General features: G+C 38.9%; 2 protein-coding genes and 3 pseudogenes across 2 annotated transcripts; 1 reads left to right on the top strand and 4 right to left on the bottom strand.

The window, feature by feature from the left end:
- Positions 1-18,908: 18,908 nt before the first annotated feature.
- Positions 18,909-19,981, top strand: LOC127677429 (gamma-secretase subunit APH-1A-like; annotated as a pseudogene).
- Positions 19,982-25,001: 5,020 nt separating this feature from the next.
- LOC127677428 (olfactory receptor 2A1/2A42-like) lies at positions 25,002-25,967 on the bottom strand. The gene has a single exon (XM_052172512.1). It carries the CDS (start codon positions 25,965-25,967, stop codon positions 25,002-25,004), a length of 966 nt encoding a protein of 321 aa, XP_052028472.1.
- Positions 25,968-34,277: 8,310 nt separating this feature from the next.
- Positions 34,278-36,149, bottom strand: LOC127677909 (DNA polymerase epsilon subunit 3-like; annotated as a pseudogene).
- Positions 36,150-43,538: 7,389 nt separating this feature from the next.
- Positions 43,539-44,480, bottom strand: LOC127677427 (olfactory receptor 2A1/2A42-like). Its single transcript, XM_052172510.1, has one exon. It carries the CDS (start codon positions 44,478-44,480, stop codon positions 43,539-43,541), a length of 942 nt encoding a protein of 313 aa, XP_052028470.1.
- Positions 44,481-59,915: 15,435 nt separating this feature from the next.
- On the bottom strand, positions 59,916-60,827 carry LOC127677426 (olfactory receptor 2A1/2A42-like; annotated as a pseudogene).
- Between the last annotated feature and the right edge of the window lie 11,262 nt (positions 60,828-72,089).

Raw genomic sequence — 72,089 nt, 5'->3', positions numbered from 1 at the left:
ATGTTTTAGGAGCAATGCCCTAATACCTCTTCCAATGTCACACTGTCCTGGCCATTAAAAACTACAGGTTCAGCCACTGGCACATCTTTAGAGAAACCCATGATCAATATTTATGAGGAATACATAAATATTCCTCAAATCTTTAAATAGTAAGGGATGAATTTCTATTCTAATTTGTTTAATTTCTACTTTGTGATGTCAGAATAGTGGTATATTTTCATACATCAGTATTCTCCCTTATAACAGTATGCTAAAAGCAAATCTACTACACAGTAACTTATCTAATCCTGCAAGAATGAAAAGAATCCTGGTTAGAGTCACCTCTGGGCCAGGGATAGTGAGCAGTAGTCAGGGCACACAATTTATTTGCTTATTTAGTCAAACCTACATTTTAAAATAATATGCAATAATATTCTGTGAGAATTTCACATAATGGAACATATTCATCTTCCCTTCTCCTAATTCCTCCCAGATTCAACCCCTACTCTAAATCCTTTTAGATCCACCCTGTCCACCCCTACCTTCCTACTAACAGAATTTTGTATTTTCTTCCACTCTTTTTCCTCCTTCTCCTCTTCTTCATTTTTGTCTTTAGTTTGGAAACACAAAGAGTTCAGATTTAGTGCTCATCTACTCTTGGGATCTGGTTGGCCTATTGGTCCATACCATTAAAGAAAATAAGTTCTTCCTCTTTCAGCAACTGTCAAATGCCAATAAATCTTCATCTAGTGGTGGGATTTCACGACCACCTGTTCCCCACCATGCTGGACTTTTGTCTGCCATGAGCTTGTACAGGTTTTGCACAGGCTCTCCGTCAGTTCCTACTTTCCATTGTCCTAGTTTGCCTGAAAACACTGTTCCCCTTGAAGCTGTTTACCAGGTGTGGTTCTTACAGTCCTCCTATAAGATCATTAAGCCTCTGGAGGGAGAACATGATTGGTATGTTCCACTGAGGGTTGAGCATTACAGTCTCTTATTGTCTGTACACTTAAGTCAATGTTTTTTGAAGTGGCTACTAGGAACAGAGTAGCTGCCAGTTCAGGTTATGGCTATACATAGATCCTCTAGAGAGATTCCATGTAGAGTTTATGTAGGTGTTTGGCTCCTGCTGTAGAATCCTGTGACCCTGGATAAACTGTTTCCTCAATATTTTTGTAAGTATGTGTATCTAATCTAGATATTTGATACAAGCACCATAATTTAAACCATTTATTCAGTGCTTACCACACAGAAAAATCTCAGTTATGACCAACTATAATTTATTTTTTGTACTATATTGTACAGGATGAAGAACTTATGGAAAGTAGATGTTGTAAGAAAACTCAACGTTGAAAATTTAGAGATTAAGCAAATGGATACTTTGAAGACTCTTTATTTATTCCTGTTTTTGTTTACATGTATATGTGTGTGTGCATGTATGTGTGCTAATTATACATGTATACATGCTTGTATATGTGTGGGTGCATATGAATATGTGTATGTGGTGGTCAGAGGTGAGCATTGCTGTCCAGCTTATCTGCTGAGGCAGGATCTCTCACAGAATACAGAACTCACTAATCAATTAGTCTGGCCAACCATGTTGCAGGAAGAATGCCTCGTCTCTACCTACTGAGTGCTGGGATTATGCGTGTGCTGCCATTCCTACCCACCTGGCTTTAAATGAAAACAAATAGGCAAACAAACAAACACTTGTTTGTTTTTTTGAGACTTTAGGTGCTGGCTCTGTGAACCTCATCTCCAACATGTTTGTGGCTAACAATTTATCAACTGAGACAGCTCCCCAACCCTACTCAAAGGGCTTCTGAAGGATTTTCACTGTGTACAAGGAATGTCTCAATCCTGGAATAAACAAATGAACTAATTTGACTCCCTCTCTAGATATTTGACACACAATTAAGAAATGTATTGTGAACCCCAGGTTAAGGATTATGAAGGATTGGAACTCATTTATCTTTTGCTTTGGGAGGAATCCCCTATGTTTTCCTGGTGGTTGGGCTGGGAAAGGTTCTAAGGGAGAGAAGTTCCCCAGGGGCCATCATTGGTGACTCACTGTGGAGTAATGAGTCTGGGTTCAACTTTGGCTCCTGGCTGGGCTGTTTCCCTGAGGCTGGATGACTTCTGCATCTTTCTTGATGACTTGCCAAAGTTACATGGACACAGGATAAAGCAATCTTTGGATATTGATACGGTTTCTGCTAGATGGACAGCTTTGGTCTGAGTTCAGAAGGTCTAACCACATTGACAGAATGAAATCTCACATACTGGTAATAACAGTAATAACTATGTTTGCATGATGTTTTATTTCACTTAATGCTGTCTGCTTCTTTCTCACTTGACTAAGGTTTCTATAGCCCACTGAAGCAGCTTAAGTAGCTCCCTCCTCCGTCTCTTCCTTTTCTTCTTCCTCCCTTTCTCTTGTTATATCCTGCTTATAAGATTATTTGTTTTTGTTTTTTGTTTTTTGGCTTTTTTTTGTTTTTGTTTTTGACACAGGGTTTCTCTGTGTAGCCCTAGATGTACTGGAACTCACTCTGTAGACCCGGCTGGCTTGAACTCACAAATGCCCCTGCCTCTGCCTCCAGAGTGCTGGGATTAAAGGTGTGCCCCACCACTGCCAGGCTAAGTTGTTTTTTTTTTTTTAATTGAAAATGTATATACAGTGTACTTTGATCATGTTTTTCCCAATCTGACATTACAAACAAACAAACAAACAAACAGAAAGAACCAAAGCAAAATGGTAAGAAACATATACTAAAAATGCCCACAAAAATGAAAATCAAAAGAATAAGACAAAAAAGTGTCCAAACAAAGTGAAAAGAAACAATATATCCACAAAATATCTTTGAATTCATTTTTTATTGGCTAACTACTCTTGGCCATGATAAACCAACCAGTGAAATGCATTGGAGACAACTAGTTTTCTTTTGCTGATCAGTGTGATTTCCATTTCAGGTAGTGAAAGAGTTTACTCAGAAACTTTAAAAGGGTCAGGGGCTAGGTTGCATTCCTCAGACCACAAGGGTTGCAATCCTCCAACCACAAGATCACAAGGTGAGATCAACTTAGCGGTGGGGGGGATACATTCCAAAAGACTGATTAGACTGACCTTTGGCTGCTTACCTCATTCCCTAGAGACCAATCTGTTTAAAGGTAAGACTGTTCTGCCAGTCACATTGTACTTAAGGGTGTCTGCCCTGAAGACTGCAAAAAGGTCTGCTGTGCTGGACTACACGGGTCCTCTCTCTTCATATGCAGAGCTGCCTTAGCATGCTAGGGTTTTTTTTTAAAATAAAAAATTCCTCATGCATTTTGCATCGATTTTCTGTCTCTGTGTGGTCCACTCAGGGGGTCCTGTAAGGTAAGACTGATCGAGTCTTACAGTAGCTGTTTGGTTAGGGATGGGACCCCATGCCCATGTCCCCTTCTCAGCACTGGAACCCCATATGACTTAAATCTGTGCAGACCCTGTTCCTGCCGCATTCATATGTGTGTCAGTTCTGTGGTGTCTCAAAGACATTGTTTTCCTTGCCTCATCTCTCCCCTCTCGCTCTTACATTGTTTTTCTCTTTCCCTTCCACATAGATCCCTGAGCCATCAGGGAGGAGTTTGATGAGGATATCTCATTTAGGATTAACATACACTGAAGGAAACCCTGTAACCTTGCAACCCACTCTCGAGAAGTTCGGGCTTCCCTCCAGGAACCTGTATTAGGCACAAGCCACACCCAAACACCTACTTTCACAGAAATGCTTTATTAATCCAGGAAGAAAAGTTAGAGTGTTTGCTTTCTGACTCAAGCAGAAAAACAGCAGCACATGACCTTGCAGGAAGAATTTTTAATAGAAAATGGTAAGTCTGTGTTAGAATGGGGTAGGGTACAGTGATATGTTTTGATCGGTTATGCTAATCAGGTGAACCAAAGGGGGCTTTCTTTTTTCTTTCTCTTTTTTATTGACTAAGTTATTTATTCACCTTGCATCCTGATTCTAGCCTCCTTTCCCTCCTCTCCTCCCAGTCCCTCCTTTTCTCTTTGCTCCCCCCATCCCCTTCCTAGTAAAGGAGACGCCTCCCCAGGGATATCAAGCCTCAGCAAGACTAAGTGCATGCTCTTCCACTGAAACTAGACAAGGCAACCCAGTTAGGGGAAAGAGATCCAAAGGCATCCAATGTGATCAGAGATAGTCCCTGCTCCCACTTGAGAAGTTCCACATGAAGACCCATCTGTGTAATTGCTATATATGTGCAGAGGCCTAGGTCGATCCCATTCATGGTCTCCAGTTGGCAGTTCAGCCTCCATGAGCCCTAGTTAATTGACTGTAGGTTTTATAGTGGTGTCCAATCCTTCTATTGAAAGTCTTACCTGGTTATAGGAGAGGCTGGTTCAGGATTCATATCCTCCACTGCTAAGAGTCTTAGATAGGGTCACCCTCAGAGATTTCTGGGAGTTCCCATTGTCCTAGGTTTTTAGCTCAGTTCAGAAATGCCCCCTCAGCTCCAGTCCTACTGTGTCTCCCAGCACTTCATCCCTCAGACCTTCCTGGGCCTCATTGTTCCTGTTCTAATTCCCACCCTCTCTTCTCCCCAGATCCCAATGGAGCAGTTAGAGAAAGGACTGAAGAAAATTAAGGGGTTTGCAACCCCATAGGAAGAATAACAATATCTAGCAACCAGAACCCCCAGAGCTCCCAGGGACTAAACCACCAACCAAAGAGTACACATGGAGGGACCCATGGCTCTAACAGCCTATGTAGCAGAGGATGGCATTGTCTGTCATCGGGCCCTTTGCCCTGTGAAGGCTTTATTCCTCGGTGTAAGGGAATCCAGGGAGGTAAGGTAGGAGTGGGTGTGTGGGAGGGGAGCACCCTCATAGAAACAGGGGTAGAGTGGATTGGATGGGGGTTCCTTGGATGGGAAACTGGAAAAGGGGATAACATTTGAAATGTAAATACATAAAATATCCAATAAAAAAAAACAACACAGAGATGTAATTGGAAGAAGAAGAGACCAATAAAATAAAGTAGAGGAACTTGGGGAAAAAAAGAAGATATAGGAATTACAAATTACATTCCTAGTTTCACTGAGTTATAGAAAGACATTTAATGAATTCCTTTCGGTTAGCAAATCAACAATTTAAGCTCCAATACTCCAGTGTTTCCTATTGCTTCCTGTCTTTCAAGAAAGTCTTAGAGACAACTTTTGTTTCTATCATATACTTATTTCTTCCTACTAGTTGAAAATCAGGCTGGATTCTTCGCAATTCTGTTTCTTTCTTTCTAGCATCCAGGAGATATATAGTTTGACCTCCATCAATTTGGAGGTCAAACAATATCCTTTCATGCCCTCTCCCTTTTCTACTGACACATCATTCCCTCCCCCACCATCTTATTTTCATGTTATATTGTTTGTAACACTAAGAATATAATCTTGAATTGTAATTCAGCATTTTTTATTTATCTATAGATGAGGTCTCTCTATATAAACCAAATCAAAATAATATTAATGGTATTAAAATACACGTGATGGCCCAAATCAGATATTCATTCTGCTAAGAAAATAAAAAATAAAAAAAATTGTAGAACTCTAGTACTGCTTTGGGGGCATCAAAGGCAGGGAAGTGGACTCAGAAGTTGAAAGCACTCAGGGCTCTAGCAGAGAACTCAGGTTCAGAACCGAGCACCCACATTGGCATGCACACAAACACAAAGACACAATTAAGGGCAAGATAAAATAACTTTAATAAAATGAAGTTTAAGGCCAGGCATGGTAGCACACACCTTTGATCCCAGCATTTGGGAGGCAGAGACAGGGAGATCTCTGAGTTCAAGGCCAGCTTTGTCTACAGAGTGTTTTTCAGGAGAGCCAGGGCCACAAAGAGAAAGCCTTTCTTGAAAAACATCCCAGGTCCAATTGCATGCTGGCTGCATGATTTTATTTCTTGTTTTAGCTCCTAAATGTGTTCTTTGATTAGGTCAATTAGCTAGAGGCCTTGGTGACATTGTCTGCTCTCTATGTTTCCCTTATACAAAAGTGACTGATGTCAGTCCCTAATTTGGAAGGTTATTATGAGGATTTGAAAAGCTAATACTGTCAATACTTAGAACAGTGGCTCACAAAGCACTCAATAGGGGAGCGTGTAAGTGTATGTGTATGTGTGTGTGTGTGTGTGTGTGTGTGTGTGTGTGTCTGCGTGTGTGTGTGTGTGTGTATGTATGTTTGTGTGTTGTACATATGTGAGCAGTGTACTTGAAAATAGATGTGTCTTGATACTCCATTTTAAATAAGCTTTACTGCCAGTGAAAACATCATTGATTCCTATGTTTTGAATGTTCTTTGCTTCTCCAAATCTCTGCCTACATTGTCAGCCCAAACTCAGGGAGCAGTATAAGGAATTCCTTCATCATAATCTTTGAGTCTTGGGCTCATATTGGATTCAACTGAGAAGAAACTCATATTCTACATTCAGTTACTGTAGACTTATTCTTAATTTGGTCACCCTGATAATAATGTACTCATTGTCCTACAAAATAAAGAACACTTGGAATCATATCAGATTATGAAGGCAATGCTCACCATTTTCCTAATTTTGCTTTCATAAAAGGAGATGGTAATAAGAAGCGAATTTGTTAGGATGATAAATGAAATTATCCCTATAAAGGACTTAGCAGCATGCAATGGAACGTATAGTGTATTTAATAATAATTCTATCTATTAGTATTTTTCTTGAGACATTTTATTAATCTACTACCTCTGCTTGGGTTTTTCCATCTTGATCAGACGTCATCAGATTTCTTTGGAGAAGTAAAAGCAGATTTTATATATATATATCTCACATATGCATTATTAGAAGGGATTTATTAGATTGACTGTGACAGTGAAAGTCTGGATTGTATCCCAATTACTCCTTGTGAGCTGGAGAGAGAATGTGATGAGTTAGTACCTACTCAAGCTGAGAAGCTAAAAGCCTCAGAACAAGAGGTGGAGAATGTAGACCTGGCCAAGCTATTTGGAAGTCAAACACATGAATATCTCCTAGAGAACTTCTATTGACCGACTTTCTGCTTTCAAAGGTTGAAAATACCTGGATCCCAAGCTTATTGATTGAGTGAAACATTTCCACTCAGGCATAAATGATTATTAACCACAACAAGGTAGTAAAGGAAAAATATTCCTTGTATCATTTACGTGAACTTCATATATATTTTGTCAGTTCTCTATACATTTCCTAGTTAACTCACTTCCAGCAAACCATATGGTCTGCTATCTCCCCATTACCCATAAAATATTTTCAAAAAGTCATTACTGAAAAGAATTGTCTAACAAAGATGTATGTGTATTCCAATAAATAGGTATTGGTAATTCTGCTAGTGATCAATTGTCAACAGACTTGTAGAAATTGCCACTGAGCAACTGTTAATGCAGTTGCTGTTCCAGAGACAGATATGAATCAGAGGATAGTGATAGAAACTTAGTGGCCTCCTCGAAGAAAGTGGCTTTGGTGAGATGGATGAATGAATCGTAGAAAATGTGATGGTAAAAACAAGCAAACAACCACTCTAAAGGATATTCATCATAAACAAAGAATTATTTCACAACATTGTCATGGGCAAAAGTACATCATTAAATAGATATCAATTTAATTGGGTTGTGCTTCCATCTTGCCTGCTATAATTGCACCAAATCCAAATCATTCCTCTCCAACAACAAGGATCAGACTTTCTGAAGTTCTTTTTTTTTTTTAAATTTTTTTATTCGATATAATTTATTTACATTTCAAATGATTTCCCCTTTTCTAGCCCCCCCCCCACTCCCCGAAAGTCCCGTAAGCCCACTTCTCTTCCCCTGTCCTCCCTCCCACCCCTTCCCACTTCCCCTTTCTGGTTTTGCCGAATACTGCTTCACTGAGTCTTTCCAGAACCAGGGGCCACTCCTCCTTTCTTCTTGTATCTCATTTGATGTGTGGATTATGTTTTGGGTATTCCAGTTTTCTAGGTTAATAACCACTTATTAGTGAGTGCATACCATGAGTCACCTTTTGAGTCTGGGTTACCTCACTTAGTATGATGTTCTCTAGCTCCATCCATTTGCCTAAGAATTTCATGAATTCATTGTTTCTAATGGCTGAATATTACTCCATTGTGTAGATATACCACATTTTTTGCATCCACTCTTCTGTTAAGGGATACCTGGGTTCTTTCCAGCATCTGGCAATTATAAATAGGGCTGCTATGAACATAGTAGAGCATGTATCCTTATTACATGGTGGGGAATCCTCTGGATATATGCCCAGGAGTGGTATAGCAGGATCTTCTGGAAGTGAGGTGCCCAGTTTTCGGAGGAACCGCCAGACTGCTTTCCAGAGTGGTTGTAACAATTTGCAACCCCACCAGCAGTGGAGGAGTGTTCCTCTTTCTCCACACCCTCTCCAACACCTGCTGTCTCCTGAATTTTTAATCTTAGCCATTCTGACTGGTGTAAGATGAAATCTTAGGGTTGTTTTGATTTGCATTTCCCTAATGACTAATGAAGTTGAGCATTTTTTAAGATGCTTCTCCGCCATCTGAAGTTCTTCAGGTGAGAATTCTTTGTTTAACTCTGTACCCCATTTTTTAATAGGGTTGTTCGGTTTTCTGGAGTCTAACTTCTTGAGTTCTTTATATATATTGGATATTAGCCCTCTATCTGATGTAGGATTGGTGAAGATCTTTTCCCAATTTGTTGGTTGCCCATCTGTCCTCTTGATGGTGTCCTTTGCCTTACAGAAACTCTGTAACCTTATGAGGTCCCATTTGTCAATTCTTGCTCTTAGAGCATACGCTACTGGTGTTCTGTTCAGAAACTTTCTCCCTGTACCGATGTCAGCAAGGGTCTTCCCCAGTTTCTTTTCTATTAGCTTCAGAGTGTCTGGCTTTATGTGGAGGTCCTTGATCCATTTGGATTTGAGCTTAGTACAAGGAGACAAGTACAATTCTTCTGCATGCTGACCTCCAGTTGACCCAGCACCATTTGTTGAAAAGGCTATCTTTTTTCCATTGGATGTTTTCAGCCTCTTTGTTGAGGATCAAGTGGCCATAGGTGTGTGGGTTCATTTCTGGATCTTCAATCCTGTTCCATTGATCCTCTTGCCTGTCACTGTACCAATACCATGCAGTTTTTAACACTATTGCTCTGTAGTATTGCTTGAGGTCAGGGATACTGATTCCCCCAGATTTTCTTTTGTTGCTGAGAATAGTTTTAGCTATCCTGGGTTTTTTGTTGTTCCAGATGAATTTGATAATTGCTCTTTCTAACTCTGTGAAGAATTGAGTTGGGATTAGGATGGGTATTGCATTGAATCTGTATATTGCTTTTGGCAAAATGGCCATTTTAACTATATTGATTCTACCGATCCATGAACATGGGAGGTTTTCCCATTTTTGAGGTCTTCTTCCATTTCCTTCTTCAGAGTCTTGAAGTTCTTGTCATAGAGATCTTTCACATGTTTGGTAAGAGTCACCCCAAGATACTTTATACTGTTTGTGGCTAATGTGAAGGGGGTCATTTCCCTAATTTCTTTCTCAGCCTGCTTATCCTTTGAGTATAGGAAGGCCACTGATTTGCTTGAGTTGATTTTATAACCTGCCACTTTGCTGAAGTTGTTTATCAGCTGTAGGAGCTCTCTAGTGGAGTTTTTTGGGTCACTTAGGTAGACTATCATGTCGTCTGCAAATAATGATAGTTTGACTTCTTCCTTTCCAACTTGTATCCCTTTGACCTCCTTATGTTGATGAATTGCCCGAGCTAGTACCTCAAGTACAATATTGAAAAGATAAGGAGAAAGGGGGCAGCCTTGTCTGGTCCCTGATTTCAGTGGGATTGCTTCAAGTTTCTCTCCATTTAGTTTGATGCTGGCTACCGGTTTGCTGTATATTGCTTTTACTATGTTTAGGTATGGGCCTTGAATTCCTGTTCTCTCTAAGACTTTAAGCATGAAAGGATGCTGAATTTTGTCAAATGCTTCAGCATCCAATGAAATGACCATGTGGTTTTGTTCTTTGAGTTTGTTTATGTAGTGGATTGTATTGATGGATTTCCGTATATTGAACCAACCCTGCATTCCTGGGATAAAGCCTACTTGATCATGGTGGATGATCGTTTTGATGTGTTCTTGGATTCGGTTGGCAAGAATTTTATTGAGTATTTTTGCATCGATGTTCATAAGGGAAATTGGTCTGAAGTTCTCTTTCTTTGTTGGATCTTTGTGTGGCTTTGGTATCAGCGTAATTGTGGCTTCGTAGAAGGAATTGTGTAGTGTTCCTTCTGTTTCTATTTTGTGGAATAGTTTGAAGAGTATTGGTGTTAACTCTTCTTTGAAGGTCTGGTAGAATTCTGCACTGAAACCATCTGGTCCTGTGCTTTTTTTGGTTGGAAGACTTTCTATGGCTCCTTCTATGTCTTTAGGCTTTATGGGACTGTTTAGATGGTCTAGTTGGTCCTGATTTAATTTTGGTATTTGGTATCTGTCAAGGAAATTGTCCATTTCCTCCAGATTCTCCAGTTGTGTTGAGTACAGGCTCTTGTAGTAGGATCTGATGATTTTTTGGATTTCCTCAGTTTCCGTTGTTATATCTCCCTTTTCAGTTCTAAGTTTGTTAATTTGGATACTTTCTCTGTGCCCTTTGGTCAGTCTGGCTAAGGGTTTATCTATCTTGTTGATTTTCTCAAAGAACCAGCTCCTGGTTTTGTTGATTTTTTGTACGGTTCTCTTTGTTTCTACTTGATTGATTTCGGCCCTGAGTTTGATGATTTCCTCCCTTCTACTCCTCCTGGGTGAAATAGCTTCTTTTTGTTCTAGGGCTTTCAGGTGTGTCATTAAGCTGGTAATGTATGCTCTCTCCATTTTCTTTTTGGAGGCACTCAGGGCTATGAGTTTTCCTCTTAGCACTGCTTTCATTGTGTCCCATCGATTTGGGTATGTTGTGTTTTCATTTTCATTGTGTTCTAAAAAGTCTTTAATTTCTTTCTTTATTTCTTCCTTGACCAAGTTATCATTGAGTAGAGTATTGTTCAATTTCCATGTGTATGTGGGTTTTCTGTTGTTTCTGTTGCTATTGAAGACCACTTTTACTCCATAGTGATCAGATAGGAGGCATGGGATTAGTTCGATCTTCTTATATTTGTTGAGGTCTGTCTTGTGACCAATTATATGGTCGGTTTTGGAGAAGGTACCATGAGGTGCTGAAAAAAAGGTATATTCTTTTGTTTTAGGATAGAATGTTCTATATATATCTGTTAAATCTAATTGGTCCAAAGCTTCAATTAGTTTCATTGTGTCCTTGTTTAGTTTCTGTTTTCCTGATCGGTCCAATGAGGAAAGTGCAGTGTTGAAGTCACCCACAATTATTGTGTTAGGTGCAATGTGTGCTTTGAGTTTTAATAAAGTTTCTTTTATGAAAGAGGGTGCCCTTGCATTTGGAGCATAGATGTTCAGGATTGAGAGTTCTTCTTGTTGTATTTTTCCTTTGACCAGCAAGAAGTGTCCCTCAGAGTCTCTTTTGAGGACTTTGGGTTGAAAGTCAATTTTATCTGATATTAAAATGGCCACTCCAGCTTTTTTCCTGAGACCATTTGCTTGTAAAATTGTCTTCCAGCCTTTTACTCTAAGGTAGTGTTTGTCTTTGACCCTGAGGTGTGTTTCCTGTAAGCAGCAAAATGTAGGGTCCTGTTTATGTATCCAGTCAGTTAGTCTGTGTCTTTTTATTGGGGCATTAAGTCCATTGATGTTAAGAGATATTAAGGAATAGTGATTGTTACTTCCTATCATTTTTGACGTTATTTTTTAAATTTGAATGCTTAACTTCTTTTGGGTTTGATGAAAGGTTACTATCTTGCTTTTTCCAGGGTGAAGTTTCCCTCCTTGTATTGGTGTTGTCCTCCTATTATCCTTTTTAGGGCTGGGTTTGTGGATAGATATTGGGTAAACTTGGTTTTGTCATGAAATATCTTAATTTCTCCATCTATGGTGATTGAGAGTTTTGCTGGATATAGTAGTTTTGGTTGGCATTTGTGTTCTCTTAGAGTCTGCATGAGATCTGCCCAGGACCTTCTAGCCTTCATAGTCTCAGGTGAAAATTCTGCTGTGATTCTGATAGGTCTTCCTTTATATGTTACTTGGCCTTTTTCTCTTACTGCCTTTAATATTCTTTCTTTGTTTAGAACATTTGGTGTTTTGATTATTATGTGACAGGAAGTATTTGTTCTGGTCCAGTCTGTTTGGAGTTCTGTAGGCTTCTTGTATATTCATGGACATCTCTCTCTTTAGGTTAGGGAAGTTTTCTTCCATAATTTTATTGAAGATATTTGCTGGCCCTTTAAGTTGTAAATCTTCACTCTCATCTATGCCTATAATCCTTAGGTTTGGTCTTCTCATTGTGTCCTGGATTTCCTGGATATTTTGGGTTACAAGTTTTTTGCATTTTGCATTTTCTTTAACTGTTGAGTCCATGGTTTCTATGGAATCTTCAGCATCTGAGATTCTTTCTTCTATTTCTTGTATTCTGTTGTTGATATTTGCATCTCTGTCCCCTGATTTCTTCCCAAGGCTTTCTATCTCCAAAGTTGTCTCCCTTCGAGTTTTCTTAGTTGTTTCTACTTCTGATTTTAGATCCTGGATGGTTTTGCTTAGCTCCTTCATTTGCTTGTTTGTGCTTTCCTGTAATTCTTTAAGAGATTTTTGTGTTTCCTCTTTCATGACCTCAGCCTGTTGACTAAAGTTCTCCTGTATTTCTTTAAGTGATTTTTGCGTTTCCTCCTTGTTGGCTTTTATATTCTCTTGGATTTCTTTCAATGATTTTTGTGTTTCCCTAGCAAGGGCTTCTAACTTTTGATCCATTTTCTCCTGAAGTTCTTTAAGTATGTCCTTCCTGTGTTCCTGTACCAGCATCATGACCAGTGATTTTAAATCCAAATCTTGTTTTACTGGTGTGATGGGGTATCCAGGACATGCTGGTAGAGGAGAATTGGGTTCAGATGTTGCCATATTGCCTTGATTTCTGTTAGTGACATTCCTGCGTTTGCCTTTTGCCATCTAGTTCTCACTGGTGTTACTTGGTCTTGTCAGTGCTGGACTCACCAGTGCAAGCTGCCCCTTCCCCGTTGGCCTCTGGTGTACAGCTTACACCCTGCACTGCCTGTAGACAGGGTGCTGCTGTCCAGGCTGTTCAGATCCCGAAGCAGGGACCTGAAGGCTCCCTCTGGGGCCCGCAGGATTTACCGGAGCACACCGACTTCTCCCAGCTGGCCGCCTGGAAGCCCCCGCTAGCCTCTTGAGGGACTTGGAGATGTGGTGTGGCCGCCCAGGCTATTCTGAAGGGGAGAGAGTTGAGCTGAGGGCTTCTGCCTGAGGCCTTGCCCCAGATTGTGTCTGTGGACCAGATGGAGCCCGTGTGCACCCCCAGGGAGCGCCGACCGTGTATGCTGCTGTGACCTCCCCTGTGTTCTGCTCACTCTGCTGGGCAGCCAATTCCCCAACCGTGCTGGCGCACACAAGGTTAGCCTGGTCGCCCAGGCCCTGAGTCCAGGCAAAAGCCTGGGAGGCCAAGGTCTGAGCCAAGTTCCCCTAGGGCTATGACTGTTAATTGGGTCCGCCAGGTGACCTGGATGGCCAGCGTGGCGCCCGTGCTCCCCGAAAGCGCCGGGAGAGTCTGCTGTGCTAACAACCTCCTGGGCGGGTTGACACACAGATGGCCCACCAAGCCGCCCAGTTCTTGGGGTCAGTCCTGTGCCTTTTGGGGCCTAGACCCCCGTTTTGTTAGCCTCAGGCTATGCTTGTTAGTCTCTGCCCTCCCGAGCACTCTGGGTCCTGTAGGCAAAATGGCGGCGCGTGCGCCGGCCAGGGCCAAAAAAACTCCTGGCTGGGTTGGCACCCTGATGGCCACCCGAACAGCCCAGGGCCTGGGTGCAGGCCAACGCCCGTCGGGCTCAGACCCCTGGGGTGTTGGCCTCGGATTATGTTTGTGTACCTCAGTCTGTCCCATCTCTGGAGTCCGAAATCAAGATGGAGGTGAGTCTCTCCTGACTGGCAGGAGGCCGCGTTCTGAAGTCACTGAAGTTCTATAGAAGTAATGATAGGGAACTCCAACAAATAAATCATTTAATCATCGAACATTTGAAAGACAATTGCTTTTCAACCATTTCTATTTCATCTTACATAATATACAAACTATCTCACCAACCACAAATGAATCAAGTTTGCCAAGGAATGGACAGAAATGAAAAAGAGAAAGGATAAACCAAAGAATAAATGCATAAGTAATTCCAAAATGCAGCATGCAGACTTTTATACTTGAAATTCTACACATTATGCTTATATGTTTAAGCCTAATGTTTAAGGCCCTGAGCACCCAGTGAGTGATAGCTGAGGCAGGGCCTCCCTGGAACACAGGTTTTTTTTTTTTTTTTTGTGTGTGTGTGTGTGTGTGTGTGTGTGTGTATGCTTGAACAAACTTGTCAGTACTAGACAGAGCCTGTTTTAAGAAGCAAAACTTCAGTGTGATGGGCTGATTAACTCAGTTTTAACTTTTGAGGAGTGAGTCATTCACTGTTACTGGAATAACATCTGTTTATAAGTCTTGTTCAGCATCCACAAAGTAATAAATATTTGTTACAATTATCACACTAGGTAAGAGCCCCCTCTGTCTCTACCAATGTCTGTTTCCTTTCCTGCATCACTTGCCCCCCATATCTTGTGTTTATCTAGATCAGTGGTTTTCAACCTTCCTAATGCTGTCACCCTTTAATATGCATTTCTTGTGTGATGATCCCCACAATAAAATTATTTTTGTTGGGACTTCATGACTGTAACTTTGCTACTGTTGTGAATCATGATGTAAGTAGTTTTGGATATAAAGGTTTGCCAACTTCTTTTTCTTTGGAGCCCCGCTCCCCCTATGTGTGTTTTTGACCTTCCCAATTCCCATCTTTTTATGTCTTTCTCTTACAGTCTCTCATTCTCAGTCTTTCTTTCCTTACCCAGAATGCATCCATGTAGTATGTCTAAAGTATCTTAGACATACTACAATATTTATATCCAAACTATCCAAACTACAGTCCTACAATATTTATGTAGTGGTCACATAGAGGGCTTCAATTACTTAGGAAGCCTACATACAGATTAACTGTCTTAAACCACTTTAAAAACACTATCTTATAATTCATAAAAGCAATACTCCTTGACATTCTACTTATCTGAAATACCAATATATTTCTCAATTCTTTCTCAATTAATTATAATAATGTAAGGACTGTATGTGCCTTCAAAATTAATGTCTTCAGAATTTGCACTTAAAAGATGTCTTTAATGGGTTGGGATACTTTGATGTTAAGAGTACTTGCTGCTTGTGCAGAGGATCTAGCACATGGAGGCAGGGGTGGTTAGAACAGTAGGGAATCGTTGGGGGGGACTTTTGGGAGGGGGGAAATTGGGAAAGGTTTTACCATTGGCAATGTAAATAAAGAAGATACTCAATAAAAAAAAGGAAAGAAAGAAAGAAAGAAAGAAAACAGACCTAACTCCAGTTTCAAGTGATCCACTGCCCCCTCTGGCCTTCTAGGGCAATACATTCCTATGATGCCGTTTAAGCACAGGTAAAGCACTCATACACATAAAAATACAAATAAACAAAATATGTAAAAAAATTCAAAAAGATGTCTTACTTTGAAGAAATATAGCTGACCTAATGTGATGAAATATTGAGTATATTTGTCCATACATTGTACCTAGAACATGGTAGTTCACTACATATTATATGACTAGATATCAATTTGATTAAAATTGAAAAAACACTTAAGAAGCTATCCACATTCTTTCCTGTGTAAACCTCTCAAGCAAAGGACTAAAATACACTACATCATGGAAAAGAGGAAAAATGGACTTAGCAGAAACCATGCAGTTACTAGTTGTATGACCTTGAAAATACTCCTTCATGCACTGGCTAGTTTTATGTGTCAACTTGACACAGGCTGGAGTTATCACAGAGAAAGGAGCTTCAGTTGGGGAAGCGCCTCCATGAGATCCAGTTGTGGGGCATTTTCTCAATTAGTGATCAAGTGGGGAGGGCCCCTTGTGGGTGATGCCACCTTTGGGCTGGTGCTCTTGGGTTCTATAAGAGAGCAGGCTGAGCAAACCAGTAAGAAACATCCCTCCATGGCCTCTGCGTCAGCTCCTGCTTCCAGTCCTGACTTCCTTTAGTGATGAACTGCAACATGGAAGTGTAAGCTCAATAAACCCTTTCCTCCCCAACTTGCTTCTTGGTCATGATGTTTGTGCAGCAATAGAAACCCTGACTAAGACATTCGTCTTTCAAGACTTTTCCCTCCCTTTGAGGGAAAATAAACAGCACTTACTTTATTTAGGCTGGTGAGGACCAAATAAGATAAAACATAGTCTACAGTGTGCACATTCATGGTGCAGTGAGAACTCAGGAACTTCTACTCATCATCTCTCTTTAGCTGCTCCTTGGACAGCTAACTCATGGCTACAGGAACTTCACACACATGGTCTCTCCATGGTTTGTGGTAGTCCATGAATATTATGTAATTCATTGACCACCACCCTGTAAAAGCCAAGTCTTGATTATAATAATGTAATTTAGCCAAGTACATTTTTTAAGATATTGTTTTCTTCATTCTTTGAGCTACAGAGTCATAAGTTTATTGACGTCTTGTTGTAGATCCTGTTTACTGTATCAAACACACCACATTTTATATGGTGTTATTAATCCATATTTTTATCTGTAGATCAACCTACCAAGGCTAAAAAATATTTATAATAAAATTACCTTCATATTGAACGTATATAGATCCTTCCTTCATCCCGTGTTTTTCCTCCTACTTCCTTTTCCCATTCTACCTTCTTCCTCTTCTTCCTTCCTTCCTCTCTCTCCTTCCTTTCCTCTTCCCTCTCCTTCCTGTCTTCCTTCCTTCTTTTCTTCTCTCCATTCTTCTCCTCTCTAAAACTCTGTATGTCACTCAATCTGATCTCAATCTCCTGGATCAAAAATCCTTTCACCTCAGCCTTTCAAGTGACTGGGTTGTAACTTTTTATTATTTCATATATATTCACATATATATATATATATATATCCTTAATGATTATACATATAATATCTATATCATATCTATATATCTATTTCTAATGCCTTAATGATTATACATATAATATCTATATCATATCTATATATCTATATCTATATATATTTCTAATGCCTTAATGGTTATACATATCATTTACAAAACATTAGCTATTAGGAATAGCTAGTGATTATTTAAAACATGTAGGAGGATGTACAGAGGTTATATACAAGTAATCAACCATTTTATACAGGCTATTAAGGCTTCCATTGATTTGGTATTTTCAGATTGTTCTGGAATCAAACAATATGGGTTTCAAGAAGTGAGGTACACATTGCTGGTTAGTGGTGGCACTCACCTTTAATACCAGCACTTGGGAGGCAGAGGCAGGTGGAGCTCCATGCAATCCTGGACTACAGAGTAAGTTCCAGGACAGCCAGGGCTATACAGAAAATCCATGTCTCAAACAAACAAACAAACAAACAAACAAAGAACAAAAATAATCAAACAAAAAATTAAAAATGGAAAAAAATGAAGCAAACACTTTGATTATTGTTAACTGCATATTTAAACAAGTTAGTGTTACTTTTCCCTACATATTACAGCATGTGTGATGTCAGTACATTAACAAAGACTAAAAACTACAGGTTGTCTGGGAGGAATTTGTGGTAAACTAAAGCAGACAACCTTGCTGGTTTCCATATTAGTGTGGAAGAACCTCAGTGGAAGAACCTTGGATGCTGACACAGGTCCTGTCTCCTTTTAGCTTCTGTGGTTCTGCAGAATCCTGGCCTTTGCTCCTGTCCAACATGCAGCCGCATCCTTAGAGAAGGAGGCTGTGTTCTCTAAGAGCACAGCATGCTTGGCAGCTACTGAGGGCTTAACGGGAGGGCTGTACTTCCATTATTAATACACGAGATACGATGCATGCCTACTTCTGTAGGGAAGAGGAAAATAACGATTTTTTATTTCTATTTCTGTTCTCATCCCCACAGGACACACAGCTAGTAAACACACACAGCATGTTATATTCAAGGTGTAGAGACACTGTATATGCTGGCTAAGGATGCACACTGTATATGCTGGCTAAGGATGCACACTGTATATGCTGGCTAAGGATGCATAAGAAAGATCCGGGAAGAATAAGGAGGTGCCAGAATGTTCCAGAGGGTTTTGGAGAAATCTCTTCCCTAAGAGAGTATCTTCTAGAGCCGAAACCACCCATGTCGATCATCTGTTAGGAATGCTCTCTACTTCTCATTCTGGAAGGTGATGGTTGCTCAGCACAGAGACCATTCTATTCTGGGAGCAGAAGAGCCTCTGCAAGGCGGTTCCCCTTACAGTTACTTCCCCCCCCCCCCAGGACGATGGAGATATCTGCTGCTAAAGATATTCTCATTTTTCAATTGTATTCATTTTTTTATATTGGGCATTAGAGAGTCAGAAAATCTACATCTAGACACAGTAAGATTTATAAATTGTTGTGTTCATTACACGATGATTCTAGTCTTCTGGAGTCACCAGGTAAAGCTGAGGGAAACTCTGAAATTCACATCAGTTTTGAAGAACATATCCATCTCTGTATTCATAACAAGAAGACATTATTGGTAGACAAGGTCAGGTGGAGCTTTGTCCTGGGTTTCAGCTGCCCCTTCCTCTTCTCTGGGGTCTGGGGTGGGGTCATTCCACAGCGCCCCTCCTGGGGTTTGGTTGCTGCCCTATGCAGACTGGACTCCCCCTTGGTGAGCTGCTCCCATTTGCCTCCCTTGGCCTGGGTTCCCTCCCTCCTGATCGGCCCAGTCATGGGGGCTGCCGTGATTTTTGGATGCACCTTCTTAGCATTCTGCCCAGCTTTCACCCCTTTCCTGATCACTGTAGCTGGAGACCTGCTTCTGGTTATCATCCTAATGGCATGAGCCCTTTTCTGGCTTGTCTCCCTACTCTTGGCCTCTGTGGTCTGGTTCATCTTGGTCCATGTGATCAGAAGCATGGCTCCAGTATGGCCTCCTGATTTTGATGCTGCTGTCTCTGTCCTTTTACAGAAAGGGTTCAGTTTTGCCTACTACAAGCTCCTTAAGAAGGCAGATGAGGGCTTAGCATCACTAAGTGAGGACGGAAGATCACCCATCTCCATCTGACAGATGGCCTGTGCTTCTGGTCTGTCCATCAGTATCATCAATGGTGTCTTCTCTTTAACAGTATTTTGGCCAGGTTGGGTGTGGTTGGGATCTATGAAGACTCAGCATATTACTTCCTGAGTTCAGCCTTTCTAACAGCCATGATCCTGCTCCATACCTTCTGGGGAGTTGTGTTCTTTGATGCCTGTGAGAGGACACTGTACTGGGCTTTGGGCCTGGTAGTCGGGAGTCACCTTCTGACATCAGGACTGACATTCCTAAACCTCTAGATTGAGGCCAGCCTGCTGCCCATCTATGCAGTCACCTTTCTCTTGGGGCTCTGGGCGTTCGTCACAGCTGGAGGCTCCCTCCGAAGTATTCCAGTGCTGACTGTCTGGATTGATCGCTGACAGATCCATCTGCTTGTCTACTGCCCATGACTGAACCCAGCCCCAGCCTGTGTCCATTGTACTCCTCGGTCTCTTCACTGATGTGTCCCGTTTCCTTTCTGGTTTGGTGTTGTTCATTTGTGACCTGTAGTCTCTAAGCTTTCTCAGGAGCAGCCTGGGTGCAGCCAGGCAGGGACTGGTGGGTTTGAATCTCCCCCACCTGGTGGCCCCCTTGTTTACAGGCCTCCCCATGTTTCAGTGCTCTGTATTTACCCTGCCGATGACTCCCCCAGCTTCCCCTCTGCAGGCCGACTGCAGGACACTCAGGTGATGGTGTACTCTGCCCTGCGCATCCCGCCCAAGGACTGAGGGAACATGGGAGACCCCTGGACATGGGTTTCCTCCCGATCCCCTGTGCCTGCATTTCTCCATCTCCAGTTCTGGATGGTGCCGGTTGTCAAGAAAAGGGACCAAGTCTAGCCATGGTCCTGGAGATGAAGTTACTGGGGGGGGGGGGTCAAGGGTATGAGTTCACTTCAGTATCCCCTGCTCAGACTGGACATCTTGGTCTTTTTCTCAAGTCTAAAAAGAACCGTGTTTTTTTTTTTTTTTTTTTTTTTTTTTTTTTTTTTTTTTTTTTTTTTTTTTTTTTTTTTGGTATGATAAAGACCGCCCCCCCCCCCCCCCCAATTCCCTTTTGTTAAGTGGGAAGAGGGAGGAGGTTCGCCCAGAGCGTCCTTAACCTCTGTAGTCTGTGTGTTTGCTCCTGAATCTGCTGATCGCGGCTCATTTCTGCCTATTTTCCCTTTGGTCCCAGGGCCTAGGGAAAAGGAAGGAAGTGCATGGAACTGGTGCTCCGGTAACTCTTAAAGTCCATGACCATCAGCACCCCTCCTTTCCCCAAGGTGAAGTGGAGGGTGCTGTGGAGTCGGCCCACTCCATGACAGTGCCATGGCATTGCAGGACCAGAGGGCAGACACTTTTTCTAGTTTTTAATTGGGGTGTGGGAAGGCTGGGGAGGTTTTCTATCACTGTATTGTTTTTGGTGAGGGTGGGATATTCCATCCTTTTAATCAAGGTAATTGTGATTTTGCCTAATAAAAGGACTTTATAATTGTGGGGGGATAAAGAAATACATTATTTTAAAAAAGCCAAAATAGTCTTATTTCATTTTAAATTTCAAATGATAGTCTAATCATATCAGAAGTATAGTGTGTATAGAAGGTAGTTAATAAATACTTCGTCTGTTTTCAAGATCAGGTTCTCTGCTACCAATAGAACCAAAAATCTTGTGAAATTATATGAAAGTTGTAATATGGGGCAGCAGAAGTTTTCATCATACATAGGCGCACACGTGTATACACACACATACACATACACACATGTTTATTGCTAATAAAGTTTTTTAGGGTAAACATAAAGACTTTTGGATCAAATCAAGATAAAAATGTCACAATAAATAAATCAAAATATAGGAAATTATGCATCTTCTACTTCATGAGCAAGATTAGGCAATGTCAATTTATAAAACTTATCAGAGGGAATCATAAAATTATACAAAACATAAACATATAAAAAGGAATAAAACAGAAAAAAAGCACATCTTAACGGAAACTAGCATGTATCCAAATGAGTACAACTCAGCATGAGGAAATCCAGATATTGCTTGAAAGTTTCAGTTACTTTTGATTGTTTGGATACATGTCTGTCTGTATTTGGGGATGTGCACCTGAGTTGCAGGGACCCAATGAGTCCCACATGAAGCTATTTTCAGTCCTCTGTTATTTAACAGAAGTCACATTTGCACAAAGGCAGTATGAAGTGAAGAAATATGAGTGACATGAAAGACTGAGGCATGGATATTGAGTAGGGTCTTGATCTGTAGGTGGTCAGTCAGAAGCCCAGATCACAGCTCAGGCTTGTCATCACACACTGAAGTCGGGCAGTCTTGTGAACTGATCCTTGAACTCATGAGGTCACATACTGTCTCCTGGTGGAAGGTGTTGGAATCGATCAAAGGACATCCAGCTGGTGTTCACTGAAGCTCAGATTGCTTGGTTTATGTGAAGAACCATCACACATTCAGCATCCATGGTGATGAGTATAAGAATAGAAGATTATAAAATCCACCTTGGTTATCTCTAGTCCATAGTGAATTTGAACATGTGGCCGTCAGACAGTTCTGTAAAGAACAAGGCAGATTATGCACAATAGCACAATCTGCAGTAGTACACAGAGCATGATTATTATTATAACAGGAAGAACCATATAAATGAATGGATGAATGAATGAATGATTGAAATGGCCACCAACAAACTACAGTGGATCATAAATCAAATTGAGTCATTGTTACCAATATTTATTAAGAAGGCAAAGCAAATGAACCTTTCCTGTGGTCTGATATGACATCATGTCTGTCAGGTCCTGTGGTAACCCATGCTAACTCTCATTTGTCTTCTATTTCCCCCCATGAACTACAGTGTTTCCTATACTACATTTAACAATGTTTCTTAGATCATGGTCCATGGACTATCCAGTCAACAAGAAATGAGAGATAATTAAAATTTTGAATGTTGTCCATCCCTTTCAGAACATATATCTTTGCAGGTTCTGCAAGTGATCTGAAGGCACAAAATGCCATTCAGTGAAAAACACTGGACTCTACAGTCCCTAGCAAAGAGTAAACAAGAGTTCTACACATCAGTCTCCATTCTACATGCCAGAGATACTGTGGGGCCACTGTCATATGACTCAAGAACTGACTTCACCCACATGTGACATGCCTATCTTTTCAGTAATTATAGCCTCTGATATTGCACCCTCTTGCAGGAGATGGGAGATTCCACACCAACATATGCCCACCTTGTGAGCAGAGACACCATTATAGCATCTTGCAGCTGTATATCAAGAACTATATATTCTTTTCCCAATAATTGTGAAGTTGCTCTGAAGTCACTCTAAGTGAGATACAATTAACCACAATATTCACTTTAGAAGTAACTATTGTGGAGCTGGAGAGATGGCTCAGCGGTTAAGAGCACTGACTGCTTTTCCAGAGGTCCAGCCAACCACATGGTGGCTCACAACCGTTAGAGCCAGGGTCGTAATGAGATCTGAGGCCCTCTTCTGGTGTGTCTTTGAAGACAGTTAGAGTGTACTCATATATAAAAAATTATTTTTTTTAAAAAAAAGAAGTAGCTTTTGCTAGAACTATGTAAATTTAGAAGTAGAAATGAGTAACGTTCAATACAGTGTTTAGGTCCTGCTGTGTTTAAATTGGATGGAAGCCATCAATCTTTCAAGTGGTATTTGTCCTGCAATCATCATCCAGCTGGTTATAACAATTTTGAATATGTAATAAAATTATGAATGCCCTTGGCTTGGTAGTGGACTGCGTTTCCAAAGATTCTCTGAGATATCCATTCTCACTCCACTCAGAGTTGACTCACCACTCAACTTTCTCCTCAAAGTCTGTCTCTGCTGTCTGCTCATTGCTCCTGTGCTCTGCCATTGCTTCCCAAAATATTTTCACATTTTTGGTAGAGGCTATAATTACTGAAAAGATAGGAGTTCTTATTGTTAGCACATCACTATTTTCACATTTTTGGTAGGGACAAAATACTATTACTAGCTAATGAAGATCTTTTTAGTTTTGAACAATGTGATAGGGTTGGTCAGGGGTATCTTAATTCTTAGATATTGGTTGAAGGTAAGTCTCCATGTTCAATGAGAACTATCTTCATTTTTCACTTTATGATGTCCACATTCCTCCAAAAGTCCAGGGCTTAAAAAAAAACCTTTGTGCATAGGAGTCATCAGTTCAGGGAAAACATCCCCTGAAGTGAGACCCCCTGTTCCATCAGGCCTTGTAGAACCAGTTCAGCCTATCATCATACACAGTAAACTACAAAGATACTGTCATTCACTTAGCATGCTGTTCCTTAAGTTATCTAATCAGTTTATTTAAAAATCTATGATATGGATAAAGCACTATGATAATATATTGCCATGGTTATACTATTATGGTTAAGATAAGAGGGCTTTGGAGAAAAATTATCTGAGGATGTCAAGAATGTACTGCTTTCTAAAGTGTCCATTTCCAATAAAGACCAATACTAGCATGGTCTCCATTTTCTTTATGATGATTAAGCAAAATAATCTATATGCAGTTCTACCAGTATATGGTAAAGGCCACTTAATAAGTAATTAAATAAAATGGTCACCTATTATTTAAACATGTTTCCATTTATATACAATAATTGTTTTCTGTTAATGTCAAATGAAGAACACACATTCTTTTGAACAAGTCTGAGGTTCACCAGCAGGGTGGCATTGAACAGGGCTCTAAACATGAGAATCTTCTTTATCTGTAGGCAGATTTAAAAAAAATCTATGTTTGTTTGCTTGTTTGTTTGGCTTGTTGATTTCTTTTGAGACAGGATCTCTCTGTGAAACTCTGGCTGTCCTGTAACTCTTTAAATAGAACTCCTAGAGATTTTCCTGCCTCTTCCTTCCAAGTTCTGAGATGAAAGGCATGTCCCAGCAGTCTATTGCTTTTTAAAATTCCCTCTTCTTCTTTTATTTTTTGTTAGGTGATGATTTTTTTAAGTTTTATTTATTTATTATATGTAAGTATAATGTAGCTGTCTTCAGACACTTTTTCTTCTCTCTCTGGCCCTGTTCACTATGGCCCAAAGATTTATTTATTTATTATATGTAAGTACACTGTAGCTGTCTTCAGACACGCAAGAAGAGGGCATCAGATCCCATTACAGATGGTTCTGAGCCACCATATTGTTGATTGAATTTGAACTCAGGACCTTTGGAAGAGCAATCAGTGCTATTAACTGCTGAGCCATCTCTCCACCCCAAATTCCCTCTTCTTATTCCTAAATCTCTTGTTTTAAATCTGCTCCTTTACTCAGTGCAACAAACTAACTCTACAACCTGTCAGTAATTTTTATTTGAAAGTAATACATGCCATAGATAATGGCTAGAAACCTCCACATAATTCCTGGCTTGTTACAGTGTAATTGTGGGAACTGTCACTTGTATGATGGGTTTCAGGGCAGGTCACTGTGTTTGGATATGGCTTGCTTTTCTTTGGAATCTTATACTGTCAGGTCATTTAATTAGATTAAAAAATTTAACAGATTCAACTAAATGACTCAGAGAATAATTTAAGTATTGTTTAATTTCACAGCTAATTAATTCAACTAAAAAGAAAAATTACATCGGACAAAACTTCATCTCCTAGGAAGCTAAGGAATACAAGGCTACTAGTCCTGCAGGTTAGGAGGAGATTCGGATCTCCTGTTATTGGACATGATAACAAGATAGTGAATATTCCTGGATTTAAGAAATAATTGGAGATTAAGACTAGAGGAAACTACCAAGGCTTGTGGTGTGAACACCACACCAAACAGGGATGGCTTTCATTGCCCAGTACCCTCCTGAGGGCGCCCTTGACCTCAGCATTCCTCAGGCTGTAGATCAGGGGATTTAGCAAGGGGTTGAAAAAACTGTAAAACAGGAAAAGGATCTTCTGCTGCTCCTCTGGGTGCTGGGATTTGGGGGCCATGTACATGACGATGGCGCTGCCAAAGAAGAGCCCTACCACACAGAGGTGGGAGGAACAGGTAGAGAAGGCCTTTCTGCGGCCCTCCCCTGACTGGATCCTCAGGATAGTCACCAGGATACGTGTATAGGAGACTAGAACAAAACACAGAGGCCCCACTAGAGTGAACACACAGGCTGCAAAGATGACGACTTGATTGAGTGTTGTGTCAGCACAGGCCAGCTTGAGGACGGACAGGATTTCACAGAAGAAGTGATTGATTTCATGAGGTCCACAGAAGGGCAGCCTTAGGATGAGAGCTAAATGGACCAGGGAAAGGAGAAAGCTAATTATCCAGGAAACAGCAGCCAGGATGGTACACACTCTCCAGCTCATGATGACAGTGTAGTGTAGAGGGTGGCAGATGGCAACATATCGATCGTAGGACATCACCACAAGGAGAAGACATTCGGTGATAGCAAATGTCAAAAATAGATAAGTCTGTGTCATACATCCAGCAAAGGTGATGGGCCTGGTCTCATCCAAGAGGTTTATGAGTGTCTGCGGCACTGTGTTGCAGGCATAGGCCATATCGACAATGGCCAGGTGGGACAGGAAGAAGTACATGGGAGTGTGGAGTCTGGAGTCCAGGCAGATTATTGCAAGGATAGTCCCATTCCCCAGTATGGTCAAAGTATAGAAGAGAGAGAAAAGTAGAAAAAGAACTAGGTGAATCCTCGGGCCAAGACAGAATCCCAGCAGGACGAACTCTGTGACCATGGTCTGATTTTCCTCCATTTCACTATGAAAGAGGATACAGAAAACTGAGACTCAATTCTTATAAAATATGGCTTTATCATTTATCTCATATTTTAGCAATATGAGAATAATATCAGTAAACAACAATAGGATGTATTCAATCATGAATAAGTTAATGATATATTATTAGAAAGTTGTGTACAAACTATACTTTTAACTAACTTCCAACTTTTGGAAGAGTACTACATTGACAGTGCATACTTAGACTAATTGGCACTGGAGAAATTACAAAGTAGCAAACTTTACATACAAAACAATTGTGAAACATACTTTGTCTTGGAGTTTTACCCCTGCAAGGATATAAAGGAGTATTGGAATCAAACATCACAGCAACTTGAAATGAACACAAATCAAGTAGTTAAAAAACTTTTAAAATGAGAATAATACCAGAAAAGAAAAAAATTAATTTGATAGAATTTACGTTTGTTAAGTGTCTAATTCATAGCTCAAATCTAGAGATTGTTTATATAACTTCACTTAAAGAAAGTCATAAATGAACTCTTTTATGATTAAATTGTATGTTCATCAAGTGAACATTTAACAGGTAAAAAAATTCAGGGCCTTTGTGGAAGACAAGTTGATGCATCCGTAGAGTTTGAAACAGTGGTGGGAATTTTATATATTGACAATAATACACGATGTGTCCTAGTGTATTTGTTTGTGTGTATCTATCCAAAATATGTATCATTGCCTTGAAATTTAGACAATAACCAATGTTTGGATATTTTGTGGCTAATCAAATGTGATATTCACAGAATTATCAATACATTCCAGGAAAATGGAGTAGATTTTTTGTTTCATCAAATGTATTACCATCCAGACTCAGTGTTTGAGAATTCTTATGTATATTTAAGGATTTGGAAGAGTGCTTGGTAAGAGCCTATATGAATACTCTTGTAGGCAAATTTCTCATATACTATTTATTCAGATCTCTCTATGCTTTCTCTGAAAAAAAAAATAGCATAGAACAAAAATAAGGAAGAAATGCACTGATTTTCCTGTTAATCTATTTCCTTGTATTTGTAATATACTATTTGAAATACAAAGAACGAGGATTTAAAATTTAAAGTGTAAAAACATTAATCTTGGCATCAATAACTATACATATTTCAACTTTGCCATAAATAGCAAGAGAAATCACATTGCTTTGGGCCAATCTCTAGTTTAATTAACATCAGTAATAAAGGAGATTTAAACAATGTTTCCCAAGGAAATTGGTGTGACAAACCGAATTTTATTCTGAGAAAGACACCCATAAAATAGACATACAACTGATGAGAATAACAAGGTAGATGTGGAAATAAGACTACATCCGCAAAAACAGAACAGGAGAGTACAGATAGGGCCATCTGAAAGCTTGATGTTCCATGTATTCTCCTAGATGTGTGGATGATGGATTTAAACAACTCAAGAATTCATATGTAGACAATTTCATGAGCTATTATGTGGAGGCACAGTGCAAAATGAAGGCAGGAGTTGTGTTTGGAGTGTAGAATTTGGGCAAGAAATGAGCTATTTGGCAGTGCTTAAGAAATGACATCTGGGGAAGGGAAAAGTGAACCAGTTGGAAGAAAGATGCTAGCCACCTGATGGATGTCTGTGGTCTACATGTGTGGCTTTGACTGTTTATCAGTAATGTTAGTGAAAAATGATCTCTGACTAGCTTTTCTTACTCTCGTTTTAAGTTCCTCAGCAACTGTCAGGGTATAATTTCTTTTCTTGAGCAGGCATCTCTGTAGAAATGGAATATACAATTAGCAAAATCCTCTGCAAACATTTCGGTTACATTTTAAACTTCAAATAAGTAAGATTTCAACATTATGGCTTATGCCTTATCCTCTTGTGACTTGGCATAGCATGATGCTGCTGTTGAAGGAAATTTGGTCTAATGTCTGGGGACCACACATTAGACCATTAAAAACCCTTTATGAAAGACCCTGGAAAAGAAAAGCTGTTGGTGATGGTAACAGATAAAACACCTATTTTTTTAATAAGCAAATGGCCAAATCAGTTTGACAAAAAGTTATCTAAATAATATATATTTAAAACTGCATATAATGATTTAAAATTAGGGTAATTATAAGCTAGTCTGTTGTTGACAAACTATGTACATTAAAATTTAAAACATGGGGCATAAAGTTAAATTTTAACACATGATATATAGAAAAAACACACCAGCTTGTAAATTTTTTCACATCAAAAAAATTACAGATATGTTTGATACATTAGGACCCATTTGGTATAAGTTGCCTATTGTTTATTATAAAGTTGTAGAGCAGGTTTGCTTCTTTTTTATATCTGGCAATTGACATATATTTGATAAATAGCAAATAAATGCAACAAATGAATAAACTACTACCTTTTGTTGTTTTAAGAGATATTGTTTCTTTTAGAATAAAGTCTCCTCTAATTACTCTAAATTCAGTCCTTCTCCCACAGGAAATGGTTATTTAATATAGAAAAACATCATTGCTGGGATTTATATTAAAGTAAGATCTTTAAAATGGGATAAGATCACTTAAAGGGTTCACAAAATGTTAAGCACTTGAATTTAGTATATATTAATCTGTGTAATTCTTTTCATTTGAATTCAATGCAATGTATCTAAAGTTAATTAAAACAATCGATTAGAAACCAAATATTACATTTCCAGGGGCCACAGGGATGACTTCACTTTGAAATATGTTCCAGTTATAAGTCTAAATTTAAAGAATTATTGTGATATTATACATTAATCTATGTATATGTGTATGACATCAGAAATTAAAAGTTGTCCAACTGGTATGGTTAATAAATGATCTAGTTCCTCTAAAACACTAAAAGAAGTATCTCAGAAGGAAGGCATTTCTTTATACAAAAATAAAATATCATTTGGAATGTATCATATTTTAAAAAGTAAATCTGAAGTTTGATGAACTATCTGTGTCTTTTCTGTGGTAGCAGGCATGGGCAAAGCAACATTCATACAGCCACCCCATTGTTCCTCAGTTGTTCATCTCAACCGCTTACTTGTAACTGCCAAGGAAGAAGCAGTTACTTTTCTTTCTTTCATATTGATGAGATAGGAATTTTGCCAAATTATCATATGGAGTAAGGTTTGATGAGGTAAATGATTTTTTTCTATGCCAGAAAGAACTGCAGGTCAGTCTTATTGGATCATCTCTTCAATAATCTTTGACTGCTAATCATCTGCTTCACGCACTGTGTGTACCCAGCACTGTAGTAGGGTAAAACAGACTGAGGATTGTAACATTATAAGGATGTTTTTACAGAGCTAAGAGAAGACATAAACATGTAAATATAAACATAAACATTTACTAAACAGAAGATTTAAGTAATTATTGAGAATTTCATTCTTTTTTCATTTTCCTATACCTACTGACACCTCATTTCTCTCCCCTTGCCAAAATTCATCCTCTAGATTCTAGCACATATAACATACATGCTTACTTATTTACTATATTCTAGGTACTTGGATATGTCTTGAAAGTTAAATGACATATAAATATCAGACATAAACATAAAATGCATTTGGTTTTTACAGTCCAATGCAATAAACAAATGTATTTTTACAGTACTGAGAGGAATTAATGGAGACTTAAGACAATCAATATGTGTTAATTTCATTGAAACCAAACATCACCCTGCAACATATTCTACTATAATCTTTGTTAAGTAGGAAGGTTATTCTACATATGTCATCTAATGTCACGATCTGGACATTATTATTTGCACAGAATATAAATAAGCATGTATATTTATCATTCATAGAGACAATCTATTTCTCAATCATGATATAGAAATAAAGAGTGGCAGTAACAGAGGAAGAGTTAAGAAAAGACAAGATGCTTCAACTGTCTTGGAGGAATTTGTGGTATTCTAAATTTATTAAACTTTGTTGACTCACACATTAACACCCAAGAATTTCAGAAAAGGAAGAAGCTGGAGGCTGGCACAGGGTCCTATTTCTGCAGAATTTCTGGGGAACTGTAGAGCACTCAGGTCTGCTCTTGCTTGAAATGCAGCAAAATCCTCAGGAAAGGAGATTTTATTCTCTGAGGGCTCAGCCTAGGTGGCAGCTCTTGAGTCTCCTTGGAGGGACGGGACCAGGAGACATCATGCGTGACTACCTCTGTGGGAAGCAAAGACAGAGAAATTATCTCTTTCTTTTTTTTTAAAATTATATTCTTTATTTACATTTCAAATGTTGTCCCCTTTCCTGGTTCCCTGCTCCCCGAAAATCCCAAAAGCCCTCTCCCCTTCCCCTATCAACCCTTCCCCGCTTCCCTGTCCTGGTATTCCTCTACACTAAGGCATCAAGTCTTTCTAGGACCAAGGGCCTCTCTTCTCTTTGGTGTTTAACAAGACCATCTTCTGTTCCTATGTGTCTGGAGCAATGGGTAACTCCTTGTGTACTCTTTGGTTGATGGTTTTGTCCCTGGGAGCTCTGTGAGTACTGGATGGCTCATATTGTTCCTCCAGTGGCACTGTAAACCCCTTCAGCTCCTTAGGTCTTTTCTCTAGCTCCTCCATTGGGGACCCTGTGCTCAGTTCAATTGCTGGCTGAGAATGGCCCCCTTTGTATTTGTCATGCACTAACAAAGCCTCCCAGATGACAGCTATATCTGGCTCTAGTCAGCAAGCACTTGTGGGCATTGATAAGAGTATTGAGTTTTGTAACTCTATATGGGATGGATCCCTGGGTAGGGTAGTCTCTGGATGGTCTTTCCCTCAGTCTCTGCTCCACCCTTTGTCTCTGTATCTCCTTCTGTGGGTATTTTGTTACCCTTTCTACAAAGGACCCAAGTATCCATACTTTGTTTGTCATCCTTCTTGGGCATCATTGTGTCCAACATTGGGCATCATGTGTCTTGGGTATTCCAAGCTTTTAGACTGATATCCATTTATCACTGAGTGCATACAATGTATGTTTTTTTGTGATTGGGTTACCTCACTCAGGATGATATTTTCCCGTTCCATCCATTTGTCTATGAATTTCATTAATTCATTGTTTTTAATGGCTGAATAGTACTCCATTGTACATATATACCACATTTTCTGAATCCATTCCTCCACTGAGGGATATCTCGGTTATTTCCAGCTTCTGGCTATTATAAATAGGACTGCTATGAACATAGTGGAGCATGTGTCCACAGATTCAATGTGATCTCAATCAAAATCCCAACTCAATTCTTCATAGAGTTAGAAAAAGCAATTCTCAAATTCGTCTGGAATAACAAAAAAATCCAGGATAGTGAAAACTATTCCCAGCAGTAAAAGATCTTCTGGGAGAATCAGTATCCCAGACCTCAAGCAGTACTATAGAGCAATAGTATTAAAAACTGTATGATATTGGTAAAGTGACAGGCAGGTAGATCAATGGAATAGAATTGAAGACCCAGAACTGAACCCACACACCTATGGTAACTTGATCTTTGACAAAGGAGCTAAATCCATCCAGTGGAAAAAAGATAGCCTTTTCAACAAATGGTGCTGGCTCAACTGGAGATCAGCATGCAGAAGAATGCGAATTGATCCATTCTTATCTCCTTGTATTAAGCTCAAGTCCAAGTGGATCAAGGACCTCACATAAGACCAGACACACTGAAACTAACAGAAAAGAAACTGGAGAAGAGCCTTGAACACATGGGCACAGGGGAAAATTTCCTGAACAGAATACCAATAGCCCATGCCCTAAGATCAAGAATTGATAAATGGGACCTCATAAAATTACAAAGTTTATGTAAAGCAAAGGACATTGTCAATAGGACAAAATGGCAACCAACAGATTGGGAAAAGGTCTTTACCAACCCTACATCTGACAGAGAACTAATATCCAATATATAGCAAGAACTCAAGAAGTTAGACTCCAGAGAGCCAAATAACCCTATTAAAATGGGGGTACAGAGCTAAACAAAGAATTTTCCCTTGAGGAATATTGAATGGCTGAGAAGCACCTAAAGAAATGTTCAATATCCTTAGTCATCAGGGAAATGCAAATCAAAACAACCCTGAGCTTTCACCTCACACTAGCCAGAATGGCTAAGATCAAAAACTGAGAAGATGGCAGGTGCTGGAGAGGTTATGGAGAAAGAGGAAAACTCTTCCACTGCTGATGGGATTGCAAGCTGGTACAACCACTCTGGAAATCAGTCTGGTGTTTCCTCAGAAAACTGGGCATAATACTGCTGGAGGACCCTGCTATACCACTCCTGGGCATATACCTAGAGGGTTTCCAACATGTAATAAGGAAATTATCTCTTTCCTTGCCATCCCCAATGAAACAAGCAGTTAAGAATCACAGATAAAGAGAGAACTCTGAAACAGCACACATCAGAATCCATGAATAAAGATTGACATTTTTTAATGCCATAATGCCAGTTTTATTATCTTCATTCTAAGATGCTTCTGGGGAACTTGTCAAGAAGTAGAACCAATGGAGTGAACTTTTGGCATCTACTCTGAAGCTCAGCCTCTCCTGGATGGAATCTGGATGCCTTGGTCTGTAGTAGAAATGAGAAGTTAGAACCTTAAAGACTTTCATGATTGAAAGTCACACTCCAAATTGCAGATACTGTGGGAGCTGCATAGGAAGGCAGTAAGAGGATTGGAGGGTTCAAAGACAGGGCACGGTATCCCAGAATGGCCTTTTGGGGACCTATCTTAACCAGTGCCTTTTCTGTACAAACTACTAATGTAGGTCATCGATTAAAAGAAGCTCTCTCACAGCCAGGCTGTGTTGGCACATCCCTCTAACCCTAGGATGTGGGGAGCAGAGGTAGGAGGATCTCTGAGTTTGGGGGGCAGTTTGGTCTAGGGAGTGAGTTCCAGGAGTGCCAGGGCTACACAGAAAGTTTCTGGAAAGACTGGAGTCTCTACTGTATGGCTTCACTTATGAGTTGTTATCTAAATCCATTCTCACTTCTATTTCTATTTCTTTTTATATTAGACATCAGAGAGAGAGAGAGAGAGAGAGAGAGAGAGAGAGAGAGAGAGAGACAGAGACAGAGAGACAGAGACAGAGAGAGACAGAGAGACAGAGACACAGAGAGAGACAGACAGAGAGAGAAAGAAAGAGACAGACAGAGAGACAGACACACACACACACACACACACAGAGAGAGAGAGAGAGAGAGAGAGAGAGAGAGAGAGAGAGAGAAAGAAAGAGAGAGAGAGAGAGAGCGAGCAATTCCATTGAAGTCATTCCAAAATTTATAAAACCAATGAATTCATTACATTGCATTGTAATCCTGTATATCTGGAGTCAAAGCATATACAAAAGGGAGAGCTGGGCGGTGGTGGCACACACCTTTAATCCAGGCACTTGGGAGGCAGAGGCAGGTGAATTTCTGAGTTCAAGGACAGCCTGGACTACAGACTGAGTTCCTGGACAGCCAGGGCTATACAGAGGAACCCTGTCTTGAAAAACCAACCAACCAACCAACCAACCAACCAACCAACCAACCAACCAACCAAACAACCAAACAACCAACCAAACAAACGGGAGAACATTTGTGTTCCCTTACTTGCAGGACATGTTCACATCTACTATTCGTATGTATTTGTGATAAAAAATAATAATTTTTGTTTGTTTTCTAAGATAGGATTCTGTATAGCCCTGGTTCTTTCAGAACTCATTCTGTAGACCAGGGTGGCCTTGAACTCAGAACTCTGTGTGTCTCTGACACCTGAGTGTTAGAATTAAAGGCATATGCCACCACTGCCTAGATGAAAATAAGCACATTTTCAAAAGAAAGCCCAAAATACTGTTCCTTTTAAGAAAAACATTGTGTGTAGGATACAGTCTACACAAATTTTCATCTCCTTTTGTGCCCATATGAACTATAATCAATGAAATCAATCAAGTAAATCTCTGAAAATTATAAATTTTAGGGCAGTAAAATGTGGAAATCAGTATGGCAGTTCCTTAGGAAGCTGGAAATAGATCTATTTCAACATTTAGGTATTGCATTCCTGGAGATATAACCAAAGGATGTTTCACTATACTTCTCAGCCATATGGACTGCTATTTTATCCATAAAATCCAAGAATTTGAAATAACCTTGTACCCCTCAACAGGGTAGTGGGTTAAGAAACCATGGCATACATTTACACAAATGTGGTATCAATTTACACAAAGCATTTTTTGATCTTTCTAGTCAGTTTTTATTTTGATCTTGGGTGCTGGTGCTGAAGATGGCTCTGCCTTGCAGGGAGAGGCTTCACATGAACACATCTCAGGATCTCAGGGTCCCTCCCACTGTGCCACAGTCTGCCCACTCTCTCTGCTCACTTGTCTACTTCCTCCTCCTCGTTCTGTTCTTCCTCTTCCAGTCTTTGTTCATCTACATCGTCTTCCTCCCTGCTTTTGCCTTGCTCTTCTGAATCCTTTTTGTCTTTGTCCTTCTTTTGCTCTGAAGATTCCTTCTTGCCTCTCTGCTCCTGCCTGTATGGTTCTAGAGCTCCTTTCAATGGTGTGATGAATCACTGAAACTCTATCTCTTCCATTGCTGTCAGCACATTACTGGCATTCAGAGTCTTGCGTTTTCTTTTCATTGCAATGTTATTGGCACAGGAATGTAGCACACAGAACGAAGACACTGGCAGCAAAGGAGATGGCACTTCGGGCCAGCTTGGAGATGTTGACACCATCCAGGAGTGCCTCCTTGATGATCCTGGTAATGTCCAAGTTGGGCAGATTTAAGTCCTCGGTCCTCTGCCATTGCCTCCACTGAGGTCTGACCCTTTTTCTCAAGTCTCCTCTTCAGACAGTTCTGGTGTCTTTGCACAATGAAATATTACTCAGCTGTTGAAAAAAAATCAAATCAGGGAATTTACAGGTAAAGAGATGGAACTAGAAAATAATCTTCCTAAGTGAGGTAACCACTTAGAAGACCCAGAAAGAATTGTTACCTGAATATATTTATTTATATGTAGGTATTAGCTGTTGTACATGTGTAAATGTAGAAATACAATGACTCCTAGTAACATTCTGCTTTATTCATAGATCAGTGCCTTGCTCAGCAACCATCAGAGATGCTTTCTCCCACAATACATATGAACCTATACAGAAACCCACAGACAGACATGCAGAAAGTTAGAGACTTTGAAACACTCAGCCCTAAAACAGATCCATCAAACCTCTCTGAGCCTCAGGGCTCAGGAAACCTGTGAAAGTTTAGATGGAAAGAGTGTAGGAGCCAGAAGGGATGAAGAAGACTAAGAAACCAAGACCTTATACACACACAGGAGAGAAGCACATGTAAACTCAGAGGCTGTTACAGCACACACAGGTTCTGCAACAGACAGGGTCCTGGACTTGAAAGGAGAAGCGTCTAACCCAGAAGCAATCTCCAACTGACAAAGACTTGCAAACTAAAATTTAGGTTTCACCAAGGGAGTCTCACTGGGGAAAAAACCTTTTCCGATGGGTAAACCGTATGCCCAGCTGTAAATGCCAACACAAAATGAATGCAATGGAATATTTAGAGGTTCCTTGTCTCATAATATCACGTTAGGGATTTTTCGTTTTGAAATTTTGTCTTTTTATTATTTGTTTTTGTTTTTGTTTCTGTTTTTGTTCTCCTGCCTTTTAAGCATTCCGGTTTTTATGGCTTCTAGTTTTGTATTTTGGTGGGATTCCTGACTGCGTGAGTGAGTGGTGCTTGCTGACTTGTGCCTTTTCTTAGCCTCTTCTGTTTGTTTGTTTTGTTCTGTTCTGATATGTCAAATTTTATTTTATTTTATTATTATCTTTTAGAAGCCTGTATGGTTTCTAATGAAAGACAGAAAGGGAGGCGATCCAGATGATAGGGAGAAACTAGGAGACATAGAGGGAAAGAAAACTATAATCATAATATAGTATATTAAAAAAATCTATTTTCAATAAAATAAAATTAAAAATCCTCATTATTTATACATATCTGCATGCCCATCCATCCGTCCATCCGTCCGTCTGCCTGCCTTCCTATCTGTCTGTCTGTCTATCTGTCAGAAAAGTCATTTTACCCAAAAGGACAAAAAGGTTTGAAGCAAAGCAAGACAAACTAAAAATTTCGTAATTCTAACAGAGTTTCAAGAAATACAAAACTTCAACTACTTCTTTTCTAGTAAATAAGCAAATAGTTATAAGTCTCATACTTACCGTACCAACCGTGCCATCCCTCTTGCCCAACTCTCTTTGAACTGTTGGCCCCCTAACCCGGTGTCCTTGTACTCTGTGACTTTTCTTGAGGAGAAATGAACAATGCTGCTCTACCATACACAGGGCATCTAAGTCTACCTTAGAGAACCAATGAATTATTGGGGTTGCTTACATGAATCAAGATAAGGGTTATTCACAGGTACATGTGTTATTCAAATGCAACTACATTCTTAAAAGCCCACATCAGCATGGGTAAAAACTCTTGTTGTCTCCCTAAGTTCTCTGTTCAATTTACTGGAAACTTGGGTCTTTGAAATGTATTCACAGCAATTGTTGCTACCTAGAAAATCTTAGGAGAGGTCCTGTGAATCTCCTACATCTCTGGAACTTCCTGAGACTTGTGAGTTTTATGTATTTCCTGAGTCTTTTTAGTTCCATTTACTTTCTGAGCCTCCCTTTAAAAGGAAACATTTCAATTTTGAGAAAGTAGCTACCTACACACATCTTGATGGTGTTGACTATCTGGAGAGAGAAAAGGAGGCACACATAAATATTTGAATATACAAAGCCAACAGTACAGCCAGCATTAATTTAAGTAAAAATATTTATATTATTTGATAACACTGATTATTTGATTTCTGTTGACATTTAAATAATCAAGTTAACCTACTATTTAATTGAAAGTAACAATACTCATAAAACTATAATATAAATATTAACTTATAAAAACAAAATAAGAGGGTGTAACAAATACTCAAAATACATTATTGTTGAAAATAAATAAAATATTGTTTTTTAAAAAATATTTTTGAGAATATCATTCAATATATTTTGATAGCATTCTTTCCTTTCTCAACTTCTCCCTTCAGGATAAGAGACCTTCCCTTATCTCTATCCAACTAACTTCATGTTTTCTCTCAACCGAGGAGATTGGTAAATAAACCTCTTCCCACTGTGGGAGGGACACCTAAGGTGTTGGTGGTGTTTCTTCAGGGCAGCATGAGAGAAGTGTTTTGGGTAGAGAATGGTGGAGCAATTCTTCAGTGTGTATCAGTGATTTCGATTTAAAAGGGAATATGTTTATTAGAAATGTTTAGAATCAGGGAGCAAAGGAGGCAGGGTTTGTGATAGGGTTTATTTGTTTCAGCTGTTAGTGTTGTCTTAGCTGAGGCACAGGGCAAGACAGCGTCTTCTATTAGTGGTGATTATGAACACAGTTGTTATGTCTTGCCTAACCTACTTATCTTTACTAAGGGTCATGTTTTTACCTAGCAGTATAAGCAGAAGAAATATGGGCAGCCTATTAAGGCTGTGAACATGAGATTAGAATCCAGGAATACAGTTATTCAGTATGAGGTATAGGTCTCACAATGGGGACTTAGGATTGTTCCATGAAGTGGAAGCATCTTGTGGGACTGAGCATTTAACTCATGCAATCAGACACTCCCAGTATACAGCTAAACAACTCCAGATGTCTCAGTATGAACTACTAAGTATATTAACATAAAAGCAGTAAACAAAAATCACCTTGATTTTTTTCTCTATTGTTGGATAGAGTGTCAGTATCTAGCTCTCAGACTATTCTGAGTCCAAAACAGATTGTCCTCATCACTGTTCTTCTGGTGTGAACAATGCCAGTACACAGAGACAACAGACAAAACAAATAACTTTCCCATGAGCATGAAATTACCGATCTGTGCTCCAGTAACTGTGTAGAGGGGCAGACTAGTAGGCAGGGATCACCAGAGTAGAAGATCGCTTGGAACACACTCCACCAGGACTCCGCCTGCACCCAGGAGCTTGGTAGTGCCATGACCAGACAGCTGGGCATCTACATTTCCAGGGGTCATCTGCTCACAGGGAGGAAGTTGGAGGGAGTCCTGTGCATAGAGGTGATGCCCCCATCTTTGCTCCTGTGACTGTGTAGAGGGGTAGACCAGGGATCACCAGAGTAGAGGATCACTTGGGACATACTCCACCAGGACTCCACCTTCACCCAGGAACTTGGCAGAACCACAGCAATCTGTGCCAGTGGAAAGCAGGTCACCCAGGGTTGCTGAGATAGGCTTGCAGGCACATAGGAGGGGCAAGCACCAGCCAGTGACAGCAGGACCAACTATTACCAGAGATAACCAGATGGCAAAAGGCAAGCATAGGAAGGTTGCTAACAGAAATCAAGGTAATATGAAACCATCCAAACCCAATTCTCCCACAACAGCAAGTCCTGAATACCCAACATACCAGGAAAGCAAGATTTGGATTTAAAATCACAGGTCATGATGCTGATGGAGGGCTTCATGGAGGGCCTCAAGAAGGACATAAATAACTCGCTTAAAGAAATACAGGAGAACACAAGTAAACAGGGAGAAGCCCTTGAAGAACCAAGGGGAAACACAAAAAAACAGGTGAAGCAATTGAACAAAGCCATCCAGGATCTAAAGATGGAGGTAGAAACAATAATGACATCATAAAGGGAAACAACTCTGGACATAGAAAATGTAGGAAAGAAGTCAGAAGTCATGGATCCAAGCATCAACAACAGAATACAAGAGATAGAAGACAGAATCTCAGATGCAGAAGATACTATAGAAAGCATTGATCCAACAGTCAAAGAAAATGAAAACTGAAAAACTCTCCTGACCCAAAACATCCAGGAAATCCAGGACAAAATGAGAAGACCATCAAGTATTTGAAGAAAGAAATCCAAGACCCCAGAAGATGGAAAACCTTCCATGCTCTTGAATGGGCAGAATTGATATAATTAAAATGGCCATTTTGCCAAAAGAAATATACAGATTCAATGCAATCCCCTCCAAAATCCCAACTCAATTGTTCACAGTGTTAGAAAGAGCAATTCTCAAATTCATCTGGAATAACAAAAAAACCCAGGATAGCTAAAACTATTCTCAACAGTAAAAGAATTTCTGGGGAAATTAGTATCCTCAACCTCAATCAGTACTATAGACTAATAGTGTTAAAAATTGCATGGTGTTGGTACAGTGACAGGCAGGTAGATCAATGGAATAGAATTGAAGACCCAGAAGTGAACCCACACACTTATGGTCACTTAATCTTTGACAAAGGAGCTATAACCATCCAGTGGAAAAAAGAGCCTTTCCAACAAATGGTGCTGGTTCAACTGGAGGTGAGCACGCAGAAGAATGCAAATTATTTCCTTGTACTAAGCTCAAGTCCAAGTGGATCAAGGACCTCCACATGAAACCAGACACACTGAAACTAATAGAAAAGAAACTGGGGAAGAGCCTTGAACACATGGGCACAGAAGAAAATTTCATGAACAGAACACAAATAGCTTATGCTCAAGAATTAACAAATGGGAGCTCATATAATTGCAAAGTTTCTGTAAGGCAAAGGACACTGTCAAAAGAACAAAATGGCAACCAACAAATTGGGAAAAGGTCTTCACCAACCCTACATCTGAAAGAGGGCTAATATCCAATATATAAAAAGAACTCAAGCAGTTAGACTCCAGAGAGCCAAATAACCCTATTAAAAATGTTTTCACCTGAAGAATTTTGAATGTCTGAGAAGCACCTTGAGAAATGTTCAATATAATTAAGTATTAGGGAAATACAACTCAAAACAACCCTGAGATTTCACCTCACACCAGTCAGAATGGCTAAGAGTAAAAACACAGGAGACAGAAAGTGTTGACTTGAATGTGGAGAAAGAGGAACACTCCTCCACTGCTGGTGGGATTGCAAGCTGGTACAACCACTCTGAAAATCATTCTGGCAGTTCCTCAGAAAACTGGGCATGACCCTTTCTGAGGACCCTGTTACTCCACTCCTGGGCATATACCCAGAGCATTCCCCAGCATGCAATAAGGACACATGCTCCACTATGTTCATAGCAGCCTTATTTATAATAGCCAGAAGCTGAAAAGAACCCAGATGTCCCTCAGTGGATAAATGGATACAGAAAATGTGGTATATTTCCACAATGGAATACTACTCAGTAATTAAAAAAATGAATTCATGAAATTTTTAGGGAAATGGTTGGAACTGGACAATATCATCCTAAGTGAGGTAACCTAATCACAAAAGAATACACATGGAATACAGTCACTGATAAGTGGGTATTAACCCAGAAGCTCTGAATACTCAAGAGACAATTAACATATTAAATGATTCCTAAGAAGAAGGAAGGAGAGGGCCCTGGTCCTGCAAAGGCTTGATCCAGCATTGTAGGGGAGTACCAGGGCAGAGAAATGGGAGGGGGTGATTGGCTAATGGATAGAGAGAAGAGGGCTTATGGGACTTATGGGGAGGGGGAACTGGGAAAGGGGAATGCATTTGGAATGTAAACAAAGAATATAGAAAATAAAAAAAATGAGGTACAGAGCTATACAAAGAATTTTCACTTGGGGAATATTGAATGGCCGAGAAGCCCCTAAAAAATGTTTAATATCCTTAGTTATCAGGGAAATGCAAATCAAAACAACCCTGAGATTTCACCTCACACCAGTCAGAATGTCTAAGATCAAAAGCTCAGGAGACAGCAGGTGTTGGCAAGAATCTGGAGAAAGAGGAGCACTCCTCTACTGCTGGTGGGATTGCAAGCTGTTACAACCACTCTGGAAATCAGTCTGGCGTTTCCTCAGAAATCTGGGCATGATACTACTGGAGGACCCCGTTATATCACTCCTGGGCATATACCCAGAGAACTCCCAGGCATGTAATATGAGTACATGCTCCACTCTGTTTATAGCAGCCTCATTTATAATAGTCAGAAGCTAGAAAGAACCCAGATGTCCCACAATGGAGGAATGGATACAGAAAATGTGGTATATTTACACTATGGAATACTATTCAGCTATTAAAAGTAATGAATTCATGAAATTCTTAGGCAAGTGGGTGGTACTGTAGAATGTCATCCTGAGTGAGGTGACCCAATCACAAAAGAACATACAAAGCATGCACTCACTGATAACCGGATATTAGCTCAGAAGCTTGGAATACTCAAGAAACAATTCATATATCAAAGGATGCCCAAGAAGAAGGAGAGGCCCCTGGTCCTGGAAAGGCTCAGCGCAGCAGTGTAGGGGAATACCAGGACAGCGAACTAGGAAGGGGTTGATTGGGGAACAGTAGGAGGGAGGGAAGAGGGTTTATGAGACTTTCAGGGAAGGGAGATCCAGGAAAGGGGAAATCATTTGAAATGTAAATAATATATAAAATAAAAAAAAAGAAAATGAAATTACTACACAAAACAAAGAAAATGGTAAATTAAACAGAACTTTCATTATCAAAGCTCACAGAGAAGCAAGAAAACAAAGCCTCCTGTGGGTCCTATTACATAGCTCAGGGTTAGGCCCTGTGAGAACACAGGCAAACTCTTATTTTCCTCCTAGTTTTTCTAAGAATAATAGCAAATTATGTATAAACAGTCTACATAGAAATAGTTAAAATATGGTCCATGGGTCAGCCCATCAACAAAACAGGAGAGATGATTAAAAATTGAGTGTCTGCACATCCTATTCAGAACCACCAAATCCAAATCTATATTTCAGTCATTTCTCCAAGTGATCTGAAGGCACAAAACATGATGCAGTGAAAAATATTGGACTATAGTCCCTAGCAAAGAACAAGCAACAGTCTTACAGGTCAGCAACATAGTTACAAGTTCACATACTAGTGACACCTTGTAGATCAATGGGTAGATTCCATTCTCTCATTTTAATATATTAGAGCTAATATCTCAACATTATTCATAGTATTCTATACTACAGGACCTTGTAATTGGGAACATTCCATTTGAAGGACTCATAATCTCTTTCTTCCATATGAGTAATAGTAATACACACCATAACTTTTTATAATTAATTTTAATAATTAATAACCTCCAAGTGACTACTTTCCCAATAGTTTTGCAATTTCTCTGTAACTACTCTGGTAGATGTTATTAATCAGTGATATTCTCTCCATAAGAAATGTTTCAAGGACTGAGTAAATCTTAGAGTGGGATGTGACTAATGAATAGGAAGATGTTTAAGTACTGTCATGCTTAGGCTGGATGGAGGCCACCAATCTTTTAGGTGGTATTAGTTCTGTAAAAGCTACCTGGATGGTTATAGTTTTGAATATAAAAATTAAGTCTGAATTACTTTGTCTTGATGGAGGGCTACTTTAAGAAAAAATTTATGAAATGTCCATCTTATTCTGTGTGATATGGTAGGAAATGACATCATCATGGGATAATCAAAGGGAAACCTGGGATAAATGACTGAATTGAAAAGACAGGGCCTTGGTCTGTCAGAGCTATCTTGAGACCTCCAGAGAAAGCTGTCTTGAGCAGAGCACAGATTGAGAGCTTGGAACCAAGATTTGACTTCAAGTTGTTCTTTTTGCTGCTCCCAAACACCCTTTCTACAGGAATCCCTGACCAAGCCGAGGCTGGTCATTGGCATTAGAGTAATTCTTAACTTCTTTCCACATTTCAAGGTAGAGTCAAAATGCTTCCATGAATAAATTTAAGTCAAAATGAGAGGGGAAAGAGGGAGGAGGAGGAGGAGGACACACACACACACACACATAGATACACACACAGATACACACACACAGAGACAGAGACAGAGAGACAAAGAGAGACAGAGACACAGAGACAGAGAGAGGATAGAATGAGAATGAATATGAATCAATTCATTCCAGATTTTACATAGCTGGCCTAAATCTCTCCATGCTCAATGAGAACCATCTCTATTCTGAACTTCTTTGTATTTCATGATTCTCTAGAAATGTAGTGATTCTGTGACTATCAGCATCATTATGCAGGACAACTAACCCCTTATGCCTGACTCAGAGTCTAACAGACTTGGGAGCTCAGATAACATGAAGCATACAGCTGTGACAAATCTGCCTTTACTCACAATGTCGTATCTTCAGATATCTAGCCTTGCATATTTGAAAGCACTGATACATATATACTGATGGACATATGTGGTCAAGTAGAGAGGTCCTGGAAGTCAGACTGTTTAAGAAAGAGCCAGATCTGTGCTACTATGAGGAGAGTTCTATATAGGGTTTTGGGAGTCAGTGGATGTAGCATGTTTTCTTAATCTTATGATACATGTAATTTGTGAGGTTATGTAATTAGAATTTAGATAAAATGTATTTAAACTTTGGGACCCAGAAAATGAATTTAAACAGTATTTAATTTCACAGCTAATAAATTAAACAAAATAAAACCAATTATGTTTGATAAAATGTCATAGCATGGAAAGCCAATGGATGCACCATATGTAATATTTTTCCTCCAAATTAAGAGAAAGGGTGTGGTGTTTTGCTATTAAATAAAGATAAGAAGAAAGTAGTGACTTTTTCTGTGTTTAGGAAATAGTTGGGGATCAAAGTTCGAGGAAACTACCAAGACTTGTGGTCCACATATCACACCAATTGGGAATGATTTTCATTACACAGTGACCTCCTGAAGGCGCCCTTGACTTCAGAATTCCTCAGGCTGTAGATCAGGGGGTTCAGCATGGGGTTGAAAAAACTGTAAAACAGGAAAAGGATCTTCTGCTGCTCCTCTGGGTGCTGGGACTTGGGGGCCATGTACATGACGATGGTGCTGCCAAAGAAGAGCCCGACCACACAGAGGTGGGAGGAACAGGTAGAGAAGGCCTTTCTACGGCCCTCCCCTGACTGGATCCTCAGTATGGCCACCAGGATGCGAGTGTAGGAGGCTATTACAAAGCATAGGGGCCCCACTAAGGCAAACACACAGGCTGCAAAGATAACAACTTGATTGAGTGTTGTGTCAGCACAGGCCAGCTTGAGGACAGACAAGATTTCACAGAAGAAGTGATTGATTTCATGAGGTCCACAGAAAGGCAGCTTCAGGATGAGGACTAAATGGACCAGAGCCAGAAGAAAGCTAACTATCCAGGAAACAGCAGCCAGAATGGAACACACTCTCCAGCTCATGATGACAGTGTAGTGTAGGGGGTGACAGATGGCCACATATCGATCATAGGACATCACCACAAGGAGGACACATTCTGTGTTTGCAAATGTCAAAAATAGATAAGTCTGCATCATGCATCCAGCAAAAGAGATAGGCTTAGTCTCATCCAAGAGGTTTACCAATGCTTGTGGTACTGTATTGCAGGCATAGGCAATGTCAACCGTGGCCAGATTGGACAGGAAGAAGTACATAGGAGAGTGCAGCCTGGGCTCTAGGCAGATTAATGCAAGGGTGAACCCATTCCCCAACAATGTAAATATGTAGCAGAGAGAGAACAATATAAAAAGAATCAGATGAATCCTCCAACCAAGACAGAATCCCAGCAAAATGAATTCTGTGACCATTGTCTGATTTTCTTCCATTTTTTTCTATGAAGGAGAGATAGAAAGTACTAGGAGATGAAATTATATTAAACAACTTTTTATTTTTTCAAGTCAGAATTTTTTGGAGTGAAACACTTTTAAAATATGCTCTTAGAAACTTATTCAATTAAATTAATGAATTAAATATTAGTTATCAAATAGTAAAAATGCCTGTCCATCTACTCACATTTCAGTGTTGGCATCCAACATTCAGAGGAGAAATATGTCAGTAGTTACTGACCTGGACCACTGACACTGATGTAATTAAGAACTGCCAAACCTATATGAACAAAAATTTCATGATATAGTGTTTATTTTCATGTTTGCCACTCTTTTGGAAAGTAACTAGGTCACAGACATAATACTGGAGCGTTTAGTAGACTAATGTTAGAGAAAAAAATAGAGAATGTAGATTGCTTTGGTAGAAATCAGGTTGTTGAAAATTTTCAAATAGTTATTTACAAAATTTTAATTTATAACCAGAATATAAAGGCAGCTCTTGATGGACAAAATTAACTGGTACCTTATGGAATGGGTGAAGTTTACCACATCCATACAATTTGCAATGCTATGAGGAAGAAATAGTAGAAATAATATTTAATTATAGTTCTATATGGAATTAATATTTTCATGTTAAAACATAGATTATACCTACATATAAGTGAATCAAGATGTATATTCTTGTTTTGATAAATGAACACATATTAGTGTTTAATAATTTGGCAACTAGGTCACTGAAAGTTATTGATTATCTATACTCATATTTCTACACATAGAAGGTAGGGCAGTTTGTGTTGGGTCGAACAGTGTTGCAAGCCTAGCACTGTATAAAGTAGGCAAGTTTTGTGTTCCTATAAACTATAATGGATTTGAAGGCTGTCCATGATTTGGAATTTTTCTTGCCCTATCTTTTTTGACTCCCATTTCGAATAAAACTAGTCTAAAGTGAAAATAAGGCAGAAGGATACTTGTCTTATTTTTCTTTCCAACCCTTATAAAATGGTAGCATTTTGTTAATTTATTCTGAATCAAGTCTGTGTGCAGAGGTCAAAGGACCTTTCAGAAGCTGGCTCTGCCCTTTCACCTTACCCTCCTACTCATTTTACTTTAATTCAATCCTTTCTATTGTGAAATCCCAAATAAAAATGTTGCTATTAGGACAAACAACAACAACAACAACAACAAAGGAACAAGATGATGCTTGATCCTCAGCATCAAGGACTGTCATAGTCTCTGAAAGTAGGCAATTGAAAAAATATTGACAAGCTGATAATCCAGTTGGTTACTTTACAGAAATCTGAATGGATAAATTAGGGATAAAATAGTCTACAAAATTTGCTTTGCGATTTTGATTTTGGACTACAATTTCTTCACTAAGTCTTGTTGAAATACAACATAGTTTCCAATGAGAACTTTGCCAGAGCCATTTCCTTGGAAAAATAATGTGAAGTTTAGCTACTTTCTCCAATAATCAGTGCTAGGAATGACACCAAGTTAGGCTAGTCCCTGGTTTAACTGTCAAATTCAGCAAGGGATGTTAAATGTTTGTTGAAGAACTGTTATTAAAGGCAGATATTGTAAAATCACAGAATCATATATAACTGATGACAACAATGATCTAGAAATGAAATTCCAATTGTTCATTTCAATTGTGGAATGTAATCTCTCAGAGGCAGGGCTGGAGGATTTGACCAACCACTGAGCTCAAATTAGCTACTTTCATGCAATACCTGCTGGAGAAGGGAAAAAGCAGACAAAGATGGATGTGGAGTAGAGACCCCCATGCCTTTGAAGTAGCATTTGACAGTTATGCAAAATGACCTACAGGAATGTCCTAACTGGACAGGTAGTTCTTCTAGCTGTCATTTTACCTTATTTTCAGCCCTTGGTAGTGATTCCTTTTCTTGAATAGGTGATCCTACATGATTAACAAAGAAGGAACATGATTAACAAAATTCTCTGTGTTTCAGTTACATCTTGACTTTGATATAGAGTATTTAGATATTTTAGCTTGTTCCCTATGCACTTGTGCTTTGATGGAGAATGAACTTTTTCTTCTTAATGAAAATTTCCAAAGCTAGAACTAGAAAGCAGGGAACAGACTCTAGACCAATACAACCCCTTTAATACCATACCTTGTAAAGAAATAGATTCCTTAATGACAACCAATGCTGTGCCTACCTTCATAGAAGTATTATTGATATATGGCCAACTTATATTCACTGAAAATAATTTAATAATACATATTTTTAAAATTCTGTAACATGATTCAGTATAAGGTTAATGTTAAATTTTTTAGAATGACAGACTCAAACTTTAAGTACTAAGTACATATACAATGCATAGAAAAATACTGGATTATAGTCTCTCTCTCTCTCTCTCTCTCTCTCTCTCTCTCTCTCTCTCTGTGACACAGAAAGATGGAGAAGTCAGATATATTAGTATCTTGTTAGCACTATTGTTTCAGTCTTGAAACACACATGTTCCACACCAGTAGAAAACAATTGATTATTTTGTATTCCAGATGTTTGTTATGTGAAAATAACTAACTTTTGTTTTAATATGAGATCTGATTTATTTAAAGATATAGTCTCTAACAATTATGCTAAATCAGTTCTATCTTTCTATAAGGAAAAAAACCCAAACCCCACAAAATGTCTTTCTTGCAATCTGTGTTAAAAGTAAGATCCTTAATATTTGATAAGATCGACTAAAGAGTTTACAATATATTAAGCCCTTGAGTTTAATATTTATTTCTTTTATATTTGTATTAGATAACCTTTGACATATCTAGTACTAATTAAGATCAATAAATGGAAGCTAATTACTAAGATGTCTATAAGGACTTCCCACTCATATGTAGTCCAGTTACAAATATAAATTTCAGGTATGATGTATACATTAATGTACATCACATGTATGAATGTATGCATGTAATAAATGATTATAAAAATGTACAAGTTGACAAACTTTTATCCAGTTAAAATAGCATCTAGTGGCTTAAACATTCTAGAGTAAATATTTAAGTAAGAGACATGATTTTTTTCTGTATAGCAAAGCGTCGACACTTAAATACTCCATATTTAGAAAAGCGAATCTCAAAGTTTGATAGACATTTGTCTCTTCTCTGTAGTTGCAGACCTGGGCCAGACAGAATCTGTCATATGACTTCCTGTTGTTTATCAATTGTGCAGCTCAAATAGAAGCCTGGTTACTTGTATGTAATGAGAAAGAAGAGAAAATGGATTAGCTTTCTTGCTCGTACTATTATAAAGAGAGTCTTTGCCTGGTCATTTTAGGGATGACTCTATTGAGTGGTATCCTATGCACCAAGAACTATGGAAATACAAAGTAGGGCAAGCTGATGAAACTAATATTGTGAAGACTTTAGTCCAAAAATATCTTCAGGACAAAGAGATTCATATAAAGGTAAACTTTAAACATCAAAATCTTCTAAGTAGGACATGTAGTGTTTCTTGACATTTCGTCCTTTTCTCACTTTGCCACATGATCAGACACATCTGTCCATTTCCATACACACTCCACAAATGCATCCCCAGGCCTCAGATGATTTAACATGTATTTATTTTTCAGCACATTCTACTTTTCTAAATATATTCCTAAATCTGTGTTCAATGAAATGTATGCTTAAGACATAGACTTGATATTCATTTGGCTTCATATTCCATTCTAATAAAATTATTTTCATTAGTTTAGCATGTATTTTGATAGAGGTGACAAGAATTAAATGTAACCTTTATGAAATCACCAACATATATTAATTGTTCTGAAATGAATCATTATTCTGTAACATATCCTACTCTTCTACTATATTGTTGAGCAGGACAATCATTTCACATATTTTATCCAAGCTCACATGTAGAAATTACTTACTATTCATGTAGATTAATGAGCATATAAATTCAGCATCCATAGAGACAATTGATTTCTCTTCCTGATTAATAAAGTGTGCTAATAACAGAGGAAGAGCAGACCAAAACCCAGAAGCTTTAAAAAATCTGAGAGGACTTTGGTAGTAAAATAAAGCCGGACACCATTTTTATCTGAGCATTAAAGACAAGGATTTCAAAAGAGGAAGCATCTGGAGGTTGGTCCAGATCCTGTATCCTCAGATCCCCATGGAACTGCCTAGAATGCAGGTGCATACTCAGGAAAGGAGCTCGTGCTACCTTAGGGCCCAGCCTAGATGGCAGTCTTGAGGGAATCTCAGGAAGGGCTATGCCATGAAATACCTGCATGCCCACCTCTGCTAAAGGCAGTGAGGAAGCAATTGTGTTTTTCTATTTCTGTTCTTATTCCCAGCACACAATTAGGAAACATAACCATCGAACATACCTCTGAGACTACAACTCTCACTAGAGTTCCCAAATACTTCTCATTATATAAGCTCATAACTTTCAGAATAGCATCATTTCCAGTCTCCAGAGGATTCCAGTAAGCCTGCCAAGAAGCAGGACCAGTGTATGAGCTTCTGGCATCCAGTCTGCAAGTCAGCTTGTTTGCGATGGAATTTAGTTGCTCTGGGCTGAAGCATAGATAGAAAAAAAAAAAGACTCTTATACTAATCTGATTGCAAGTTACACTCCAGGGGGGAAGATGCCGTGAAAGCTGCTTAGAGAGCCATAAGAAAGGTTGGGGATGATATTTTCTAGTTCCATCTAATGCCTGCAAAATTCATGATGTTCTTGTTTTACTAGCTGAATAGTATCCCATTGAGTAAAGGAATCACATTTTCTGTATTCATTCTTTGGTTGAGGGACATCTGGTTTGTTTACAGTTTCTGTTTATTATGAATAAACCTGCTATAAACATGGTGGAGCATGTGTCCTTATGATATGGATTAGCATCTTTTGGGTACATGCCCAGGAGGTATAACTGGGTCTTCAGGTAGAGCTATTTCCAATTTTCTGAGAAACTGCCAGATTGGTTTCCAGAGTGACTATACAAGTTTGCAATCCCACCAGCAATGTAGATAAGAAGACATTAGCCATAAAGTACAGGATTCCCAAGATATACCCCACAGATCCATAGAAGTTAAACAAGAAGGAAGGCTGAAGTGAGGATGAGTGAATCTTATTTAGAAGGGGAAATAAAATAGTCACAGGAGGCAGATGGAGGGAGGTAACTGGAAAGGAGAGGGGATGAGGTCGGGAATGGGGGGGGGGGTGGCGGGATGGGGTGTGGGGACAGATAAGAGATAGGGCCAGAGGGTCAGAGGGCCAGAAGAATGAAGGGAAATCTGCAGCTGTTAGGAGTGAGAGGTGGGAGTAATCTCTAGGAAGTCCCAGAGACCAGTTTTTGTGTATATGGTGATCTTAGCTGAGATGCCTAAGAGTGAGGATATGGAATCTGTAGCCAGGCAGGAATACCAGTGGAGGAGTAAGGACACCAACTCAGCCATGAAACCTTTGGCCCAAAATGTGTCTTGCCCCCAAGATGTGCGGGGACAAAGATGAGCAGAGACAGAGGGAATGGCCAACCAATAACTGGCCCAAATTGAGACCCATCCCATGGGCAAGCACCAATCCCTGACACTATTAATGATACTCTGTTATGCTTGTAGACAGGAGCCTAGCATGACTGTCCCTAAGAAGCTCTACCCAGCAGCTAACTGAAACAAATGCAGATACCACAGCCAAACATTGAATGTAGCTGCAGGACTCTTATGGAAGAGTTGGGGGAAGCACTGAAGTAGGTAAGAACACCACAGGAAGACTAACAGAGTCAACAAATGTTGAGCTCTGCGAGTGCTCAGAGACTAAACCGCTGACCAAAAGAGCATACACAGGCTGGACCAAGGCCCCTGGCACATATATAATATATCTGCAATTCAGTCTCTGTGAGGGTCCCCAACAACTGGAAAGGGTGGGTGGTGCCCTAAAGCTGTAACCTGACTGTGGAATCAGCTCTCGAACAGGGCTGTCTTGTCTCCCTCATGTAGAGATGATGCACCTAATTCTTCAGAAACGTGATGTGCCATTGTTAGGGGTTCCCAGGGGTGACCCAGCCTCTCAGAGGAGAAGGGAAGGCAGTATGGGGGAGGGCTCCCGTGAGGGGCTGACCTGGAGAAGGGCAGTTTTTGGGACATAAACAAACAAATAAGAAAGAGTAAGGAGTCCAAGGAGTGACTAAAGTATTCTACAGCGGCTTTGGGGGGGCCTGTCTTATGGCAGCACCTTCTAAGGTAGGAAGCTCAAGTGTAAACCATTACTTGTTAGTGCTCATCCAGCTCCTTCTGAAAGGTGGGGCAGTGTGACTTGCTTCAGTGGCTGACCCCTCCTGGGAAGACAGGAGCATCTACAAGGTGGTGTCCCTTATGAGTTACCATCTATTCCTGGATGATGGAAATATACAATACTAAGAGCATTTTTATTTTTATGTTTTGTTTCTTTCTGGTATTGGACACTGGAGAAATAACAATTGTAGTCGAAGTTACATTGAGCTTTATAAAGTAGTGAGTTTATTGCATTGTGATCCCAGTCTTCTGGAGAGAAAGTATAAACCCAAGGGAGAGTCTCATATTTTCCCCGTCATTGCAGGCCATGGCCACCTCTGTTGTGAGTATGCATCCATAACAAGGAAAAATACTGTTTTAGGGAAAACCAAATCTTATGGTTTCTTATATGAAACCCCTATGCACAGAGGACACTCCATAAACATTTTATCTTCTTTTTGAATCCAGGCAAGCAGCAACTAATGTAAATAAAATTCCCATGATAACCATAAGAAATCTTCACCATATAAACATAAGTCATAAAGAATCATTCTAGTCAACGAGACTGAAAGTTTAAGTCTGGTCAAGTTAAACATAAAATTTCATGATGGCAAACATGTTGAAATTCAGAAAATACATTACCTAAATCACTTTTACTGCATAAGCAAGATGGGACTGTCTCTGTTTCAACAAGCTGTTACTGTGAAACATAAACACATGGAAAATGTAAACACAGGAAGCAAAGTTTAACTGAAACAAATATGTTTATAAATGTTTGCATTATTTTTAACCACAGAAATAAGAAAAATTGCCTCTAGGGAGTAGTAGCCTGAAAAATCTATATGAACCAGCCTAATAGAAAACATTATTTATGGTCAACACACATTATGGATAGAAACCTGAAAAATTAAAGGATTAGTAATTAAGGTTTATATTTAAAAATATAACAAAAAAAACCCCAAAACTTTAAAATTCTTGAAAAAAAAACCCATAACACCAATAACTATCACTCTTACTCAAATGTTCTGTTGAAAGTAAATTGAGGCTTCCTCTGCCTGTCCTTTCTTCTGGGGCAGACTATTGCCAGCTCTGCCTCAGTGAAGTTATCATTTTCTGATACATCCTAGAGAACCAGCTGCACTCAGGGCATTTGAAAACCAGCTGTGCTCAGGGCATTGGAGAACTAGCTGCACTCAGGGCATTTGAGAACCAGCTGTGCTCAGGGCATTTGGAACACTGAGAGGCCTGGGAGCACAGTATGCCATATCTAGTTGAAGCAGGGAGATAGCTAACCTCCCAGGACTGTAGAGAGGCCTGAGAGCGCAGAGATGATCCTGGGCCACAGAGCTACATACATAAACACCACCACAGGACAGCTGGTTGCCCAGGAGTGCCTACATACTTGTGTGCACAGAAAGAATGGGAATCCAGGGAATACAGATACACAGACAGATATGCAGGACAGATAAGCCACAGTCCAAGGCAGCAAGATGGGCTAACACCAGAGACAACCAGATGGCAAAAGGCAAATGCAAGAACATTACCAACAGAAACCAAGGCAACATGGCACCATCCAAACCCAGTTCTCCCACAACAGAATATCCTGGATACATCGGAAAAACAAGAGCTGGATTTAAAAAATCACATCTCATGATGCTGATAGAGTGCTTCAAGAAGGACATAAATAACTCTCTTAAAGAAATACAGGAGAACATGGGTCAACAGATAGAAGTCCTTAAAGAGGAAACACAGAAATCCCTTAAAGAATTTCAGGAAAACACAACCAATCAAGTGAAGGAACTGAACAAAACCATCCAGGATCTAAAAATGGAAGTAGAAACAATAAAGAAATCACAAAAGGACACAACTCTGGAGATAGAAGACCTTGGAAAGAAATCAGGGGTCATAGATACAAGCATCAACAACAGAATGCAAGCGATAGAAGAAAGAATCTCAGGTACTGAAGATTCCATAGAAAATATTGACTCAACAGTCACAGAAAATGCAAAATGCAAAAAGCTTGTAACCCAAAACATCCAGCAAATCCAGGAAACAATGAGAAGACCAAATTTAAAGACTATAGATATAGAAGAGAGCAAAGATTTACAACTTAATGGGCTAGTATATATCTTCAACAAAATTTTAGAAGAAAACTTCCCTAACCTAAAGAAAGAGATGCCCATAAACACACAAGAAGCCTACAGAACTCCAAACAGACTGGACCAGAACACAAAGTCTTCCCGGCACATAATAATTAAATCACCAAATGCTCTAAACAAAGAAAGAATATTGAAAGCAGTAAGGGAAAAAGATCAAGTAACATATAAAGGTAGACCTCTCAGAATTACACCAGAGACTATGAAAGCCAGAAGAGCCTGGGCAGATGTCATAAAGACCCTAAGGGAACACAAATGCCAACCCAGACTGCTATATCCAGCAAGTCTCTCAATTACCATAGACAGAGAAAACAAGACATTCCATGACAAAGCCAATTTACATAATATCTTTCCACAAATTCAGCTCTACAAAGGATAATAGTTGGAAAATACCAACACAGGAGGGAAACTTCACCCTAGATAAAGGAATTAAGTAATCTTTCAATAAACCCAAACGAAGATGGCTATACAAACAGAATTCCACCATTAACAACGAAATTAGTAGGAAGTAATAATCACTTTTCCTTAATATCTCTTAATATCAATGGACTCAATTCCTCAATAAAAGACATAGACTAACAGATTGGATATATAAATAGGACCCAACATTTTGCTGCATACAGGAAACCCAACTCAGTGACAAAGGCAATCACTACTTCTGACTCAAAGGTTGGAAAACAATTCTCCAAGCAAATGGTCCCAAGAAACAAGCTGGAGTGGTCATTTCTTTTCTTTTTCTTTTTTTTTTCTTTAGGTGAAAGTATCTTTGAAAATTTATTCAGTAAATATCTTTGAAATAAAATATTTATGCCTCTGGTATGCTATTAATAAAACAATGTTTATTAATTAATCTGTTTGTTTATGTGTATTTAGATATATATTCATATCAGTGTATATATATATGGGTAAATATATATATATGTATATATATATATACATATATATATATATATGGGTATGTATATGTATATGTGCATATCAGTGCATGTCCATGTGGAGGACAACAGTCAACTCATGTTCTCCAGGAGTTGTCCACTTTGGATTTTGAGATAGGGTGTTTCAGACCTTGGGGTTGGAGTGGCCATTCTTATGTTGGATAAAATTGACTTTCAACCAAATTTGTCAAAAAAGATAAGGAGGGACACTTCATACTGGTCAAAGGAAAAATCTACCAAGATGAACTCTCAATTCTGAACATCTATGCTCCGAATGCAAGGGCACCCACATTCATAAAAGAAATTTTACTAAAGCTAAAAGCACACATTGCACTCTATACAATGATAGTGGGAGACTTCAGCATACCACTAACAACAATAGACAAATAATGGAAGCACAAATTAGATAGAGACACAGTGAAACTAACAGAAGTTATGGACCAAATGGATCTAACAGATTCCATCCTCAAGCAGAAGAATATACCTTCTTCTCAGCACCTCATGGTACCTTCTCCAAAATTGGCCATACAATTGGCCACAAAACAGGCCTCAACAGATACAGGAATATTGAAATAATCACATGTGCCTTATCAGATCACCACAGTCTAAGGCTGGTCTTAAGTTCAAACAAAAACAATGGAAAACACAGATACATATGGACATTGAACAACGCTCTACTCAATGATAGCTTGGTCAAGGAAGAAATAAAGAAAGAAATTAAAGACTTTTTAGAATTTAATGAAAATTAGGACACATCATAGTAAAACGTATGGGACACAAGGAAAGCAGTGCTGAGAGGAAAATGCATAGCTCTAAGTGCCTCCAAAGATAAAATGGACAGAGCTTACACTAGTAGCTTGATAACACACCTGAAATCTTGGAAGCAAATGTACCCAAGAGGAGTAGATGACAGGAAATAATTAAACTCACAGCTGAAATCAACTAAGTAGAAACCAAAAGAACTATATGAAGAATCAACAAAACCAGAACTTGGTTCTTTGAGAAAATCAACAAGACAGATAAACCCTTAGTCAGATTAACCAGAGAGCACAGAGGCATTACCCAAATTAATAAAATCAGAAATGAAAAGGGAGACAAAACAACAGAAACTGTGGAAATTCAAAAAATTCATCAGATATACTCAACAAAATTGGAAAATCTGGACAAAATGGACAATTTTCTAGACACATACCTCATGATAATGTTAAAACAGGATCAGATAAACCATCTTAATAGTCCCATAAGTCCTGAGGAAATAGAAGCAGTTGTTAATAGTCTCCCAACCAAAAAAAAAAAAAAAAAAAAAAAAAAAAAAAAAAAAAAAAGGCTAGGACCAGATGGGTTTCGTGGGGGAATTCTATCAGATCTTGAAAGGAGACCTAATACAGATGATACTCTTCAAACTGTTCCACAAAATAGAAACACAAGTAACACTGCCCAATTCACTCTATGAAGCCACAATAATGCTTATACCTAAACCAAACAAAGACCAAACAAGGATATAGAATTTCAGACCAATTTCCCTTGTGAACATTGATGCAAAAATAATCAATAAAATTCTGGCCAGCCAAATCCAAGAATGCATCAAAACAGTAATTCCCCACAATGAAGTAGGTTTCATCCCAGGGATGCAGAGCTGGTTCAATATACAGAAATTCATCAATGTAATCCACTACACAAACAAACTCAAAGAAAAAAAAACACATGGTCATTTTATTACATGCTTAAAAAGCTTTTGGCAAAGTTCAGCATCCCTTCATGTTAAAAGTCTTGGAGAGCTCAAGAATTCAAGGCCTATACCTAAACATAGTGAAAGCAATATATAGAAACTAGCAGTCAACATCAAATTAAATGGAGAGAAACTTGAAGCAATCCAACTAAAATCAGGAACCAGACAAGGCTACCCACTCTTTCCCAATGTATTCAATATAGAACTTGAAGTCATAGCCAAAGCAATTAGACAACAAAAGGAGGTTAAAGGTATACAAATTGAAAAGGAAGAATTGAAAAATCACTATTTGCAGATGATATGATTGTATACTTAAGCAACCCCAAAAATTTACCAGAGAACTCCTTAAGTGGTTAAACAACTTCAGCAAAGTGGCTGGATATAAAATTAACTCAAACAAATCAGTAGCCTTCCTCTACTAAAAGGATGAAGAAGCTGAGAAAGAAATTAGGGAAATAACATCCTTCACCATAGACACAAAAAATATTACATACCCTGGTGTGACTCTAACGAAGCAAGTGAAAGATATGTATGACAAGAACTTCAAGCCTCCGAAGAAAGAAATTGAAGATCTCAGAACATGGAAAGATCTCCCATGCTCATGGATTGGCAGGATTAATACAGTAAAAATGGCCATCTTGCTGAAAACAATCTACACATTTGGTGCAATTGCCATTAAAATTCCAAATCAATTCTTCACAGAGCTAAAAAAAGCTATCTGTAAATTCATTTAGAATAACGAAAAACCCAGGATAGTGAAATCTATTCTCCACAAGAAAAGATCTCTTTGGGGAATCACCATCCTGATGTCAAGCTCTACTACAGAGCAATAGTGATAAAAACTGTATGGCACTGCTACCCACACCTGAAATCTCTAGAACAAAAAGAAGCAAATCCACCCAAGAGGAGAAGAAATAATCAAATTCAGGGCTGAAATAATCAAATAGAAAAAAAATCTATACAAAGAATCAACAAAGCCAGGAGCTGGTTCTTTGAGAAAATAAACAAGATAGAAAGCCCCTTAGCCAGACTAACCAGGGGGCACAGAGGCACTACCCAAATTAATAAAATCAGAAATGAAAAGGGAATCATAACAACAGAAACTCTGAAAATTCAATAAATCATTAGATCCTAATACAAGAGCTTATACTCAACAAAATTTGAAAATCTGGACAAAATGGACAGTTTTCTAGATATATACCAGGTGCCAATGTTAAAACAGGATTAGATAAACCATCTAAATAGTCCTAAGAAAATAGAAGCAGTTGCTAATAGTCTCCCTCCCCCAAAAAGCCCAGGACCAGATGGGTTTAGTGGAAAATTCTATCAGATTTTCAAAAAGGCTAATACTGATACTTTTCAAACTATTCTACAAAATAGAAATTCAAGAAATATTACCCAATTCATTCTATGAAGCCACAATGATGCTTATACTTAAACCAAACAAAGAGCAAAGAAGGAAAGAGAATTTCAGACTGATTTCCCTTATGAACATTGATGCAAAATTCTCAACAAAATTCTGGCCAACTGAATCCAAGAATGCATCAAAACAATTATTCACCATGATGAAGTAGGCTTCACCCCAGGGATGCAGGAATGGTTCAATATATGGAAATCCATCAATGCAATCCACTACATAAACCACATGGTCATTTCATTAGATGCTGAAAAGACTTTTGACAAATTTAAGCATCCCTTCATGATAAAAGTCTTGGAGAGATCATGAATTCAAGGCCCATACCTAAAAATAGTGAAAGCAATATACTGCAAACCGGTAGCCAGCATCAAACTAAATGAAGAGAAGCTTGAAGCAATCACACTAAAATCTGGGACCAGACAAGGCTGCCCACTCTCTCCCAATCTATTCAATATAGTACCTGAAGTCCTAGCGAGAGCAATTTTAGATAACAAAAGGAAGCCAAAAGTATACAATTTGGAAAGGAAGAAGTCAAAGTATCACTATTTGTAGATCATATGATCATATACTTAAGTGACCCCAAAACTTCCACTAGAGAACTCCTACAGTTCATAAACAACTTCAGCAAAGTGGTTGGATATAAAATTAATCCAAACAAATTAGTAGCCTTCCTCTACTCAAAGGATAAACAAGCTGAGAAAGAAATTAGGGAAATGGCACTGTTCATAATAGTCAAAAATAACATTACATACCTTGGTGTGTCTCTAACCAAGCAAATGAAAGATCTGTATGACAAGAACTTCAAGCCTCTGAAGAAAGAAATCATAAAAGATCTCAGAAGATGGAAAGTTCTCTCATGCTCATGGATTGGAAGGATTAATATAGTAAAAATGGCCATCTTGGTGAAAGCACTCTGCATATTCAATGCAATGCCCATCAAAATTCCAAATCAATTTTTCATAGAGCTAGCAAATTTATTTGGAGTAATAAAATAACCCACGGTAGTGAAAACTCTTCTCCAAAAGAAAAGATCTCCTAGGGGAATTACAATCCCTGACCTCAAGGTCTACTACAGAGAAATAGTGATAAAAACTGTATGATGTTGGTACAGAGACAGGCAGGAAGATCAATGGAATAGAATTGAAGACCCAGAAATGCCTACAAGTCACTTGATATTTGATAAAAGAGCTAAAAACATTCAGTGGAGAAAAGACAGTAATTTTAACATATGGTGTTGGATTAACTGGAGGTCCACATGTAGAAAAATGCAAATTGATCCATTCTTACCTCCTTGTACTAAGCTCAAGTACAAGTGGATCAAGGATGTTCACATAAAAACAGATACACTGAAACTTATAGAAGAGAAAGTGGGGAAGAGCCTTGAACACACGGGCATAGTGGAAAATTTCCTGAATAGAACACCAATGGCTTATGCTCTAAGACCAAGAATTGACAAATGAGACCTCATAAAACTGCAAAGTTTCTGTAAGGCAAAGGACACTGTTAGTAGGAAAAAACAGAAACCAACAGATTCAGAAAAGATCATTACAAACCTTACATTTGATAGAGGGTTAATATCCAATGTGTGCAAAGAACTCAACAAGTTAGTCTCCAGAGAGTCAAATAACCCTATTAAAAATGGGGTTCTTAGGCAAATGGGAAGAACTGGAAAATATCATCCTAAGTGAGGTAACCCAATCACAAAAGAACACACATGGTATGTACTCACTAATAAGTGGGTATGAACCCAGAAGCTTGGAATATCCAAGGCACAATTCACATATCAAATGATGCCCAAAAAGAAGGAAGAACAAAGTATGGATACTCTGGTCCTTCTTAGAAGGGGTAACTAAGTACCCACAGAAGGAGATACAGAGATATAAAGTATGGAGCAGAGCCTGAGGGAAGGACCATCAGAGACTATTTCACCCTGTGATCTATTCTATTCCATATGTTTGTGCATGTACTACTAGCAGACCAAAGAATACATTTGCATATACACTAAATGATTACATAGATAACTTATTGGGAAATCACCTATAATATTTGGGAACTGAATATCAATCTCTAGTTTTTAACTGAGTTGCAGAGCTCTATTGGCACCAACTCTATCTGTAAAGCTTTTCATGGAATGGAAGATGATGTTGGAGGGCAGTGACATGCATCTGGATGTTGAGGGCTGATGGAAAGATGCTGGGAAACAGTGCATAGAAATGTTTGCACAAAGATATAAATCACAGTTCATCATAGTATGGTTGTAGAGGAATATAACACGACCCCAATAGTTTAACCTGATTTTCAATTTCAGTTTATTCAAGGAGACAATGCTCACATCTATCCTTTTACTAGTTACCAATGAGTGGGCTGACTTCCCAGTCTATAAATGAAGCTGCAATGACTTCATTGTTATAGTCTTTAAAGAGATACTTCCCTCTTCTTCCTCCTGTAGTTCTTGTTTTAATTTTGTTCCTTCACTCAGGCAACAAATTAACATCCTAATATGTGTCAATAACTTGAATATAAAAGTTCTTGGCCTCACAAAGCACAACTAGATGTCCTGTGTTTCCTGGACTGGGCAAATGCAACTTCAGGAGAATGAACCAGTGTGGGATTGACTTTCAGGTTCACTGTATCTGAGTATAGCTTGTTTCACTTTGAAATCTCGTGCAGTTTATGAAGTTACATGATTACCTTAAAAGTATGATGGTATGAAATTTTGGGGGCCTAGAAAATGATTTAAAACACCCTGTAATTCTATAATCAATTCAATTGGAAATTAGCCATATCTGATAAAGCTTTGTGTCTATGATGAAACTTGTCTATATTTTTTCCTATACCTGGAGAAGGAAGATGTGTTCTTATCATCAGATACAGAAAAAAAAGACAATGTGAATGTTTTCATATTTGGGTAATAACTGGAGACTAACATTAGCAGAAACTTCTGAGCCTGGTGGGCTCAAACATCATACCAACTGTGAATGAATTTCTTTGCACAGTGCCTTCCAGGGAACACCCTTTACCACAGTGTTCTTTATCCTGTCGATCAGGAAGTTCAACATGGGTTTAAAAAACTGTAAAAAAGGAAAAGGCTTTTCTGTTGCTCTTCAGGTTCCTGGGGCTTGGGGCCATACACATAATGATGGTGCTGAAAAAAAAAAGAGCCCAACCACATAGTGGTGGGAAGAACAGGCCCAGAAGGCCTTTCTGAGGCCCTCGTATGACTTCATCCTGAGGACAGACACCATGATGTATCTGTTGGAGACTAGCACAAAGTATAGAGCCCCTACTAAGATGAGCACAGAAGCAGTGTAGGTGATGCCTTTGTTGAGTCCAGCTTGAGGATAGACAGGGTTCCATAGAAGAAATGGTTGGTTTCATTTGTTTCCCAGAAGGGCAGACTCAGGATGAGGCTAATATGAACATGCCAAGAAGAGTGCCACATGCCCAGGTGTGATAGCCACAGTAGCACAGGCTCTCCAGTCCATGATGCTTCAGAATATCAGAGTGGGTGACATATACTGGTCATAGTGCATCACCACGAGGAGGGAACATTCTGTGTGTACAAAAGCTAAAAAGAGACACATCTGTGTTGTGCATCTGGCAAAGGAAATAAGCTTGGATGGATCTAGGAGGTTCACCAGCATCTGAGGCACTGTGGTGCAGGCTTATGTAATGTCAACAATGGCCAGATGGGAGTGGGAGAAATACATGGGGTTTTGGAGTCTGGGGTCTCAACAGATTATTCTAAGGATGACCTCATTCCTCAACAAGGTGAAAGTCTAGAAGAGAGAGAAGTATACAAAACAGTGAATCTTTCAGCCAAGGCAGAATCCTAGCAGTACAAACTCTGTGACCATTGACTGACATTCCTCCATTTTCCTATGAAACAGAGATGCAGAGAACTGAGACACAACTATTTCTAAGAGAGGCGTCAAATTTTTTGACACTGTGACACCCACAATGGACTCTGTCATTCACAAATGTATTAGATACAACTATTGTTTCCTTGTCTTAGGCATAGAATATTGTAAGTATCTGCCCCAAGTAACTTAATTAATGAAAATTAAAAAAATATACTTATAAAATTTGTTAAAATAAAAAGCAAGTAAAACAAGCTAGACATTCAATTTTTAGAAGAGAACTGTGTCATCAATGAATATTTACTTAGAACCATTTAGACTGAAGCAGACACAGGAACTAGCAAATTCGCACAAATAACAGTAAAGCCCTGATCATTTTCTGGCTTTATAGTTACAAATCTGTGAGAGAATTTCTGAATTTCAAAAAGAGCTCTCAAAAAGAATAGCACCAGAAAAGAAAAAAATTTTTTAGATCGCCTTGGTAGAGGTTTTGATTGTTACTGTGACTATTTATATCCTAACTAGAGATTGAGTTCATAATCTACTCAAAGGAAATTATGAAATAGCAATTTTTTTTATTCGATATAATTTATTTACATTTCAAATGATTTCCCCTTTTCTAGCCCCCCCACTCCCCGAAAGTCCCGCAAACCCCCTGCTCTTCCCCTGTCCTCCCACCCACCCCTTCCCACTTCCCCGTTCTGGTTTTGCTGAATACTGTTTCACTGAGTCTTTCCAGAACCAGGGGCCACTCCTCCTTTCTTCTTGTACCTCATTTGATGTGTGGATTATGTTTTGGGTATTCCAGTTTTCTAGGTTAATATCCACTTATTAGTGAGTGCATACCATGATTCACCTTTTGAGTCTGGGTTACCTCACTTAGTATGATATTCTCTAGCTCCATCCACTTGCCTAAGAATTTCATGAATTCATTGTTTCTAATGGCTGAATAGTACTCCATTGTGTAGATATACCACATTTTTTGCATCCACTCTTCTGTTGAGGGATACCTGGGTTCTTTCCAGCATCTGGCAATTACAAATAGGGCTGCTATGAACATAGTAGAACATGTATCCTTATTACATGGTGGGGAGTCTTCTGGGTATATGCCCAGGAATGGTATAGCAGGATCTTCTGGAAGTAAGGTACCCAGTTGAAATAGCAATTTTTATTATTAATATTGTTTTTGATAGACAAGAATAAGTATTATGGGTATTTACTTGTGGAATGCAATTTAATATTTAGATACTTGAATATAAGGAGTATTGTGAGGTAGTGAGAAGAAAGGTGACAGCACCCGTGCTGCCACGGTACTGAGTATTGGGCGTAGGCCTGGGGGATTAACAAAAAACACAGACACAGGTCATTCTGCAAGGAGAATACCAAAGCTTTGCTGAGAGACCAGCAATATATATACTAGAGGCCAGGGAAGGGAACAGGAAAAATCAATTATAGTCATAGGTCAGGCACCTGGGAAGTCCGTACCACACTGGGCAGGAAGGTAGGAATCAAGCTAAGCCACGGGATGTTTTGCCCTCAAGAAACCTGTGCAAAGAGCTCAGCTGGAGGTGTTGAGCCACGCTCTCTGGTTCCCTACAACTTCCCCCTTTTTAATTTTTTAAAGAATGAATAGCGTCTGTCTTAGAACACCTTCCGTCAAACTCCCATTACCCGTCTCTGGGAATCTCTGCCAGTCCCAGAGCCCCTGTCTTAGGTTGGTGTGGACCGCAAAGGAGTTGCCCATCATAGACTAACTATTCTCGTTACAGGCTGAGCCAAATTTGAGCAGATGCATTATCCTCTGCCTAAGCACTTGTTCAATTACTGCTCTGGACTGGTTTTGTTGTTTGCACATACAGTTTAGCAGGAACAATCCCAATGTGGCAGCTCCACAAGCCAAAAACCCAGTGCTGTAGACCCCGACCTTTTTTAATCAGGGGTGGCAATAATGCCAAAGTCTCTCTGATGGTAATACAAGGTGACAGGGAATCTCCCTTCATTATTTAGAGGCATAGACACAATTCCAGGAACTCTTCAGCCACAGCAGCAGCATCTTCATACTCTCAGTAGTTTGTCAATACACACAATCTACTAGAACAATTCAATTTCTTGTCTTCTTTCTGTTCATGAGACTTTTCAAACTACAGAAGATGGGACCGAAACACATGGTTTAGTATTCAAGGAATCATTGCAAAGCACAAGACAGGAGTCAAGAAATGAAGTTCTATCTAGCATAAACTATTCTCTAATATAAGATGTAAGGTAATATTACTCTGTTCAATCAAGGGCTGGATAAGGTTCATATGCTGGAGGAGCAGAAGCCCCCTCATCTTTAAAGAAAGGATTTTTACTAGGTGGTCAGGAAGCAGGCACTCTCTGCTCTTTACACTTCTTTAATTTTAATTTCAATTTCTCTATTTCTTTTTCTAAATCTCCTCCTCCTCAGATAATTCTGTCTCACTCTCTGATTCGGATGCATTCAGAGACTCTTTTGAGGTATCATTTTGTGCTACTCCGAAAGTTCTTTTAATCTCGAACATCTGATCCTTAACCTTAGCATCCGTATTCAAGAGAGCATCCCTGATAGTCTCCATAGAGTGAAGGCAGTCACAGGAATGCTTTCTGGCCCCTCTTTCTGAAATGTCCTTTTCAAATCTGTTTTAACTTGGAATTTTGCTTCTACCACTGTTTGTTCTACAACAAAGCTTGGGAAAAAGTGGCAACAGGCCTATACCGACCACAGCTGTTTTTAACGTTTATCATTCTTGAAATCATAAAGTTTGTCTGCAAGTTCTTATGTTTGAATGCATGACAGTACAACTTATTAAAAAGACATTGTTTTCAATCTTATCCCTTATAAGTCTAATTTCTAAGAATTACATAAAATATTATGCCAATTTAGAAGTATCTTAGAGACCTGTTTTTCCTGGGTTGGGTCATGCCATGTGTTGTTGTTTAATATAACTCCCAACCCCGAGTTACCAGTTTTAAACTAACTTTTTGTTACCAATGTAATAATTTTTAATCATGCCCAATACTTTCCTTATAAGCCAATACTCTATAGTCAAGACATGCAAAACATACTTATACCTTTAAGAACAATCAGAAACAAAAATGAAGCCACTACATGAATCTTATAAATTTAAACCAAACCTTTTTTTTTCTAGCTGCAATTTCAAGAGAAAAAGCACTTTGTACCCAATAGGAGAAATAACCATCAGCTTACTTGCCCTAGAACTTGAGAAGCTGCTGGCCCTTTTAAAAGTAGCTTTTCTCTAGCTGTGCTTGACTCCTAGCTAAATGCAGGGCAGCTTAAATCAGCCTCTGCTGTGTAAATTGAAACTTGACCAAGAGATGGACCTCCAGTAGATAAAGTTTTTACCATTTTTTCTTTTCAACATGAAATACAGGACAATCATTCAAACAACAAGGACAGACATGTGGACAAATTGGTGCACCAAAGACAATACATAGAGAGGAAAGAGCACTTGTAACCAGTACTAATAATATCTCCAGTAGGGTCCATAGAGGAAACAGGACGTCTCCATGTTTCCCCTTGTCCCCAAGAGAGTTTTGAATCCATTTTCCTTCTTTCTTTCTCTTTCTCTTCCATGTTTCTAAAATCTGTTTTTTTGTCTTTTACTCTTTTTATTTTATTTTATTTTATTTTATGCCCCATTCCTCTTGTCTGATGCAGTGTTAGATTGCTGACAATTTGCCTAATAAAATTTACCATACCAATTTGCTGTCACACCCTAGCTGTTTTAACCTTGAACCCAATACCTGTTACCTAAGCAGAACCACCAATTTTAAGGTGGAACTTGTTATCCCCATGGTGCCATCCTGTACTCACTTTTACTTTGTTTCTTGCAACATATATTCCCCAATACGTTCCTCTTCCTTTTGCGGGCCAACTTTTCTTGGAACGATCCCGTCAGGTGCTCCTCTTTCCCGATCTCAGTGGGACCTCCATTTGACAGCGCCCGCACTGCCATGGTACTGAGTATTGGGCGTAGGCCTGGGGGATTAACAAAAAACACAGACACGGATCATTCTGCAAGGAGAATGCCAAAGCTTTACTGAGAGACCAGCAATATATATACTAGAGGCCAGGAAAGGGAACAGGAAAAATCAATTATAGTCATAGGTCAGGCACCTGGGAAGTCCGTACCACACTGGGCAGGAAGGTAGGAATCAAGCTAAGCCACGGGATGTTTTGCTCTCAAGAAACCTGTGCAAAGAGCTCAGCTGGAGGTGTTGAGCCAAGCTCTCTGGTTCCCAACAGAAAGGGTTTTGTAAAAACAATATCTAATGATAATGGCATGTTGTTGGGGAGTCCACTTACATCCTACATAAATCCAACCTAACTTAAACATCAGGCCAATGCAGATGACAAACATTCATTGTAGTCAAGCCACTACTGATTGATCAAGGCTACAGAACAGACTTGGGAGCTGAACTATGACCCTTAAGGGACATTATGCAGCATATTTAAAGGGTGAGACCATAAAGAGAGGGCAGTGGGGGAACTGGGCAAGCTGAAGGAATGTTCAATCATTTTTAAATTTACTTTTTTATTTTTAAAAATTTGCAATTGTTTATTTCTTGAAGTTTTCCATTTTTAAATCATTTTATTCATTTACATTTCAAATTATATTCCCCTTTCTGACTACCCCTTCACAAACCACCATTCCATGCCCCATCACCCTCTCTGTGAAGGTGCTCCCCACCAATTCACCCGCTCCCGCCTCACCCTGTCAGCATCATCCTATGCTGGGGCATTAAGCTTTCCTCTTCTCCCATTGATGTCAGATAAGGCCATCCTTTGCTAAACATATATCTGGAGCCATGGATTCCTTTATGTATACTCTTTGGTTGGTGGTTTAGTCCCTGGGTCCTATGGGCAGTCCAGTTAGTTGATAGTCTTCCTATGGGGTTTCAATCCCCTTTAACTTCTTCAGTTCTTCCCTAGTTCTTCTATTGGGTTCCCCTGGCTCAGTCCACTGGTTGGCTGAATCTGCATCTGTATTGGTCAGCTGCTGGTAGAACCTCTCAGGGGACAGCCATATCAGGCTTCTGTCAGCAACAGCCTCTTGGCATTAGCAATAGGGTGAGAGTTTGGTGTCTGCTGATGGGATAGAGCCATAGGTGGGGCAGTTTCTAGATGGCCTTTCCTTCAGTCTCTGTTCCATTTTTTCTCTCTGTCTTTCTTTTATAACAGAAGTGGTTCAGCTATTGGGAAGGCCTCAAATCCCCTAGTGTCTGGACCTTTAGTTTAGTTTCTCCTTATGATTAAATGGCATCCATCAGAAAATGAAATGGTAGTACTTAGATTATGTTTCTAATATTATACATCTTTATCTAGTCATATAAATTATATATATATATATATATATATATATGAAATGTGTATTATTGCCTTGAAAAATAGAAAAAACTAATAATTGTTAATTTGGCGACTGCTTCACCAAGTGATTAGCAGAATCACTAATTTACCACATCCTTCTATTGGAAACCATAGAAAATAGGGCATTTTGTGTTTCATCAGTTGTATTTACAAGCTCAACAAAGTGTAGGTTCTCCAGGATTTGGAAGCATAGCAGGTGCCTATGTGTAAACATCCACATAAAAATTTCCTGTGCACCATCTGGTCAGATCATCCCATCTATATTTCTTTTTAATAAAAGAGCCTAAAATGAAAATAAAATAGGGCCTCCTTTTATTGATGATCAATCCTTTATATTTGGAACATATATCATATCTGAAATTCATAATACAATAATTTGCTACTCAAACAGCAGCTGGCCTCATCATCAAGAATTTTCATAATCTTTGTGAGTAGTGCATTATGGTGGTGCATAATTTTAATCCCAGTATTAGTGAGTCAGAGGCAGGCAATCTCTGGGTTGGAAGCCAGCCAGGTCTACACAGTGAGTTCCAAAAAGGGGTTGGAGGGAAATGCCCATATTCTTTACAAGCAAGCAGTGGGAAAATTCATAAATTGACCACTCACATTATCTGTTTTTTGATAAATACATTCATTGTCAAATGAGTGATAAAATAGTCTTTCATTGGTTGTATGCTAGGTTGGGAAACTTAGCTATTTGATAATAATTTCCCAAGAAGTTTTATTGACATTCAATATGGTTTGGAATGCAAACATTTATTAGAACTGTTACAAGCTCAAAATAATAATTTAAAGTTTAGTTACCTTCCCCCAATCAGTGTTAGGTACAATCCTGAGTTTGCTCCATTTCTTAGTTTAACTGTCATCATTACACAGTGTGATGGTAAAAAAAAAAAAATGTTCCCTGAAGAAGTTAGCATGAGAGATAGAATTGCATTCTGAGAGAAAGACACTTGCAAAATCCACACACAAAGAATTGGAATAACAATCAGAGGCAGAAACAAGACAAAATATGGAAAGATGGGACTGGAAGGTTTATGGACTTCTCGAAGGCCACTCTTGTTGGAGGTAGAGTCGTAGTGGCAGGACAGAAGATTTCGTCAAATGATCAAATCATTAAGCGCAAATATGGTCAGTTTTATGAGATATGTACAAAATTCTCCTCTCCTCGGGAGGAGGAGAAGATAGATATGGAGAGTGAATATCAAGCCTGAAGATAGCACTCATCAAGGTAAGCAAAATGGTTTAGGGATGGAGCAATGGAACCGGGAAACACAAGGATCCTAATGACTTGGCAAATGGATGTCTGTAGGCTATAGAGATGGGCATGGTGATCAGTTACCAATAATCTTACAATTAATAAGCTTTGATTTTTTGATTAGGTCGTCTTGCTACAATTTCATATTTGAGGTAATAACTTCTTTTCTTGAACAAATGCATATACAGGAAAGAAAAATATTATTAGAAGAATTCTGTGGTTGTTTCAATCATGTTTTGAATTTTAAATAAACTGTATTTATATACTATAGCTTGTGTGCTTTGGCATAGCATGATGTTGTCCCCAGAGAACACATCTAAAGCTGGGTCTAAAGTGTATTGACTAGATCCATACCAATGAAATTCCCTTTAATAAATTTTGGGGTAAAATATGCTTTTGCTTCAAACAACAGGTATCTCTATTTTATTTGAGGAAAGAAATAGCCAGATGTGAACATAACCTAAATAATACCCCCCCCCTCTCTGTCTATGTATGATAGGTTGGATTTTTGTAAGAATGTAATAATTTTTTGGGTGGTTACTAAAGTGTTTTATTTTAAAAATATTACTTCAGGCCCCAAGGAGTAGGGAGGCTGGGTGGGGAAGGTGCATCTTCTTGGAGACAGGGAGGAGAAGGAATGGGATGAGGAACTGTGGGAGGGTGGACCAGGAAAGAGGGTAATGACTAGACTGTAAAAGAAAATAATAAAAAAAAAACAAATTTATTTTTATTTTATGTGTGTTAGTATTTTGCCAGCATGTATGCCTGTGTGAGGGTCTTACATCCTGGAGTATAGACCATGTGGGTCCTGGGACTTCAACCCAGGTCCTCCGGAAGAGTAGTCAGTGCTTTTAACCACTGAGCTATTTCTGTATTCCAAAGTGCTTCATTTTTTATTTAATAAAATTTATTAAGTTTATTTATTTAATTAACTAATGTGTGTGTGTGTGTGTGTGTGTGTGTGTGTTTGTGTGCCACTGCATACATGTAGATGTCAAAGAACAGCTTGCAGGTGCCTGTTTCTCAGTCCGAGGAATTCAAGGCCCATATCTAAACATAGTAAAAGCAATATACAGCAAACCCGTAGCCAACATCAAACTAAATGGAAAGAAACTTGAAGCAATCCCACTAAAATCAGGGACTAGACAAGGCTGCCCCCTCTCTCCATATCTTTTCAATATAGTTCTTGAAGTCCTAGCTAGAGCAATTAGACAACATAAGAAGGTCAAAGGGATACAAATTGGAAAGGAAGAAATCAAACTATCACTATTTGCAGATGATATGATAGTATAATTAAGTGACCCAAAAACTCTACTAGAGAACTCCGACAGCTGATAAAAACCTTCAGCAAATGTCAAAGGAAAAATACAACAAGAAGAACTCTCAATCCTGAACATCTATGCTCCAAATGCAAGGGCACCCTCTTTTGTAAAAGAAACTTTATTAAAGCTCAAAGCACACATTGCACCTAACACAATAATTGTGGGCAACTTCAACACTGCACTTTCCTCAATGGACCGATCAGGAAAACAGAAACTAAACAGGGACACAATGAAACTAATTGAAGCTTTGGACCAATTAGATTTAACAGATATATATAGAACATTCTATCCTAAAACAAAAGAATATACCTTTTTCTCAGCACCTCATGGTACCTTCTCCAAAATCGACCATATGATTGGTCACAAGACAGACCTCAACAAATATAAGAAGATCGAACTAATCCCATGCCTCCTATCAGATCACTATGGAGTAAAAGTGGTCCTCAATAGCAACAAAAACAACAGAAAACCCACATACACGTGGAAACTGAACAATATTCTACTCAATGATACCTTGGTCAAGGAAGAAATAAAGAAAGAAATTAAAGACTTTTTAGAACACAATGAAAATGAAGACACAACATACCCAAATCTATGGGACACAATGAAAGCAGTGCTAAGAGGAAAACTCATAGCCCTGAGTGCCTCCAAAAAGAAAATGGAGAGAGCATACATTACCAGCTTAATGACACACCTGAAAGCCCTGGAAGACAAAGAAGCTATTTCACCCAGGAGGAGCAGAAGGCAGGAAATCATCAAACTCAGGGCCGAAATCAATCAAGGAGAAACAAAGAGAATCATACAAAGAATCAACAAAACCAGGAGCTGGTTCTTTGAGAAAATCAACAAGATAGATAAACCCTTAGCCAGACTGACCAAAGGGCACAGAGAAAGTATTCAAATTAACAAACTTAGAAATGAAAAGGGAGATATAACAACGGAAACTGAGGAAATCCAAAAAACATCAGATCCTACTACAAGAGCCTGTACTCAACACAACTGGAGAATCTAGAGGAAATGGACAATTTCCTTGACAGATACCATATACCAAAATTAAATCAGGACTAAATAGATAATCTAAACAGTCTCATAATGCCTAAAGAAATAGAAGGAGTCATAGAAAGTCTTCCAACCAAAAAAAAGCACAGGACCAGATGGTTTCAGTGCAGAATTCTATCAGACCTTCAAAGAAGAGTTAACACCAATACTCTTCAAACTATTCCACAAAATAGAAACAGAAGGAACACTACCCAATTCCTTCTATGAAGCCACAATTACGCTGATACCAAAACCACACAAAGATCCAACAAAGAAAGAGAACTTCAGACCAATTTCCCTTATGAACATCGATGCAAAAATACTCAATAAAATTCTTGCCAACCGAATCCAAGAACACATCAAAACGATCATCCACCATGATCAAGTAGGCTTTATCCCGGGAATGCAGGGTTGGTTCAATATACGGAAATCCATCAATGCAATCCACTACATAAACAAACTCAAAGAAAAAAAACACATGGTCATTTCATTGGATGCTGGAAAAGCATTTGACAAAATTCAGCATCCTTTCATGCTTAAAGTCTTGGAAAGAACAGGAATTCAAGACCCATACCTAAACATAGTAAAAGCAATATACAGCAAACAGGTAGCCAGCATCAAACTAAATGGAGAGAAACTTGAAGCAATCCCACTAAAATCAGGGACTAGACAGGGCTGCCCCCTTTCTCCTTATCTTTTCAATATTGTACTTGAGGTACTAGCGCAGGCAATTCGACAACACAAGGAGGTCAAAGGGATACAAATTGGAAAGGAAGAAGTCAAACTATCATTATTTGCAGATGACATGATAGTCTACCTAAGTGACCCAAAAAACTCCACTAGAGAGCTCCTACAGCTGATAAACAACTTCAGCAAAGTGGCAGGTTATAAAATCAACTCAAGCAAATCAGTGGCCTTCCTATACTCAAAGGATAAGCAGGCTGAGAAAGAAATTAGGGAAATGACCCCCTTCACAATAGCCACAAACAGTATAAAGTATCTTGGGGTGACTCTTACCAAACATGTGAAAGATCTGTATGACAAGAACTTCAAGACTCTGAAGAAGGAAATGGAAGAAGACCTCAAAAAATGGGAAAACCTCCCATGCTCATGGATCGGTAGAATCAATATAGTTAAAATGGCCATTTTGCCAAAAGCAATCTACAGATTCAATGCAATACCTATCAAAATCCCAACTCAATTCTTCACAGAGTTAGAAAGAGCAATTATCAAATTCATCTGAAATAACATAAAACCCAGGATAGCTAAAACTATTCTCAGAAACAAAAGAAAGTCTGGGGGAATCAGTATCTCTGATCTCAAGCAATACTACAGAGCAATAGTGTTAAAAACTGCATGGTATTGGTACAGTGACAGGCCGGAGAATCAATGGAACAGGATTGAAGATCCAGAAATGAACCCACACCCCTACGGCCACTTGATCCTTGACAAAGAGGCTGAAAACATCCAATTCTATTTTTCATTTGATATATTGTGATCATATTCATTTCCTCACCCAACTCCTCCTAGACCCACTCAATTTCATGTTCTTCCTTTTTGTTAAGATAAAATAAATCCAAACCAAAATGGAAAAAATTTAAAAAAATTAGATTTCTTTCTTGCATAGTTATAAAGAGACTTTGACAAGTTATCTTAAAGAGTGAGACTTGATGCATAAAATGTTTTTTTTTTTTTTTTTTTTTTTTTTTTTTTTTTTTTTTTTTTAGGGGCTGAGATTATCCTGGATGAGCAAGCACTAGAAATCACTCTCCCTAAGTACAGGCCATTCCATAATTCCTTGGAGGCTGGTAATAATTGATTATCTATTGAGTGCCTCCCATGTACCAAGTACTATAAGAATACAAGAGAAGAGGAGAAGGAAAGAAAAAAGAAACTTTAATACAAACATTAGATATAAAATTCTTCTGAAAAGAAAACTTAGGTATAGTTGGATATCTCACCCTTCTCTCTCTTTGAGGTGATACCTTAGGCACACAGCGTCTTTTCCATTTTCTTTCTATCCTTAACCACAAAGAATCATCTTCAGTACTAAGGAAGGCCAATTTATTTGCTGAGTATATTCTAGGTGTCTGAGTATGTCTATAAAGCTATTCTCAATGGAAGGTTAGTATAAAACATATATACACTTAGTAATTATTTGGATTTATATTCCATTGCAGCAAATGTATATACACATCGTGTGTTTTGACAATGTTGGCAAGAATTAGATGAACATTTAAAAATAACTGACA

Source organism: Apodemus sylvaticus, chromosome 2 (assembly GCF_947179515.1).
Source record: "Apodemus sylvaticus chromosome 2, mApoSyl1.1, whole genome shotgun sequence".
NCBI classification, from domain to species: Eukaryota; Metazoa; Chordata; class Mammalia; order Rodentia; family Muridae; genus Apodemus; species Apodemus sylvaticus.
Note: the sequence above shows the minus strand (reverse complement) of the source record. Positions and strands in the feature narration are given on the sequence as shown.

Excerpts from the sequence above, each read along its gene's own strand:
- LOC127677428 (XM_052172512.1), bottom strand. The coding sequence starts at position 25,967 with ATGGAGGAAAATCAGACCATGGTCACAGAGTTCGTCCTGCTGGGATTC.
- LOC127677427 (XM_052172510.1), bottom strand. The coding sequence starts at position 44,480 with ATGGAAGAAAATCAGACAATGGTCACAGAATTCATTTTGCTGGGATTC.